Source organism: Rhinolophus sinicus, chromosome X (assembly GCF_036562045.2).
Source record: "Rhinolophus sinicus isolate RSC01 chromosome X, ASM3656204v1, whole genome shotgun sequence".
In the NCBI taxonomy this organism is placed as follows: Eukaryota; Metazoa; Chordata; class Mammalia; order Chiroptera; family Rhinolophidae; genus Rhinolophus; species Rhinolophus sinicus.
In genome coordinates this window covers 111455417-111514697 of record NC_133768.1, presented here as the reverse complement: position 1 = coordinate 111514697, position 59281 = coordinate 111455417, and the positions used below count along the sequence as shown (strand labels likewise).

At 55.9% G+C, this 59281-nt stretch overlaps 7 protein-coding genes and 1 non-coding gene across 11 annotated transcripts; 1 reads left to right on the top strand and 7 right to left on the bottom strand.

The window, feature by feature from the left end:
- Nucleotides 1-373: 373 nt before the first annotated feature.
- FAM50A (family with sequence similarity 50 member A) lies at nt 374-6333 on the bottom strand. Its single transcript, XM_074323694.1, has 14 exons — nt 6268-6333; nt 6098-6228; nt 4807-4891; nt 4606-4705; nt 4194-4339; nt 2619-2695; nt 2430-2496; nt 2232-2293; nt 1886-1962; nt 1421-1475; nt 1137-1185; nt 967-1037; nt 734-844; nt 374-562 (listed from the first exon to the last, which is right to left on the bottom strand). Exons 2-14 carry the CDS (start codon nt 6206-6208, stop codon nt 554-556), a joined length of 1020 nt encoding a protein of 339 aa, XP_074179795.1. The 5' UTR covers nt 6209-6228; nt 6268-6333; the 3' UTR covers nt 374-553.
- Nucleotides 6334-7008: 675 nt separating this feature from the next.
- On the bottom strand, nt 7009-13158 carry GDI1 (GDP dissociation inhibitor 1). Its single transcript, XM_019719155.2, has 11 exons — nt 12798-13158; nt 11532-11639; nt 11285-11384; nt 11002-11136; nt 10330-10528; nt 9930-10061; nt 9333-9432; nt 8711-8882; nt 8271-8415; nt 8102-8156; nt 7009-8012 (listed from the first exon to the last, which is right to left on the bottom strand). The coding sequence occupies exons 1-11, from the start codon at nt 12840-12842 to the stop codon at nt 7860-7862; spliced, it is 1344 nt and encodes a 447-aa protein (XP_019574714.1). The 5' UTR covers nt 12843-13158; the 3' UTR covers nt 7009-7859.
- Nucleotides 13159-13535: 377 nt separating this feature from the next.
- ATP6AP1 (ATPase H+ transporting accessory protein 1) lies at nt 13536-21127 on the bottom strand. Its single transcript, XM_019719153.2, has 10 exons — nt 20900-21127; nt 20526-20652; nt 18110-18184; nt 17653-17846; nt 17117-17157; nt 16212-16297; nt 15567-15802; nt 14931-14978; nt 14618-14849; nt 13536-14393 (listed from the first exon to the last, which is right to left on the bottom strand). The coding sequence occupies exons 1-10, from the start codon at nt 21052-21054 to the stop codon at nt 14184-14186; spliced, it is 1404 nt and encodes a 467-aa protein (XP_019574712.2). The 5' UTR covers nt 21055-21127; the 3' UTR covers nt 13536-14183.
- A 4398-nt stretch (nt 21128-25525) lies between these two features.
- TAFAZZIN (tafazzin, phospholipid-lysophospholipid transacylase) lies at nt 25526-30519 on the bottom strand. 2 transcript variants are annotated; one of them, XM_019719168.2, is made up of 10 exons: nt 30112-30518; nt 29903-30031; nt 28847-28892; nt 28517-28602; nt 27571-27651; nt 27418-27459; nt 27170-27232; nt 26950-27002; nt 26451-26528; nt 25526-26331 (listed from the first exon to the last, which is right to left on the bottom strand). In XM_019719168.2, exons 1-10 carry the CDS (start codon nt 30218-30220, stop codon nt 26230-26232), a joined length of 789 nt encoding a protein of 262 aa, XP_019574727.1. In that variant the 5' UTR covers nt 30221-30518; the 3' UTR covers nt 25526-26229. The 2 variants fall into 2 exon arrangements, with proteins under 2 accessions (XP_019574727.1, XP_074179658.1); XM_074323557.1 differs by having other exon boundaries at nt 25526-26528; nt 30112-30519.
- Nucleotides 30520-31925: 1406 nt separating this feature from the next.
- Nucleotides 31926-37677, top strand: DNASE1L1 (deoxyribonuclease 1 like 1). 2 transcript variants are annotated; one of them, XM_019719161.2, is made up of 8 exons: nt 31926-32061; nt 33795-34008; nt 34364-34452; nt 34532-34618; nt 35753-35853; nt 35989-36101; nt 36182-36430; nt 36504-37677. In XM_019719161.2, exons 2-8 carry the CDS (start codon nt 33874-33876, stop codon nt 36645-36647), a joined length of 918 nt encoding a protein of 305 aa, XP_019574720.2. In that variant the 5' UTR covers nt 31926-32061; nt 33795-33873; the 3' UTR covers nt 36648-37677. The 2 variants fall into 2 exon arrangements, with proteins under 2 accessions (XP_019574720.2, XP_019574719.2); XM_019719160.2 differs by having other exon boundaries at nt 32001-32138.
- A 699-nt stretch (nt 37678-38376) lies between these two features.
- RPL10 (ribosomal protein L10) lies at nt 38377-41044 on the bottom strand. Of its 2 annotated transcripts, XM_019719162.2 has the most exons (6): nt 40886-41042; nt 39973-40031; nt 39774-39881; nt 39416-39554; nt 38659-38821; nt 38377-38580 (listed from the first exon to the last, which is right to left on the bottom strand). In XM_019719162.2, the coding sequence occupies exons 1-6, from the start codon at nt 40906-40908 to the stop codon at nt 38428-38430; spliced, it is 645 nt and encodes a 214-aa protein (XP_019574721.1). In that variant the 5' UTR covers nt 40909-41042; the 3' UTR covers nt 38377-38427. The 2 variants fall into 2 exon arrangements, with proteins under 2 accessions (XP_019574721.1, XP_019574722.1); XM_019719163.2 differs by lacking the exon at nt 38377-38580 and having other exon boundaries at nt 38659-38810; nt 40886-41044.
- Nucleotides 38868-39003, bottom strand: LOC141569780 (small nucleolar RNA SNORA70). Its single transcript, XR_012493576.1, has one exon. It is a non-coding gene; the product is annotated as a small nucleolar RNA SNORA70 (small nucleolar RNA).
- A 12866-nt stretch (nt 41045-53910) lies between the features above and the next one.
- On the bottom strand, nt 53911-56304 carry EMD (emerin). The gene is made up of 6 exons (XM_074323689.1): nt 56090-56304; nt 55827-55934; nt 55584-55661; nt 55242-55375; nt 54735-54781; nt 53911-54652 (listed from the first exon to the last, which is right to left on the bottom strand). Exons 1-6 carry the CDS (start codon nt 56169-56171, stop codon nt 54322-54324), a joined length of 780 nt encoding a protein of 259 aa, XP_074179790.1. The 5' UTR covers nt 56172-56304; the 3' UTR covers nt 53911-54321.
- Between the last annotated feature and the right edge of the window lie 2977 nt (nt 56305-59281).

Sequence of the window (59281 nt, the reverse complement as noted above, 5' to 3'; positions counted from 1 at the left end):
AAGACTCACATTCCTGCCCAATCCCCTTCCACCATCCCACCCCACCAAACACACACTTTCTTGCCAGACACAAAGACCACAAATATTGTATGATTCCATTTATGTGAAACTTCCAGAAAAGGCAAATGCATACACACAGAAAGCAGACTAGGGGGTGCCAGGGGCAGGGAGAGACTGCTAATGAGTACAGGGTCCCGTTTTGAGGTGTTGGAAATATTCAACCCCTTTTGTGGTGAGGTGATATTTATACAATATTGTGAATGTACTAAATACCCCTGAATTGTACACTTTCAAATGGCCACAATGATGAATTTCATGTTCTGTGAATTTTATCTCAACAAATGTTTTTTAAAACAAAACACAGTACAGGTGCTCTGATTCTGACATGTACATTTCTTTACTGGAAAAGAAAAGAACAGCGAATGACAGCGTCCAGGGCAGGGGATGATCGGTCACGTCATGGGTGTGGGGAGCAGGGCTCCTGGAGTCCTGGAGACCTGGGCTTGTGGGGAGACTGGAGGAAACCGGGGGGAGCCAAGCTCTGCCTCTGCATTCACCGGATCTGGTGAGAGGACAAGGGACAGAGAAGGGAAGCTGAGCTGAGCAGGGGCGGGCTGGCCCATCAGTTATGGTCCTGTCGCAGCCACCCCCAGCCAGGCTGGCTCCATCCTCCCAGCTCCCAGCTCGAGCTAAGCAGCCCAGCACCAGGGCCACCTCAGAGGGGCCTCCTCACCGTGTACTTGTCCCACTTCTTCTCGGGGTCATAGGGCTCCCAGCGGCTGGCGGGGAAGATGTGCTTGTTCTTCTCATACCAGCTCCTTAGCACCACCTTGCCCGCATGTGACTGAAGGAGGAAGAAGGGGCAGGCCTGGTGGCTCAGGGCCAGCTGGGGGCCTGATTTCTCCAGTTCTCTTTCCCTCCACTGCTCTGCCCTCCCCCCGGCCCAGTGCCCCTGCACCCCTGTACCTCATCCTTCTCCACAGTGGCGTCACTGAGCAGCCGCACATCATCATGAACGTCGAAATTAAAGAGTGGTCCTGCAGGGGAAAAGAAGCGAGCCAACCCTCGGGCTGCTGCCCTCACAGGTTGGGGGCAAGTTGCTGGGGGAGGGGAGGGGCTGGGTCGGGCACACTCACCACTTTTCCCTCGCGCCTTGGTAACGATGAAATCATAGAAGCTGTGGTGCTAGGAGTCCAGAGCAGGAAAAATCATGGCTGATGACCCATCTCAGTCTCTGCCACCTGCCTGCCTTCCCGCAGGCTGGGCGTAGGTACAGCTACACACAGTGCGCCCCCCCAACCCAAGCCAAAGACCCAGAGCAGAGCGAAAATTGTCCCACAAAGCCCCGGGGCATGGCAAAGTCCACCACCCCTCCCACTACCACCCTGGCCCGGGCTGCGGGGAGAGAGAAGGGACTCACGTGGGGTATGATTAGGTCCTCCTTGATGTACATGAGCTGTTCCACCCCTGCTGACCTGAGAGAGAAAGGCAGGAGGACATAGATGGATAAAGAAGCGGCTGGGCAAGGAGACGGGCGCCAGAGCTGGGAGGCAGCCACGAATATTTTGAGGCAGGCTGCTGGTTTGGGGAGCCCTGCGAGAGCGCTAGCTGTCCTCCACCTCGGGGCTGAAGACCTAAGGCTGATGCTCCCACCTAAGCTGTGTATGCTGAGAGGGATGGCAAAAGGATCCTGACCCTCCTTTCAGGAGCACAGTGCCGGCATGCCACCTTCCCACCCAGGAGCAGTCATCTGGTGCGCCGCAAGCAGCAGCAACCACTCAGGGGTGCTGGTACCAGGGCTGGGGCTGCAGGCTCCACACGAACATGCGTGCGGGTGTACACGCTCATGCACGTGCACGTACATGCACGCGCGCACACACCCTACCTGAGCTCACTGAAGTCTTTGCGCAGGATCTCAAGCGCCTTCTGCAGGAACTGCTGCATGGTGTTGCCTTTTTTCATCTGCAGAGCAGGCCCGAGAGCCAGCATCCAGGACACCAAGGCATTGGAAGGGGAAGATGGAGAAGGGCTCTCAAGAAGGCAGCACCTTGCAGGCCCCTGCCAGGGACCCTGGAGCCCTCACTACCCCTAAAAGACCCTCTTCCCTGCTCCCCCCAGGATCCCGAGGGGCCACCCACATGAAGGGGCCGGCTTCCAAAGTTAGGATTAAAGCTCCTTCTCACTGAATCCCGGGGGCACTGGGAACAGGGTGCAGGCCCCACACTGCCCACCTTGACTGTCCGCCGGTGCCCAGAGCCATCCCAGTAACTGAAGGTGATTTCAATCTCCTCACCTACAAAGCAGAATTGCCACTTAGCCTCCAGAACCAAGTGTCTCCAACCCCCACAAGACCCCTGGGGCTCAGCCCCCAGCCCCAGCCTCTCACTGCAGCAGGCCGGGTCACACGGGTCCCATTGGTGAGCACTCACTCTTGATCTTCTCCTGCTTGGCTTCCCATTCTTGCCGCAGTTCTTCCCGGAGCCGATTCTCTTCCTCCTGGGAGAGGAAATGGGTACAAGAGACCGCCCAGGGTTGCTCAGAGGGCATGCAGGGCTTTGTTCCCCGAGCAAAAGCCTCTGCCAAGGTCAGTGCCAGGACTGGGGTCAGGCTGCCTTTACCTCGCGGTCTCGATCAGGCAAAAAGCTTGTGTCCACATCTGGGTTTTTCCCCAATTTCCTCTTCTTCATGGTGATCTCTGGAGCCAAAGAACACACAGGAATCAGCTGCATGATGGGCCCTGGTTCCAGGGCACCCTGGACCTTTGATGCTCAGATCTCAGCTTAAACGCCACCTCCTTGGAGGCTTCCTGGGCCAACCTGGCTGGGACACACTGCTCTCTGCTCCCAGCCACAGCAGCCTGCACTCTCCTCCCAATAGGAGGTCTGACAATGAAGTTCGTGAACTTGTTGCAACAATGTTGCTAACCTTTTTTGGTATTACAGAGATTATTCATTATGACTTTGTACCAGCTGGACAAACAGTGAACCAAGTTTACTATTTGGAAGCGCTGAAAAGGCTGCGTGAAAAAGTTAGACGACCTGAACGTTTCACCAACAATTCATGGCTCTTGCATCACGACAATGCACCAGCTCACACGGCACTGTCTCTGAGGGAGTTTTTAGCCAGTAAACAAATAACTGTATTGGAACACCCTCCCTGATCACCTGCTCTGGCCCCCAATGACTTCTTTCTTTACCCCAAAATAAAGGAAATATTAAAAGGAAGACATTTGGATGGCATTCAGGACATCAAGGGTAATACGACGACAGCTCTGAGGGCCATTCCAGAAAGAGTTCCAAAATTGCTTTGAAGGGTGGACTAGGTGCTGGCGTCAGTGCGTAGCTTCCCAAGGGGAGTACTTCGAAGGTAACTGTAGTGATATTCAGCAATGAGGTATGTAGCACTTTTTCTGGGATGAGTTTGTGAACTTAATTGTCTGATGTTGTACCTGTGGAGAGCTACTGTGTTTCCCCGAAAATAAGACCTAGCCGGACCATCAGCTCTAATGAGTCTTTTGGAGCAAAAATTAAAATAAGACCCGGTATTATATTATACTATGTTATATTATATTATATTATATTATATTATATTATATTATATTATATTATATTATATTATACCAGGTCTTATATTAAAGTAAGACCAGGTCTTATATTAATTTTTGCTCCAAAAGACGCATTAGAGCTGATGGTCTGGCTAGGGCTTATTCTCAGGGAAACACAGTAAAAGGTGCCCTTGCTAAGGGACCTTCACCTTGGTCTCCACTGCCAGCAGCTGGACAGGAAACCCATCAGCCGTGATCTGGAGAACCTCGGAGGATTTGAGGCATCAGTGCCAGTGTCTGAGGGAGCAAAGGCGCCTTTGCTCTGGAAAGGTAGGGTGCCCACAAATGGGTGGGTGCCTGGGGGAGGGCCCCCTCTGCAGCCTCTCACTGAAGACTTGGCCCCTTACCAGAGGCCATACACCTGGCTCTGACTCACTCTGTCACTAAAGGCGAGCACCTGCCCCAACTCAGCTTGGCACACAGTGCAGACTTGGCTCTTACTCTCCTGTCCCAACATGCGACATTCGGGACCATGAACATAGTGGGCAATCAAGGCTGGGTGTTGGATGTGCCTGTTCACTCTAGAGCCAGAAACCCAGGACAGCGCTGCAGGCAGTGCCCCTCTCTGGTGCTCCAAACCTGCCCTCACCTTCCCTTTCCAGCTCCTCCTCATACATGGCCACCTCCTCCTCCTCCTCGCCTGCCTCCTCTTCTTCCTCCAGGGTGAAGGACAGGCTGGAGATCTTCCGCTTGGCTTCCTTCTTGCGCTCCTTCTCCCGCAGTTTCTCCAGCTTCCTGCCCAGGCACGGGTAACCATCATGCACCACATCCCCACCCTGAGGCCCCTTCCCTGACCCAGAGCCACCTGTGTGCTCAGTGTGGGGCACACATGGTGCAGACCCTGAGGAGTCCTACTGCCCTGGATCATTTCAAGCTCATGAGCAGGGCTCTGATTATGACACAAGGGTCTCCCCTTCAAGGGGCAGGAAGAGCCTGACCGGACCCCAAACACTAGCTACATCTCAAGGGGGTGGGGCTGCTGTGAGGAAGAGAGGACCCACAGCTGCAGCTCCTTCGACTGCTCCTTCTTGGCCAGCTGCTTCTCCCGCTCCTTCACCAGTGCCTCTTGCTTGGCCTTCATGTCATTCAGGGTCACAAGTCCTATGAGGCGAGGAGACAAGAGGGTACGGGTCGGTCACCCAGAGCCAGCAAAGCAACAGGCCTCTGGGTGCAGGAGCGGGGGGCATGTGTGCTTGGCTCACCCACGGTGCTGGACTTGAGCTCCGCCTCCACGGCATCGTAATGTGCAGAAAACTTCTTGTCAATGTTGGATTTCATGATGTTCTCCTGCCAGGAGGGAGAGTAGCGGTGAGGGCCACCCACCCACCCACCATGGAAGTGGAGACCCCGGCCTGCGTTCCAGTCCCAGATATGCCCCTGGCCTCACTATGTGACCTTGGGAAAGACACATGCCCTCTCCTCGGTTGATGGAAAGTAGCTCTGCAAGGAGCTTCAGTGCGGAGGGAGTCAAATGGGGTCGTTTCCCTGTGACCTCTGAACTGCTGTGGCCCCTCCACGCTTTGGGCTGGTGACCAGGGCTCCCTCAGCCATGGACTCTACTACCTGCATTTGATGTTTTTCATAACCAGCCTTTAAGCTGCAGGTCTGGAGACTCAAGCCAAGGGGTGACAGCAGAGAGTGGAGTGGCCAAGGTGCCTAGTCCCCCAATGAACAATGGTGCTCCCTCTCTGCTCCATATGTTGCCAACAACAGCTTCCCATGAGGCATCCTCACTCCCAGCCCAGCCCCATCCCACATAGGTCCCTCTCTGGCCAGTGGCCTCCAGAGGATGGTGCCAACAGAGATAGGCACCTCTGGCTGGCCAGAGGGTCAGCACTGAGACGGAGGATCTGGGCACAGCATGAGCTGAGGCCACTTCCTTGTGCCTGGCTTCCACAGTACATAAGGTAGGATTCTGCTCTCCCCTCCTGTCATGAGTCCATGCTCTTCCAAAGGAAGTCTCAAGTAAATGCCTAGGAGGAGGGATCCTTCCTTCCTGACCACCCACCACCCACTCGCGTAAGCCCTTTGTGAACCACTAGCACCCCTAATGCTCGTGCCTGCCTTTGCCACGGCGCAAAGGACTCTGGAATGAGCCTCACTGGCCAGTGGATTGGCAGGAGCCTGCGGGACCTGCCCTTCCCTGTATCCATTGGCTCAGGGCAGAAACCTCGCTCTCGGGGCTGAGGGGACAGAGCCAAGTTGCTCTGTGCCCGCGAGGGGCGCCCCAATGTGACCAATGGAACCACTGACTGTGGCTCCCTCCAGTTGGAGGCTTGTCACAAGCTAACTCAGCACAGCCTTCTGGGACCATTTTACAGATGAGCAGACTGTCACTGGCTCGCTTCTGCCTCTTGCTGGAAGTCAGCAAGAAAGACTGGAGCCGGACCCAGCCGTCTACCCCCGCCGCCCGGGGTCGCACGGGGACCCAGTGGGCCGGGGCAGTGGTTGGTGCGCATGCTCGGAGGCACCCCGGCCTGGCCCGGCCCGCACCTCGGCGATCCGCTGCTTCATCTGCTCCATCTGCTCGCGCTGCTTCTCCCGTTTCTTCATCAGGTGCATGGCGCGGCCCGCCTCACTCGCGGCGCCCTTGTATTGAGCCATGGCGGCGGCGGCGGCGGCAACAGCGGCGGGAACAGCGGCAGGGGGCGCGGCGGCGGCAAAGTCAGCAACGGCAACACTAAGCCGGTAACAGCGGCGGCGGCAGTCTCGGCTGCCGCGCCGACGCAGTCGGGGCAGTCAGCAGAGGCCCGCGCCGTGGCGTCTGCCACCAGGGGAGGCGCGGCGCCCCGCCCCCTCACGTGGCCGCCTGCCGCCCCGCCCCATCCCCGCAGACCGCCCGAGGCTGGGCTCGGGTCCTCTCTGCTTGCTGCTCTCCATCCCCAACCTCCCGCGCTCGGACCCTCGGTTACCCGTCAATTCCTCAGCATTAACCCCAGGCCCAATACTGGGTTCCCAGTCCTACTTCCTCCTGTTGACCCCAAGGCTGGACCCACGGACCCTCCACTTCCTTGATGTTGACCCAGCCTAAGGCCAGATCCCACACCCTGCTGCCTCCCTGCCTGAGGCCGCCCTAGTTCCCCGCTTCCACCAGTTTGACCTTCACCCAAGACTGGACCCCAGTACCCCGTTTCCCCAGACCACGGGGCTGGGCCTGTGTCCCCTCTGCCTCCTCCTTAACCTGGAGGCAGGGATCCTGCTCCTTCCACTTCAACCCCCACCCCAGGCCAGACCCTTCCCTGTTTCCTTCACATTGAACCCCAAGGGTTTTCCTGACGAAGAAAATGACATTTTTATAGCCATCAGGAGGCAAGCTAAGCTAGAGTCTGGAACTCACGACAGCCCAGGAAGCCAAGGCCCTGCCCAGTGCCCAGCTTTTGGGAAATAAAACTCGAGATCTGTGCTTCGGTTTCAACACAGTTTTATTGGGAGGTTTTGTTTCCTGTGAAATACACTAGAGGTTGGGGAAGGGCACACATTCACTTTGCAAGATAAGGGTTTCCCACCACTAAGGGGAAGGTGTGGGGCGGGGCACACTGGGGTCTGGAGCCATTTTCCCACCTCCTGCTTTGCTCACATTTCTTCTCTCTCAGCAAGTACCAGAGGACACAAACGAAAAAACAAGAAACAAACACAACAAGCTCCACCTCCGACGGGGCCACACCCAAGCCCTCTCCCCTCCCAGGCTGCCCAGCCGGCCAGGGGAGCTGCTCCACAGCCCCAGGCCTCACCAGCAGACTGCAAGGGAGGAGCACAGCATTCCCTTCTCGGACGGGGTGGGCAAAAGTTAATAACTTAGAATAAATTAATGGGGTTGGGGGGGAATGCAACTTTGTGCTGGGAGGGCCCCTTCTCTCCAACACGCAAGCGAGTTGGGGGGGGGAGGCGGGGGCACCTCCAAAGGCCACTACAGTAGGGGGCAAGCGGTGGGGTCAGAAGTAAGCTTTCCTTTCCGTTTTTCCCAAACAGAGCAGAAGAATTAGGGGTGGGGGGAAGAGATACACACAAGGAGAGGAACCCTCTTTTCCCAGGATAAGGAAGGGCCAAGAAAGAGGATGCTATCGAAACCCCCGTCTCCCAAACCGTCACTAAGATTAAGGATTTGGTCAGTGTATCAACAAGGTGGGTGACAGGAATGTGGTGGGGGAAGCAGAGAACGCTGGAAACAGGGTGCCCAGCCACACCTATCTCCCCAGTCCTGGAGAACAGACACAGAGGGGGGAGAGGGCACCCGGGGCTGGGGTAGGGTCAGCAATCACTGGTCAGCTTCTCCAAAGACATCGTTCTGTTTGCGCTTCATGTTCTCAAAGTCAAAGGCGGAGCCTGCCATGCGCTTGTAGATGTCTTTGATGTCATTGCAGGTTGTCTCAAAGTGTGTGGTGGCATCATAGGAGCAGGAACAGAACACCTGGAAACAGCCAGAGCCGGGGCCCAGAGTGAGTTGGGCTGGGGCCCTGGGCAGGAAGCCAGGAGCCGGGGCCGGGAGAGGCTGCTTACCTGGCTCTCAGAACCATCATCGATGGGCTCGTACAAGTCACTGATAGCCACAAACCTAAGGGGCAGATGGAGGGGAAGGGTCAGGCCTCCAAACCAGCCTTGCCCTCCCTGGTCCCGGTGCCCCCACTCCCCAAACTCCTGGACTCCCTTCTTCCCCCCAGCCACTCACTTTTGGTCAATGGGCTCCAGGAGCTCCAGGGCCGGTTCAACCTCCTTTTCGGGCTCGGCAGTCTCCACTGTGGTGCTGGCGATGGCGATGTACTTGCCCTGAGCAGCCACGTTGTGTGCATAGGAGATCATGCACACGTAGATGTCTACCCACAGAAAGGGCTCATTAACTCGGGCACACAAAGGGCTCCCGGGGGCTGGGCTGAATTTGGGCCTACCTGCCCCTCTCCAGCCTCGTACAGCAGGCAGCAGCCAAGATGCTGCTCTCATGAAAGGGAAGAGTCCAACCACCCAATCCCTAGGGCCCCAAGACATGGGGACTATGATGCAGGTCCCCATTCCTCCGTAGAGGCATCAGGCAGAGAGCCCCAAGGCTGATGGGAAGCGGCAGAGTCACCCCAAAGATAACACACTGGAGGAAGTCAGTGGGGCTTGGCCTACCTGACTTCCTGTTGACCTGGTTCTGAGGGATGATGATTTGGCAAGAGTTGGCATCATTGGTGTTCTTGATGGGGTGGCTGAGGATACAAATGATGCGGATAACCTGGCCAGCCTTCCGTACACGGTCTGGAACGTAGCTGGGGTCACAGATCAGCTGCTTGCATCGGGCCACCTGTGAAAGCACCAGAAAGTCCTGTCCCCATCCAATCACCACCCTACGCGACATGGTTGTGGGGACGGGCCCACAGCTAGGGCTGACAGCTCCGGCAGGCAGGGCACTGCTCGGAGCTGCCACCACTGACTGCCCCTCCTGTAGCATACAGCTTCATCCTGCATCTCAGGGAGGTATACTCCGATATGCAGGGCTGGGCAACCCCTCTGATGAGATGCTGTGATCAGGTAACACTCCCTGCACCAGTGACACGGCCCATAGGCTGATAGATACCTCTCACCAACAGGAATGGCTATGTAGTCTTCTTCTGGAGCCCCAGTACCCAGCCCAAAGCCCTCACAGCTGAGTAGCAGCAAACCCAGCAGAGCCAGCGTCACTGGGAAGAGAGCCGCTAAGGAGAGGAACAAGCCCCGCTCAGACCATCATGACTGCACTCTGGGGAAGGCTTACCTCTCCCTCAGACTGCACACCCACCACCTTGCCATTCTCCATGATGATGTCGTCCACAGGTTTGTTTAGCATGTATGTCCCCCCATAGATGGCACTCAATCTGGTGGGGAGAGTGATGGTGAAACAAGGACCAGTAGCACTGCACCCTCCCCCCACCAGCACTGGGGTGCAGAGAGGGCTGTCCCAGGTGGGCAGAGCTCAGGAGAGCCAATGGTTCTTCCCGGCTCTGTCGCCAAGAACATCCTGCAAAGGGCTAACATAAGGGTGGCATGAGGGCACAGCTCCTCAAGGAAATGGTCTGGGGAACAAAACAGAGGGCTCTGGGGAAGCCCCGACTCAAGGTTCCAAGACCCCCAGCCCAGTCATATTGCTCCCTGACTCAGGCCAGGAGCTGAGCAAGCCCGATCTGTGGGGGTCTGGCTCTTCAATTCTGCACTTCAAAGCACTGCTGCAGGCCCGGCTCCCAAGGAAAGTGCCAAGTAAATGAAAAACAAAATGGGAAAGTACAAAATGCTATGGAAATGCTCAAGGGGGTCGTTTCCATTCTTAGCATTAGTCCTACTCAGTATTGCCAACTGAAAGAAGCCATGCCCTCACCTTGCAAAGCCCTGAGGCAGCTCACCAAGGCCATAGAGTGGGTATAAATATGGGCTCTTGCCATACCGGGCCAGGGACTCGCTGTACAACTTGATGCGGTTGATGGTCTCAAGACAGGGCTGGTCCAGGTAGCTGGGGGGACAGGGTCAGGAGAAGAGGCTCCAACAGCAACACCCCTGGCTCACCCCCACCCAGACACCAGGCCGTGTTCCCCCCACCTTCAATGGCCTGGGGAAGACTATGAGTGTAACCCAGGGAAGGAATGGAAAAAGCGACAGGTGAGTGTGTGACTGAGTACAGAAGATGTGCAGGATAGGCTGAGGGCGCAGCAGGCAGCAGTGGGGAGGGCAGGGTGTAGGCTGGGCGAAGAACGGTTTGCCATGCCAGCTTCCCAGCTCACTCATCAGTGCGGTAGAGCGCCAGGGCGTGGCCAGTGAAGTCGATGACGTCCTGGCCCAGGTCAAACTTCCGGTAGACTTCACGCATGCTGGTGCTCTGGGGATCGACACCCTCAAAGGTCTTGGGGTCGTTCTCATCAAAGTTTGCCACAAACACCAGGAACTTGCGGAAGCGCCGTTTCTCAAACATACCCATCAGATCTGCGGAGATGATGAGAGCCTTCGCACCGAGGCGCGACCCTCTCCTTCCTACTAGGCAGGCCAAGAAGGCAGGTATCCTAGCTCCCAGTTAAGTTCTCTTGCTAACTACCGTGTGACCTTAGATCAACACCCTTCTGCCCTTCTCGGCCTCAGTTTCCCCATCTGTACAAAGAGGGGGTTGGGCTGGACAGGCTCTGAGGGCCCTGCAGGCTCTGACACTGGGGATGCTTCACTGGTCAGGTGGAGGCCCTGTCAAAGGTTGAAGTCGTTCAAGCAATCTCCCCTCCACATCCCCTCTGCACATGGACTTCCCTCCCGGCGACCAGGGAGGCACAGCCCGGGGCGGTAGAGGGAAGACAGAGCAAGGGGCTTCTGGTACTGCACGGAGAATGTGACGGTGGGCAAGGGGTGCCCTGCTCTGGATGGCTGCCCCCGCCCTCAGGATTCTCTGGTTCAGGGGACCCTGCACTCACTGGAAGCCAAGGCTTCAGTCTCTGTGGACGGCACTTTGTAGATCTTGCCCCCCTTGTAGACAAAGCTGCCTTCTACCACCTTGAAGTCCAGGTAGCGCGTCACCTCTGTGTACAGTAGCATCTTTACCAGCTGCCCTGCAGGGCGGTGATGGGAAGGCAACAACATCAGAATGGCTCCTTCCAGAAGCTCTAGCTGCTCTGGCGGCCCCTTCTATGGAGCCCAACACTCCTCTGGTTGTCCCAATCACCCCCCCACACACAATACCGCATTCATCTCCCTCACCGTTGGCCATGAGGAATTTGGGGATCAGGTCAACATTCCAGTCGCGGCCCCTGCCCATCGACTCAGGAGGCCCCTCCAGCAACTGAAAACGCTTATACAGCTGCAAGCAGGAGGGACAGAAAGAAAGGTACCTTAAAGATCTGCGGAGGTGCCTCCCCCACTCGCCTGCCCAGAGAACCTGGGGAGCTGCTTCAGTGCCCTACGTGAGAGGTTAACGAGGGACGGGCCCAGGTGCAGGTGGCCTCACCTCCTCCAGGGGTGTGATGGAGGAGCTCTCGCCCCCATAGTAGGGGTTCCGGTCCATGTGCAGCACTTTCTTCCCGTTCACGGACATGATGCCCGACAGGATGCATTCCTGGGGAAGGGGCGACATTGGCTGCACTCCCACCTGCCCACATTCCCACCAGCAGCCCTGATTTGTTCCCCACCCCAAATCGGAGAGAAAAGCAAAGCAAATGGACAGCTCCTTCCACCCCAGGCTAGTTGCCTCCCCTAAAATTGGAGGCAACAGAACCAACCGACCAGTCTCCTTTATAACCTTGCTGGGTAAAGGAGTGAAAAAGAAGAAACCGTGGAAGCATGGAAAGAGAGTGTCCAGCAGACACACGGATGGTCTTCCAGCAACTACCACACCAAGAAAGTCATCTAGCTCCATAGAGTAGCGGGAAAAGACAGGTGAGGCACAATGAGCCGCAGACAAGACCCAGCTGGACAGGGAAGGCCCCCCAGAAGGGAAGTGAAGCACGGACCTGGAATCGCTGGCCCCACCCTGGGCTGCTCAGTCCTCCAAGTTGCCCCTGACCCTGAGGAGCCTTCCAGGCCCGGGAAGAGGCTTCTGCGCCCGGACTGAGGGAGATGAGTTTTTCAGGGGAGCGGTCTAACGGGGTTTGAGGGAAGGGGGAAGATAAACACCCTCACCAGTCACTGTCATCAGCTCAAGGACAAAGGCTGCAGACACTACTCAGCCTGAGGTCCCCATGGGAAGACCAGGGTGGGGTAACGGGAATCTGGTCAGTGCCCCCACTGCTGCTACTTCTGGAACATTCCCTGGGTCCCCGGGCCACATAAAAAGCCAGAAAGGATGAGGACCCAATCTGGCGAAGCCCTCTGACCTGAGGTCCTTGTACTTCATCCCCACCAGGATTAATTAGCGCAAGATGGGTGGGGATGCTGGACGACTGAGAGGTGCAGGCGATGGGCGGGGGCCAGAGAACACTGGGGGTTACCGGGCCGAGTGGAGGTGCGTTATCCCGGGCCGAGGTGGGGAGGATGGAAGGGTCCAGTGGTCAGAGTCCCGGGAAATCGAGGAGGCGGAAAGGAAGGGGGTCGCTTCTTGGAAATGGGGCCACAGCGGTGGGTAGAGGTGACGGCGCAAGGGGGGGTGGGCATGGAGCTGTTTTTTCGGGGATCCGAGCGCCGCGGATGGCACTGATGGGAGGATGGGGCCCGGGGCGGCAACGCCGCGGGGAGGATGGGGTGATGCGGTGCCCGGGGCGCCGGAGGCCGCACTTACGGTGAGGCCGGTACCCAGCACGATCACATCGTATTCCTCATCCATGGTCAGAGCTCGGTGCCAGCGCCGTCGGCTCCTCCTCCTCCTTCACCACAGCCGCCGCCGCACTGGACCAAAGATGGCGGCGCGTCGGCCGACGTCTGACCCCTCCGCCGCGTCAAAGAGTCCCGGCCCCTCCCTGCGCCCCGCCGCGCCCGGCCCGGGCCACCGCCTTCCAGGCTCGCCTCCCGGGAGGGCTGCCAAAGGAAGGGTCCCAGCACCAGCACGGCTCCGCAGGCGGCGCCGCTCGCGGAGAGCCCAGAGGGGAGTGCAGCGGGGCGGGGCGGGCTGGTGGCCGGTGCTGCGACCGAGGGATCCGTGCGCGGGAGCCGCGCGCGCCCGCCCCGCCCCTCGGGAGGCTCGGCGCGGCCCTGATGGTCAGGCGCGCGCTGCTGCGGCAGCCGGGGGTGCCCCCTCGGGACAGGGGGGCAGCCATTGTCACGGCCGTCTCCCCCGAGCGCTAACCACCCCCGCCCTTCCTGCCCACTCCCTGCAGCCCCCTCCCTACACTAGCCGCTCAGGAGCTCAGCTTGCTAAAGACCCTCCAGCTCTCCCCTGGCTCCCCGGAGAGGCAGCCCGCTGGACCCCGACAGGCCTTCCCACCTCCCCCTTGGCCTGACTACGGGGCGCCTCTCCCACAGGCCTCAGCCAAGCGCATCCCTTGTGTACAGTGCAGAAATGAGTGACAAGAGGCCGAAGCATAGCAACCCTTCTTTATTGTATTAGGAAGGAAAGCCACCGAGCAGCCCAGGCTCCTACCAGGCACGACGGGCAGGAACATGCAGAAACCCAGTGAGCACACCCCGGCCACCTGCCGTGGAGGTCCCCTCCTTCTCAGGCCACAGAAATAAACCACAATGTACTGCTTAATGTTAGCACATCACCAAAAAACAGTTAACACCAGTCAAGCTGGGCAGTTAATAGTACTTGTACCCCACCCCGCAACTCAGGGAACTTTATGGGGCTGCAGGGAGCCCCATAAAGCCTAGGGAAGGAACACCGACGACACAAAAGCACTATAAACAGCAAGAGGTGAAGGTGGAGAGATGAGAATAAATAAGGAGAAAGGGGAAGGAGGAGAGACCATTCAAGTCCCCTCCCCTCACAATCACCAAGGCTGGGAGATGGGTCTACCATCTATGCAGAATATGTACACCTTGTTGGTAGAGATGGGGGGTGGGCAGCCCCAGGGCAGCCCCTCAATGGGTAGAACGGGGAGCAAGACAAGGCTGAGGGGACTGGGGGTTCATGCTATGGAAGACAGGAAGCCCTTCGGTGCAGCATGCCTCGAGGTGAGAAGGCGACAACCTGGACACCATCACACCCTCAATCCCCATGGGCACCGAGTTACACAATCTGGGTCAAAGTGATGGCAGGCCCCTTGTGGTCATCAAAGCGGTCCATGGTCTTGAGGCTGAGGATCATGTGCAGGCCATAGGTGAAGATGAAAAGCATGAACAGGGAGGTGAGCAGCCCCATCCAGATGCCGGGGGAGAAGAAGCCAGCACAGTCACTGGCGTAGGAGAACTGCTCGCCCATCACGTTGAAGGCCTGGATCTGGGGGACAGAAAGGACCACGTGGCCCCACAGAGGGAGACCCAGTAAGGGCTGGGGTTCCCGAGTTAGTGGGTAGTCCAAATCTCACGGGATGGGACACCGTTGGGGAGGGATTCTGGACCACATTCCTGAGCCCAAAGGATGCTGAGATTTCAGGCCTCTGCTCCCTCCCCTCTCCGCCAGGGCCCTGCTACCTCCAGCCTGGGCTCCTCCCGGCTCCCTACCTGGAAGTCCTGTATAGTCATCTGCCAGAGAGAGGGCTGTGTGCGAGGCACAAGGAGATTGCCATTCTTGCTCAGACTGCTGACGTACTGGCAGTGGAAGGAGTAGATGCTGGGCCCCGTGACCTGGGAGACATTGAAGTAGACCACGGAGCCATTGCTGTGGATTTCCAAGCGCTCCATGGAAAACCAGTGCCGGGCTGACACTGGGTAGAAGCGGTTTGCCAGAATGAACCTGCCAGAGGCCACAGGGTGTCAGGCAACTGAGGAAGCCAGAGCCATGGCAGTCCACCCACACCTCAACCCTCAGACTCACTTGAATGTCACCGTGGTACCAAAGAGTTGTTCATAGGTCAGCGAAAGCCTGCAAGGCCAGAGTGAGAGGGGAGTTGTCAGGCTCTGGAAGGGCCCTGAAAAAATTCCTCAAGTCTGCTTCTACCTAAGCTGCCCAGGTCCTCGCAGCGACCTGAAGAGGCGGTGCCCCCACTTGATAGATGGGAAAGCTGAGACCCTATCACATTCTAGGTCAGGAAACAGCACACAGGTCCCCCACCTCCAGCTGAAGGCTCCTTCCTCTGGCTCCCCCGAGCCCACTGCCCCCTCCTCCTTTCAGCTCCCCCTTGGGGTCACTGAGATGTCCAGGTTGGGCTTTGGGGGTGAGGGCAATCTCTCTCACCACACAGGGAGGGTATGAGAACCCCAGAACTGGCTGGGGCTTGGTATGCACCCTTGTGTAGTCACCGTCAGATTACTCAAGGGGAGGTGTCAAATTCCCAAGCAACTGGGAAGTATGAACAACCAGGGTCCCAGCCAAGGACTAGAGAGCATGGGGAAGCAGAACTCTGAGCACCCCCCACTTCAAGAGCCCTCCACCAGTCTCACCCCATGCATCCCCGTAGTGAACACCCCCAACAAATACACCCACCGGCAGTGGCAGGTACTTTGCCCTTACCTGGCAAAGGAGTCATTCCAGAAGGAGCCAGTCAGGTTGAGGTCCTGGACCCCAAAGGTCATGGGGGTCAGATCCTTCCACTGGTCCCTGTATACCACTGTGAAGTTCTGGGCCCAGAACAGGATCCGGGGTGCGGTGTCATTGTAACTCACAGGTTGGGTCAGAGCTGACACTGGCTCTTTTTGCAGCAGCTGGCGACCTAGTCCCCCAGCCACCATGGGTACATCACGGGCCACCTGAAAAACAGCCCACAAGCCTTCTCTCAACAGCCCTGGGAGCAAGCCCCAAACCAAGTGGCCTGCCCTCACTGTCCCCCCACCGGTCATACTCAGAGGCTCTTCCTCCAGGAAGCTATGCCTGGCTGGCCCCTAAGCCTTTGTGTTATTCCTAGTCCCTCCAATTTAGGAATACTTGGACTTACTGCCCGAGCACGCCCGCCTGTAAGACTGACAGGGCAACATGGAAAGCTGCACCTGGAAGGAGTAGCAGGACTTTACGGCTCCTATTCATGCCCCCCTGACATCGACCCAGGGGAGAAGCCAGCTCCCATCGAGACATTCCACTGGGAGCCACCCACCCCTCCAGGCCGACTCACTACGCAGCCTCTCCCCACACCTCCCAGGGCCCCTATGGAAGGGCACGTACCCTGGACGGGCGGACTGCCGTGAGGGCCGCTGTGTATGGGACATCTTCAGACTTGAGCGTGCTCAGCACCTGCCCAATGACCTCATCTAAGGGGCAACAGGGAGAGCAGAGAAGCAGGTCACAGGCAGCCGCTACAGCAACGCTCCCCAGCAGGTGTTAGAAAGCATCTGACCTTCACCAGCAGAGGCCAGGTCATGCCCTTCCAGGTCCCCCATCACTGTCCTCTCGTGATGGCACTCAGTGAGATCACCTTGTTGAGGTGGGAACCACCAGATGTCTGGACTGTGAAGTCCCCCCACCCTTGGCAACTGACATGTCCTCTGTGGTGGGAAACGGAGACCCTCAAAGAGCCGGCTCCCACCAACCTTCACCAGTGTTTTCCGTTTCCACTGCGATTCCTAATAGCAGCTGCTTCTCATCCCGTCCACCCCTGGGACATCTGTGGCCTAAGTCATCGGTTCCCTAATGTCAAGCCCTAACTAAGGGGAATGAGAAAAGACAGAGGCGGAGGAAACTCCGAAGCTACCCACAGGTTTCTGATGGCCTTCCATGGGGAACGACTGTCCTTTATAGCAAAAAGAAAACAAGCCTTCAGAACTGTTTTTTGAAATGTTGCTGGTCTATTAAACCCAAAACTACAGGATTCACCCTGCCTGAGTGATAACTGGCTCCACAGGTGCCAGCACAGAGGACACCCTGATGCCCCAAAACCTTTGCCAGGCAGGGCCCAGCTAGAGAGGAGTGAGGCCTGGGGGGCCAGCATTTCCCCGCTCAGCTACCAGCTGCTCCAAGAAGCAGGGGGGCTGCCCTGAGAATGAGGAGGGGCTGAGGAGTGGTGGACCAGCTCTCTGTGGCTGAGAACTGGATAAGGGTGGGAAATGTGCACCCTCCCTGACCCCACTCACCATTGCCAGTGAGGACTTCCCTGGGTGCCATCAGGCCCGAGCTATGGAAGAGACAGAGCATTAGAGCCCCTGCCATCCACCCTCCCGGGTGGCATCCCCTCTGCCCCTCTAGCGTGTGCCCCCCTCCACGGAATATCCTTCTGCTCTAGTCCCCTTCACCTAGCACACACCAGCTGGGGACTTTGGGGGCCACGGTCACTGCTCCCTCCACACCTTGTGCTGACCTCATGGCCCCACCCGGCCCTGCTTCACAGTCCTGCTCACGGCCCTGCCACCTGCTGCGTGAATGGATCCTGGCGAGGCAAGTCGGCTTCCCATCACCAAGGCCCACGTCTGTCTTATCTCTGGAGGCCCAACAGGCCGAGTTCAGTGTGGGCACCAACTTCCGAGTCACAGCCCAGCCAGAGGCCCTTCCTGCTTCTTCTGGCCGCACAGTGCACCTTCTAGAAGGGCTTTATGGCTCTGAACGGGAGGACTGCCATCTTTGAGTTGTGCTACCAGCGCGCAGAGCCTTGCAGCTGGAGGCTGGGCCATACCTGGCTGTGTAGGGCAGGCGGATGAGCAGCAAGGCTGGGAGGCTGGCATTGAGCTTCAGCTCCCGCAGGGTGGCCAGGTCCACGTGCAAGGGGCTGGCCCCGAGCTTCTCCTGCAGGTAAGTGGTCAGAGTGCTGACCGCATACCAGTCGACAGCGGGAAGCACCAGAGAGGAGGGGGCCAGGTCCAGAGCATTCTGGGGAGAGAGAAGAGGTGGGGGATGAGTTAGCAAGGGACCAGTGTACCTGGACCAGCCCCTCAAACCTCTCTGGCAAGTCACACCCACACAGGAATCTCATTCCGGGTCAGAAAGAAAATGCTGCATACCCCTGGCCCGACACTCAGGCCTTTCTACCCCCAAAACCAGCATCTCTGGTTCCTAAGGGAACAGTTCTTATTGTGCTGGGGGAGGGGGTACAGGACAGCCCCCATAGCCCGCAGCTGGGAGAGGACTCTTACCTCGAGGTTAGAAAAGGCACTGTCCTGCTTGTTTCCGAACACACCACCATATGCTGTGAAGTCCTCAATGCTCAGCTAGTGGGGAAACAGGGAAGACAGGCTCAGAAGGTAGGGCCAGGGCAGGGGCCAGACACCTTCCCTGTGCATATGCAGGGCCAGCAAAATCTCATTTAGAGTCAGAAGTGGTCTGGTCAAAAGAGCGAGCAAGGGTGAGTTGGGAGTGGGGGTGGGGTGGAAGGTTTTTTCTTTTCCTTAGCACCCTCCTGGCGGGGTGAGGGTGAGAAAACACGGAAGGCAGTCATGCGGTTGGGGGGAAATCTACGGGCAGCTGACTTGTGGTAACCGCAGGAGTAAGAGTCAGCTGCCTGCCTGCAGATAAGAGGAACTGGATAGGGAAGAGGGAAGCTAGGGGAGGGGCTGGGGGGCAATTAGTAATATTTACTGAATGCCCCTGCAACGAAATCAGAGAAAAGGAGAACCTGCATGCCAGCTGCAACAGCTTGAGCCACCTAAGTCCAGTCTGGATGGGACGTTTTCTAAAGGAGGGTGAGAAGTTCCCCTCCCCGTCTGGCTTTGGTGGGAGAAAGATGTGAAGATCTTGGAACGCACTGGAGGAAGCACTGAAGTCTTCTGAGCTCTCTGGACCACAGTAACCCCGACGCCCATCCCTTTTCCTCTGCAACCTAGTCATGCCCTTCAACTGCTGCCCTCCACCACAGCTCCCAGCTTCCTCTGGCTTTTCCTAGTTAGGCCTAGAGGAGATCTTAATCAGCTTCCCTAACCTCATTCTGTTTAGTACACACACTTGCCCAGCCCTCCTCTCTTCTCTGGGCAGGAATCCTGACCCTGTTTGGCCACCTGGGCTCTCCTCCTTGAAGCCCAGGAACCACCACCATCTCCTCACAGCACTCCCTGCTAGAAATAACCCAAGGCTTCCTGCCACATTTAGAACTGCAATTAATCTTTTTCCTCCTCATCTCCTGGCTACTGGCTGACCACCTTCAGCCCTTTCTCTCACTCCCTACACTCCAGCAACACCAGCTCTTCCCTGGGCTCACCAAGAGCATTCCTTGCCCAGGGCCTTTGCACCTGCTGTTCCCTCTGCCAGGAACACCCTTCCCCCCCATAGCCACATGGCTCCATCCCTCCCTCCATTTAGGTCTTTGCTCAGATATCACCTCCCATTGAGCCCTTGCCTGATCACGCTGATCTTAAACAGGGTTTCAAGCCACTCTGGCCCCTTAGCCTTCTTTCTTCTCTAAACACTATAGTACTGACATTATATCACAGATGAAGTTAGCACTGACTTGTTGCCCTCACGAGAACGTCAGCCTCCTCAGGGTAGGGGCTTGGGTTATTCTGCTCAATGTTATGTCCCCAACATTTAATAGCTGGTACATAGTAGGCAGTTCATATTTGGTAAATGGATGAAGGCCTTAAGGCAGAGGACCACAGCTAGATGTTTTACGTGGATTTTAAGAACTGCATCTCACAGCCCTCTGATGTAGGTGTTATCTTCATTTTACAGATGCAGAAACGGGCATTCGCAGATTATTTCACACGTCCAAAGGCTGGTTAAGCAGTGGAAGGAACTAGAATCGAGTTCCAGTCAGACTACATTATTTACCACCTCCTGGAAGGACTACAGGCCAGCATGACTGCCACAGCGTGCCCACAGAGTGACGTAGCAAGACGACAAGGGGAATGAGCGTTAAGGGCCACCAACGAGGAAGGGACAAGCAGAAGCCCGCTAACTTCCCCAACACCAATCCCAGACTGCCCTAGACTCTTCTCATGGTCTACATGCCTGCTTTGGGGAGGACAGAGAGACCTGGTTGGGAGGGAAAACAGAGTGCCTGGTTATAAGCACAAACTGGGGGCAGGGGGTGTCTGACGGACTCAGGCTGGAACCAATTGTGGTGTGCATAAAGCAGCCCATCACTGCACCTCTACAAGCCGTAGTTTCCTTGGCAGTAAAACCAGATAATGACAACAGTTTAGCACGTGCAAATGAAGCAATTCAATAAGTGATCATTTTTTGATTATGTCTATTACGATCACTGAGTCAGAATCACAACTCTGCTACCCATTAGCTGTGTGACCTTAGGCAAGTCAATTCCCTTCCTAGGGCATCAGTCTTCTCATCTGTAAAGAGGGTGGATAGTCCCCACCATGTAGAGTAGATCAGATTAAGTGCTTGGTACTCAGTAGGCATTTGGCCTCTGACCCCTTGCTTCCCCCAATCAAGTTGGTGCCATTTCCAGGCCTACACCATTCCCACTGAACCTTCTCCTACAGGCCTTCCCAAGAGAGGAGCCACACCTCCTTGCAATTGAAAGAAGGTCACAGAAGCTTTCCTTGTGGAATGGGCCTCAGTGTCCCGGGACCGAGGGAGAGAGGGCTGGGGCAGGCGCACCTTGTCCTGCAGGAACAACAGCACATTGCGGGGGCCCATTTCCAGGGCGGGGTCTAAGTAGGTAGAGAGCTGCATGTCGCTGGTGATGTGGCCCTCGTGGGTATCGACCGCAGGAGCCCACAAGTCCCTGTCAGGGGACAGAAGAGGTGTTGTGAAGCGAGAGCCCATAGCTTGAGATCCGAAGCCCATGGGAGCCCAGCTTGATGCGGGGGGCCCGGAGCTTTCTGACCCTACCCACTAGCTAGGGGCCACCGAGCAAGAGACAGTTCCCTCTGGGCCTCGCCGCTCCTCGCCGAGGACAACCCTGGAGTTGGGCGAGGGCACCTCAGCCGCCGCGGCGCGCAGCGAGGCCCGCCCCGGCCCACCCTGCTCACCGGTCACTCGACCACAGCACCAGGGGCACCTGCTGCTCCGCCGCCGTTGCCGCCGCCACCACCAGCAGCAACAGCGGCAGCCACCGAATCTGCCACAGTGCCGGGCCCCGCCGCGCCCTCGCCCGCACCCGAGCCGCCGCGGTCGCCGCCATCATAGCTTCAGCCTCCACTGTCTCGACCACCGCGGCCGCCGCAGATCGGGTGATCGTCGCCCTTGCCCAAGCTCTGCCCCGCGCCACCATTGGCCAAAGTGCAGTCCCGCAGGCCAGGGCTGTAGATGACAGGACAAGGAGTATGCCACTCATGGCCACTGCTTTTCACTGATTGGCTGTACGTGTCTCCAAGCACGCACGTTCCTTGTAGAAAGGGGGCGGGGCCACGCTCAGTTGTCTCCCGCCCTCAGCCTGCTGGCCCCGCGGGTTCTGACCCGACAGGACAGGCGGGGCGAGGCGGGGGCGGGGCCAGTGGGGTGCCAAGGAGAATTCCGCTCCACAGGTCCCTACTCGCATCGCTTCGCCCCTGTTTTAATCTTCTTTCTGCTTAAGATTGCAAGAGTGGTTACTTTTTCCTGCAGATGGACCCTCTGTGGGAAGAGAAAAGGGCCCAGGGTAGTGTCCGGAGGTACACCAGCACGTACAACGGGCAGGGAGGAGGGTCCGTAGGAGAGACCCGAGGAGCATCAAAGCAGAGGGGAAACCCCAGGGAGAACTTGGTTTCATGGACATCGTGATTACTATTGTCACTGTCAACTGCTGCCAGGAAGCAGGTAAGATGAGGAAACTGTTTCTTGGACTTAGCAATAGGTAAAGACTTTGGCAAGAACGATGTCAGTGTGAGGAAATAGAGACACGGTGTAGGATTGTCCTTTCTCGAAGTTTGTCTTAAAAAGAGGAAAGAGACAGAGTGACAGCTAGAGTCAGAAGATAGGAAACACCGCCTCAAATGAATTGGGAGACTCATCTTTTTCTGTACCATTTTTTGATGTCTCAGATTGATGACCAGTAGAAACAAACAGAAAAACCCCATGACTATTGCCAAATATTGAACTCTCGTTAAGGATATGTACACTGATTTATTTAGGAGGAAGTGGACTGATGTCTGCAACTTAGTTTGAAATGCACCAAAAATAAAATGGAGATAAGTGTTGGTACAGAGATAAGTGTGTGATAAAGCAATGATAGTAGTATGTTAATGGCAGAAGCTAGAGGGTGGGTATAGGTGTGTTTACCATAAGCTTTTTTTGACCTTGCTATATATGTACTGGGTTGAACAGTACATCTAGAACTTGTAAATGTGATCTAATTTGGAAATAGGCTCTTTGGAGATGTAATCAAGAAAAGGTGGTGCTGAATTAGGGTGGGGTCCTTATAAGAAGAGGGAAATTTGGACAGACACACAGGGAAGAAGGCCGATTGACTACGGAGACAGATTAGAGTGATGCAGCTGCAAGCCAAGGAACTCCTGAAGCTACCAGAAGCTGGAAGAAGCAGGAAAGATTCTTCCCCAGAGCTTTCAGAGGGAGGCACGGCCCTGTTGACACCTTGATTTTGGACTGTTGGCCTTCAGAACTGGGAGAGAATAAATTTCTGTTGTTTTAAGCTGCCTAGTTTATGGTAATCTGTTACGGCAGCCCTAGGAAATTAATATACTATATGTTTGACATTTTTGATAATAAAAATACATGAAGAAGAAAGTTTAATAATGCCCACTGTCAGCAAGGATGTTGGGAAATAGTCTCACCTACACAGTGAGACTGTGTATCAATTGGTAAAAAGTATTAATTGGTAAAAAGTATCAATTGGTAAACCCTTTCTGGAGGGTAATTTGGCAGCATCTCACAAACCATAAAATGTGTATGACCTTTAACCAACCAATTTCCCACTTAGGGATCCATTACACAGAAATAACTCAGCTGAGCGCAAGACGCACGTACAAAGAGATCCATTGCGGCACCATTTGTACTTGAAAAAATTGGGCACTCATGACTGGACACTGCCCAGCTGCTACTGCTTCCACTGCTGCCCTTCAAACACCAGGATGTTTGTGACTTTAACCAGAAGGCTGCTGAAGAAAACCAACACCCCCAGGGCCATGCCTCTCACGGGCAGAAGTCAGTCTGCATGCATATCCCTTGATGCAGTGCAGGAAGGCACACCAGGAGGAGCTAGATGCTGGGGGCCACCATATCAGGTACACAATGATTCCCTCTCAGCCCCATGTAGCTGACAGCCCACTGATCCCCTCCACTTGTCAGATCACCTGCTTACGAGATTGTAGTCGTCATTGTCACAAATGTGGCTTGGATTAGGACAGTGGCAGCTGAGCTACCACACAGAGACACAGAAGGGAGAATGCCATATGAAAATGGAGGCAGAGATTGGAGTGACATGTCTACAAGCCAAGGAACAGAGGATTTGATGACCACCCCCGGAAGCTAGGAGAAGGACACAGAACAAATTCTCTCTCGGAGCCCTCAGAAAGAACCAACCCTGCCCACACCTTCACCTGGGACTTCTGGCCTCCAGAACTGGGAAAGGATAAATCTCTGTTGTTTCAGACCCCCCAGTTTATGGTGCTTTGTCACTGCATCTACAGGAAACTCATGCAGTATATACATCTTTAGCTCTGCCATTTGCGTTTCCTCTTCTGTGAAATGCCTACTTGCACATATCTTCCCATTTTTATATTGGACTATCATTTTCTTATTATAGTTCTTTAAATATTCTGGGTATGAGCCCTGAGTTGGTTGTAGGTAGGTATTACAAATCTTTTCACTCTCTTAATGATGTCTTCTGTTGAACAGAACTTCCTAATTTTAATGTAGTCAAATTTACCATTGTTTTCTTTATGGTTAACATTTTTGATGTCTTGTTTAAGAAAATTTTCCCTGCACCCAAAATTATGGAAATTTTCTCCTACATTATCTTCTAAAGTTGTCTTGTTTATCAGACTTTTATGTATGGTGTGACGTCGGGGTCAAGTTTTTTCCCCATAGAGATCTACAGTTGTCCCAGTACTGTTTATAGAGAGATTTTTTACTTAAAATTTTTTCCCCTTCTTCTGCCTCCCCGCCCCACACTCCGGTTCAAGCCGTTGTTTCTCAGTCTAGTTGTGTAGGACACAGCTCCCTGGCCCATGCTGGTGTTATGAGCCTTGTGCTCTTATATGTAGACAATCCTATCATCAGCAAATAATGATAGTTTTATTTCTTTACACTCATTATACTTTTGATTTCCTTTCCTTGTCTTACTGCTCTGGTACCACTAGTACAATAGTTTTGTTCCAGATTTTGAAGGCCATGTTTCCAAAACTTCAACATCAAAAATAATATTTGCTCTATGTTTTTTGTAGATAGACTATCAGATTAAGAAAGTTCCCCTCTATGCAGTTCGCTAAGAATTTTTTAAATTATGAATATTGTATCAAGTGCTTCTGCATCATTGAAATAATCATAATGGGTTTTTTCCTTTAATCAGTTAATATGAGGAATGGCATTTATAGACTTCACAATCCTAGGACAAGTCAAATTTTGCTGTGAACCTAAAAAACATAGTCTATGTAAAACACATCAAATTGCAAAAGCATCTATACAGTACAGTATCATTTATGTAGTTTAAAAACCTGCAAAAGGTTTATATAATATTTATGGAGATGAGTATGTAGTAAAAACATAACATGAAAAAAATGGAACATTCTATCATAGGGTATAAAACCAGAACTTTTCATGAAATTAGTTGCTTTGTTCAAATGGATATAAAATATATACGTGAAAAAGGGATGTTACATTTAGACCAATAAATGCAAACTTGCCAACAGTCTGTTTTTACCTAAATTTATTTACAAGTGTTTCTTTTTTTAACTCCAAGTGATCTTTTTTTTCCCTCCTGGTGATTTTTAAAAACTTTTATTTTGAAATAATTACTCGCACCCATTTGCAGCCCTAATCATCTTTGAATCTTCTTGCTGGCTAATTTTTGTGGTTCCACCTTTTTTCTTTGCAGATTTTGATTATATTAATATTTTCCATATTCTGCCTGACACTGTCAATTTCATAAGTCCCCAAGGGTTTCAACCTTGTTTCTACTGACGTTAAGCACAGTGCTTCATTTCCTTGTATGTTCGGTGATATTTGTGAGGTCTTTTTGCTTGATCCTCATCTATGGACAAACTGGAGGCCTAAACTGAGCTTGCTTTTCTCTAGGGGATTTGCTTTCCTGCCAGGAGTGCCACCACCCTGGATTCGTTTTTGGTGCCACGCTCAATCTAGGTGTTCCCCTTCCCACCTCCCACCACAGCGTGTTGCTCGTGGAGGCTCACTGAGCCCCTCAGAGACCTCCTACATCCTGGGAACCAGCCGGGGAAGGGTTAAACTTCCTACTTTGCTAGCTTCGGGTTTGAAGCAAGTCCATTAGCTTTGCTTTGCCTCCTTTGCAAAATGAGATGAATTCCTACTTTTGCAAGGTTGTCATGGGGATTACAGACAATGGCTGAAGTTAGTGACTGGTGCACACTGAGAGCTCGACACCCATCTGCTCAAGTGTTCTCGATGCACCCAGGGCTCTAAGTGTCCAGCCTTCCTGTCCAGTGGGATACCTCCCATCCCCACCCCTACGGAAAGGCCAGAGGTAAAACAGCACAACACTGATGCTTTATTGTTTATAAAACATGGAACCCAGCCCCAGGGGACTCGAGTGATGAGAAACAGAAAGGACGAGAACTTAGTGGGTCCCAGCATGGGGCAAGTGGCCAGGTCTCAGGCTCTTGCTGAAGCCTCTGTTCCGCTGGGCTCCACTTCTGGTAAAGGGCTGCTCTTCTGCCTGTAGCCCTGGGCCAGGCCTTGCCCAAGGTTCCTAGGCCAGTGGGAAGCTCGGGCAGAAGAAAGCCGTGGCCAAAGGCCACCCTGATGACGTGGTGAGCAGCTCCCAAATCCGGGCAGGTGGATGGAGGCCAGGCCAAGGGCCTGTGGGACCCTCCCTGAGGCTCTGGCCTAGCTACCCACCTCCTTTCCACTACCCTCCCTCCAGACATCAGCCCTTGGAAGAGCAGCTGTGACCCTTCATTCAACTGAAGAACCACAGAGGAGCTTGAATGCTCACCAACTAGGAGAGGGCACCCTTTAAGGGTTATGAACAAATCTGTCTAAAAAACCGTATCTGAGCTCAAAGCATCAGTCCATTCCCCAGCCGCAGCTGTGTGTGTGGGGAGAACCCAAAGGCAGCCCTGGGAGCCTGGCAGCTGGGCTGTAGGTCCTGGAGCTGCCATTTCCTCAAGCTTCAGGGGACCTCTCCCAGGGCCCTGAGGCAGCCCTGCAGGGTCTGGGCGGGGCAGGCCTATCTCCCAGGCTGCAGGTGGTTGTGGAGCTGCTCCGCCTGGGTCTTCAGGTGCTGGAATTCCTCCTGAATGAAGTCAGTCAGGGCTTTCCGCATCTCCACCTGAGAGGAAGGACTGGGGCTGGCCTGCAGCCTTTAAGGAGCATCACCCAGGGTCCCTGGGAGGCTGAGGGCACTGGGAGGGGCCAAGGCCAGCCAGGGGGCAGCCCGGGGAAACTCACAGCTGACTTATTTTCTGCCCGGAGCCGCTCGAGCACAGGCAGGGTACTGAAGGGCTTCCCGATCAGCACGGTGATTTTCTGTGCGGAGATCAGGGGAGCTGAGGTGACAGGAAGTGCTCACAGCCCTCGGCCAACACCCCAGGGAGCCAGAAGCCAGAAGTCCTGCCTCTAACTTGCTATGCGCTCCCTCAGGCCACTCCCCTCTTTAAAACGAGGCTCACTGCCATCCAGGGGCCATCCCAGCCCTAGGGTCCATGCTCTAGATGTCCCGTCCTGTGCCAACCCCAGGGCCCACCCGTGATTTCCTGTGCTCTCCTGCTACCAGCCTTGATGCCAGGAAGTCCCTCTCTATGTCCCACTTGGTTCCCCCCCTGTAGGCTCAAGACCATCTCCTCCTGAATCTGGCCTCAGTGACGCTGAGTGGGAGACATGGGGAACAGAGAGAGGCAGAGGCAGGCAGAGGCAGACAGACAGACAAAGGTCAGCAACCCCTACCCACCTGTCCGAAGCGAGGGAAGTAGGGGGGGCTGTTAGGAAGGACGTCGTTCATTCCTGCAGCAGTGGACAGAAGGCTGGGAAGCTGGCGGGTGGAGGGCAACCCCAGCCCTCGTGCCAGGCACCCTGTTCCTGCCACCCAGTGCAACCCCCCCATACCGCCTAGAGAAGCTCCATCCTTGCCCCCCACCCCAGACCGCGGGTTAGGCCGCAGGGAGGCTCACCGACATGCCACAGCGGCAGGATGATGGGATTGAGATGACACTCTGCAATCAGGCGCCCGATTCCTGCCCCAGTGAGAGGGAAAGTGCACGGTGCAGGTGGAGCTGCAGGGCCAGCCTTGCCCTCCCCGTTACAACCGGCTCCCCTGGGCCAGCCCGTCTAGGCATCTGTCCCTTGCTGATGCTACCAACACACCCATCTGCCCCATGTGCCGTGGTCCAACCGAGCCAGAGAGGGCCAGCAGCCTTACCCCACTTGAAGCGCAGGAACTCGGAGCTCATGTTCACTTTCCCTGTCCAGAGAGACGGGACAGAGGTGAGGCTGTGGAGCGGGCCTGGGGGGTTCCGCCCCTATTCTTGGGGGTGTTGTATCAGCCCATAGTCTTGCGGTCAGCTCCACTGACCTTCTGGGAAGATGTGCACCCAGTCCCCGTGGTTAAGCTTCTCCAAAATGAAGTCCATTCCCTTCTGGTAGACGCCGTCTCCTGCCGAGAAAAGTCCTGTCCCCATCAGTCCCCATTCTTCCCTGTCCCTGGGGATGAAGCAACAGCTCAGGAATGTCCTCTTCCCCACTGAGCCATCCACAGGTTATTCCAGAACCCTCACATTTGGCCTGCAACCTACATTTTTCTACCTTTATCCCTTGCCTCTCCAGTGCCTGACACATGCTTCCCGTGTCCAGAATGCTTTTCCTTTCATACTCTGCCTGGAAAAATTCTACTTCCCCAAAAGAAAGAGCAACCTGGATTCGAATCCTGGCTTTGCCACCTCTCGCCCTGTGACCTTGGGCCAGTTGCCCAATCCCTCCGAGCTCAATGGGAACCAAAACTGGCCCCTACTTTCTGAGGCTCTTGAGAGGTACTGAGGAGTCATTCAATGTCACATACCTCAACCCAAGAGCATGTTTGTTCTCCCAAACCCTGCAGCCTGCGGCATATGCCACCGCCATCACAGACCCATGACACCACACTGCCATCAGTGAGTCTCTCAGTAACATCCTCCAGAGAAGGGGCTGTGGATAATGCCACCTTGACTTCTAATGCCAGAGCTCCAGGTTTGCACAATCCGCAGGCAGAGAATCGAGCCCTCTCCAAGAAGCCATCATTCCTCCAGCAGCCAGTGCCACCTCTGCTGCCACGCAACGGAGCTGAACTCACGCTAGTGGGGCAGCAGGCCCTAACTCCGCTTACTCCCAGGCTGCCTGTCCCACCTCGGTCCCTCCACTTCCAGAGCTGCCAAGTCAGAGGCACTGGCCATCTGGCTCCCTGCCCCAAGGGAAGCCAGAGAAGCCTGCAGAAGCACCTCCCTGCACCCACTGGCCCACCAGCCCCGCCTGGAAGAGCAGCTCACCTCGGCATACAGGCACGCACTTGCCCAAGCTGAAAAAGTGGGAGTAGAGCTCCTTGGTGAAACAGATGTCTGCAGCCGCTGGGGTCCTGGAGTGGGGACAGATGCAGTCATTCTTGCCTCCCCTGCACCCTGCTTCCCAACCCTCCCCACAGCATGATGCATGACATCAGCAGTGCGCAATGGAGGCACAGGAGGGCCTGCGGGGCCCCACCCCCATGCCCTGCCTGGACTGCTGGACACCGCCTCCTGGGCAGAGCAGGAGGAGGGCAAATCTGGGCAGAGACGGGTAAGGCCTGCCAGGCCCACTGGGAGGGGTCCATTCCTCCTCACCAACGCATCAACTTCAGGTTCCAGATGTGGCGGAGTTTCAGGATCCCTAGAGAAGGAGAGGAAAGGCTTCATGCCCCAACTTCCCTTGTCCCTAAGGAGCGCCTTTTTCTGTCAGCCCATTTCAGGGAATGAAGGTCAAGGGCAGCAGCACTACCAGGTCACTGTGGCCCAAAATGGCATCTTCCAGACCCTTGGGCTGGACCCCCCCCCCCATGTTCTCCCTGGATCCTTGCTCTCTCACACTCCCCAAATCTTATTAGTCACCATGTCTGTCTGGTCTGCCTACCTCCCCAATATATTTTGACACTGCCTATTTTTCTGCACCACTCTCTCCAATGTCACCACCAACACCCTAGTCTAGGCCACTGGATGGCTCTACAGCCTCCTTCCTGGCCTCCTGGGATCTGCCTGTGGCACCCCACAGACCATTCTCTGCGCAGTGGCCAGGGTGAGTCCTGAAGGGCTCCGATTTGACCAGGTGGTTCCCCATGAGCTCTAGCGTAGTATGACCTCCTACACTCAGCAGCGAATGCCCTGGGCACCCCTCTACCCAACCGCCCAGGTTACTGGTGCCAAGCAATTCCCTGTGAAGTCAGTAGAGCAGGAACTTCTAGGTGGGGAACCTAGCTCCCAAACAAGGCCGGCGGAAGGATACAAACGCAGCCTGGGGCAAACCTGGAGTCAGGATACAGGTCTTCCAGCCCCAGCCCAGAGTTTCCTTGACAGGTCCTTAGATTTGTTCCCAAGACTCTGTGGGACCTTCAATGGTTGAGAACGGAAGGTTCCACAGGCCTGCTGCATCAGAGTAAAGAAGCTGTCAAACCTCGCCATGAAGCCTTTTCCTCATTTCCTCATTCTTTCCAAATTTCTGAGGCCCTCTCCAAATCACCTTCGCTAAGAGGATGCCGAAGGAACCACAAATGAAACTTTCACCGCTGGGGCAGGACCCCCCAGAAATTGTAGTGCCCAGTGAGAAGTGAGTTTGCTCTGCTTCTGTTTGGCCCCTTCCCAGGTTCTCTCCCTGCCTCCCTGTGCCCAGAACATTGGTCAGGGTACCCCAGAGATGAGGGTCATCCATGCAGGACTGGTGATTGGAGACGGTGATGAGGGGGGTGGCTGGGCCTCGGTTCTCGATAAGCTCATAGAGCACCTCCTTGTTGTGGACGGTGAGGTGGTTCATGTACTCTGGGGGGAGAGAAAAGGGGGGGAGTCTTGGCCTCCTTCTCCCCTGGGGCCCAGGGCTCCCCCCAGACAAGCCCACTCACTGGTCCAGAAGCAGCTGTAGGTGCCCACCAGGCCCATGACGACGCTGCTGGCCAGGGTCCAGGTGAGCGGCGGCACAGCGGGGAACGGCCATTTCACGTGTAGGGGCATCACCCCCCCGACACCGCCCCTGGCGGCCCGGCGGTTCCCCTGCCACGGGGCAGCCCGTGGGTCCGCTCTAGGTCCGTGTCCCTAACCGGCCCGTGCCACAGATGGGCCCCGCGGCTCGGCGGGACAGGGGACTCGACCAAGGTCACCTCGTGGGGCAGGACAGAGACGGGCGCGGCCCAACTCTCTCGCCACAGACAAACCACTACCGGGGTCAGGAACGGGGTGGCAGTGGGGAGCGCGAGGAATAGGAAACTGCAACGGTGCACCCAGCGAACCCGCCGGAAAGCGAGCCCGCGACGGCGCATCGCTCCCCGGCCGCCTGTCGCAAAACGAGCTCGAGCCGCTTGACGGCAGCGGGGGCGGTCCCGCGATCCGCGGGCCCCCGCCCGGGCCCGCCCAGCCCCGCTCGGCCCCGCCCGTCCAAGTTGAAGTCCGGGTTCAAGGCCGCCCGCCAGCTACGCGTCCCTTTTGTCCCAATTAGTTCCCAGAAAAGTCTCCGCAGTTGACCTGGATTGCACAGCGCGATTACCCGACACCACTCAAAGTCTGGGCTGGCAGAGCACGTTTATTTTAGTTTTACCCCTTTATTTTTATTGAGGCAAAATTCATATAACAGAATTAACTATTTTATAACATTTTATAGTATACATTTTATGTACATAACATGTTATATGTTATACATATTACATTATGTAACTTTACATAATTACAATATTACAGAATTGTGCTATATGGATATATGTAAGTAATATGTAACGTGATATATCATGTAATATATAATATGTATATAATATATGTTCCATATATACATATAACAGGAAATATATATGTATTATAGTATTTCTATATCATTTAATATATTTGCAGTGTTGTCAACCACCACCTCTAACTAGTTCCAAAGTACGTTCATCACCCCCAAAAGAAAGCTCTGTACCTCTTAAGAAGTCTATTTTTTATTTTTAAAGCATAATTTTACTGATTAAAATATTTTTCCCAACGTGCTCATCACCACCCCGAATCCATTAGCGCATAGGCCCTGGTACCGGCGACATTGTCCTGATGACCGCACTGCAACCATCAAGTGAGGACCCACCTGCCACTCTCAGACCCCACTGGAGTTCCCCAGTTATCCCAACAGCGACAGTGCAGGACCCCACGCGGTACTGAGCTGCCAGCTCTCTAGTCCCCTTCTCTTGGGGACAGTTCCTCAGTCTGTCGTTGATTTCCACCACCGTGGCTAGTTCCTGCACGGACTGTCACTCACTTTGAGTCTCCAGAGAGCTCAGGAGTGTGCAGCCACGCTGGAGCCTGCCCCAGGACATGGAGAGAAGGCCCTTGTCCTCGGGGTGCCCAGGCTCTCCATAGGGCTCCCCCATGTCAGGCGCGAGCTCCAGTTTTTGTGTCTTTTCCAACAAGATGCTGTCTGGAGGTGTCCCAGGGCGGCGTTGAGCTGCGGGCCCAGGAGAACACAGCTCGGGGTTTGCACTGGGGCGCCAGCTCTTCCTAGCCCGGCGCCCTTGGCACAGGCAACCACTCATTAAGGAGTTGCTGCCGCTCGATCGCTCTCTGTGACTCACGGGTCTGACATCTGCCTGCAGCCCGGGGCCTCCTCCCCCGCCCAGTCCCACACAGGCCCGGGGAAGGTTGGGTCTGGTGGGAAAGTGGGCTGGCGTGTTGGTTGTTCCCTGGCAAGGCGCCCACCCTACTTGCCACAGCCGGGGCGGAGACAGGGGCTGAGCCTGCCTGCCAGGAAGGGTGGGGCCGCGGGCCTGGCCTGGACGTGGTGGGTTGGGAAGACAGTCTCTTCCTCTTCCGACAGTCTCTTCTCCGGCCTCTGCAAGGTAGGCGCAGCGATTCTGTGGGGTGTGGCGATGTGCTTACAGCCGAAACAGGCCTGCAGACAAGCTGGTCTGCGCAGGTATGGGAGCCCTCTGGGCAGAGGGAGGGAGGAAATTCACCCCCAAGGTGGGAGTGGGGAGTGAGAAGGGAAGGGAAGGGAACGCCAGGACTGGGGCCAAGGCTTGGTGTTGGGCCCCGGGCTGAGCTTTGGGCTGAGTCCTGGAACAGTCACTCTCTGGTTCTTCTTGCCCTCCATCCTCGTGGGGACCCCTGGCCCTAGAGCCTCCAAGCCTGCCCTTGCCAGCCCAGGGTTGCCGAAATGCCCACATACATCCCAAAATAGGCACCAGGGCAGAGACCCAAAATAGCATGAGTGACAGAGCAGGTGACCAGGGAGAAACAGGCATTGGGCATAGCCAGGAGAGTGAAGGAGGTGTACAGAGATGTAATGACAGATGAACAGACAAGAGAGAGTGGAAGACAGAGGCAGGTAGAGCCTGAGAGAGGCAGCAAGTGAGCCTGAGGGGGAAGGTGACAAGATGGCAGAGAAGAGCAGGCAGACAGAAGTAGAAGGACTGATGTCACTGAATGAGAGCCCCGTGAACAGGGAATGGATCAAGGGGCTGAGCCCAAGAGACAGAGCAAAGTTTGGGTGAGTCTGAGACAAAGGTAAACTGAGAGAGACACTCAGGAAGAAGGATCTCCAGTTGGTAAGATGAACAAGAAGGGCTCGCCAGTGGTGGCGGGGCGTGGGAAAGGGGCTGCATCACACACTGCAGTGGGGTGATTTGGCGTATCTGAGATAATTATAAGGCATACACCCTTGAACCCAGCAATTCCACTCTGGGGAGTTTGTCTTAAAGATAACATCTCACAAGTGGGGAGACAGATATGCCCAAGGATGGTCCTCCGACTTGCTAATGGTGGCGAAAAGGAGATCAACCCTGAGGTTGAACCCTTGTGTACTGCTGGTGGGAATGTAAGTTGGTGCAGCTGCTGTGGAAAACAGTTTGGCGGTTCCTCAATAAATTAAACATAGCGTTAGCATATGACCCAGCAATTCCACTTCTGGGTGTGTATCTAAAAAGGAACCTCGTACTTGTACATTCATGTTCATAGCAGCATTACTGACAGTAACCAAAAGGTGGAAGCAACCCAAGTGTCCATGGACAGAGGAATGGATGGACAAAACGTGGTCTCTCCATACAGTGCAATATTATTCAGTCTTTAAAAAGAAGGAAATTCAGACACACGCTACAACATGGATGAAGCTTGGGGACATTATGCTTAGTGAAATAAGCCAGTCACAAAAGGACAAATACTGTATGATTCCATTCTGTGAGGTTCCTGGAGGAGTCAAACGAGTAGAGACAGAAAGTAGGGTGCTTGGTGCCAGAGGTTGGGGGTGAGGGGTTAGTGTCTAATGGGGACAGATTTCAGTCTGGGAAGATGATAAGTTCTGGGGATGAACAGTGGGGATGGTTGCATGACAGTGTGAATGCACTTAATGCTGCTGAACTGTACACTTAAAAATGGTTCAGATGGTAAATTCTACGCTATGTGTAGTTTACCACAATTAAAAGAATGAGGTCGAGCCGTATGTGTCAGTGTCAGAAGGTGTCTACAAGGAGAAAGGCAGGAAATCTGCGATGCTGGCAATTCTGGGAGGCTGATGCTGGGTAGCAGGATGAGCATGACCTCTCTGTCCCATAACACCATGTCCTTCTGAAACCAGAACTGTGCCCAACTGACACCACATCCTGGGGTGACTTGGATTCCTCCGGAGGGTGCCAGCAGCCCGCACACAGCCAGCCATGCACTGCCCAGCCACGCTTCTGCTCCTGCTCCTGGCTGGCGGGGCTGAGGCCTTCCGCATCTGCGCCTTCAACGCCCAGCGGCTGAGGCTTGCCAAGGTGGCTAGGGAGCATGTATTGGACACCTTAGTTCGGGTAAGTTCATCACTGTAGGGTCGCTGTGCCTCTGAGGACCAGGAGCCAAAGCCCCCAGCCCTACCTAACCAGGGACATGTCCCAGAGAAAAGGAGACATCAAGAGACATGGGTGCCCTACATGGAGCACGTTCCTTGCCTGTCGTTAGCCTGAGTCTCTTCCTCTGTAAGATGGGTGCACTGGGGGTTCAGATGACAGTCTTCTCCCAGGCCTTTTCTAGTCCCACTGCTCTCTGTGGGCTGCAGCCAGCACACCATGACACCCTTGCCCACGTCAGTGCCAGTTCCTCAAGGACTCTACCCCCGTCCTGGGGTGGCTGGCACTGAGTGGGGCCAGCCTTCCTGGTGTCCCGCAGATCCTGGCTCGCTGTGACATCATGGTGCTGCAGGAGGTGGTAGACCCTTCTGACAGTGCCATCTCCCTCCTGGTTCGAGAACTCAATCGGTGAGGCGGGTTCTGTGGGTCTAATCGGGGGCCCTTCGAGCCTCACGGCCCCTGACCTTGGGCTCCCCTTTCCTGGCAGATTTGATGGCTCTGGGCCCTACAGCTCCCTGAGCAGCCCTCTGCTGGGGCGTAGCACATACATGGAGAAGTACGTGTACATCTACCGGTAAGCACGGATGGTGGCCAGGGCGGACTTGGCACTTGACCCACTGTGAGATGGTTTGGAATTCCTGAGGGCTACAGGCCCCTTCCTCCTGGGGCAGCCCTCACCTTCTCATCGCACTTTTTCTCAATGGTTTTATTGAGATCCACCTCTCCTCTACCCTTGCCAGCTTTGCTGCTCGCATGTCCCTATAGCAGGAGGCCTTCCTTCTCCACACACACAGGCGGAGCCCCTCTGCCTCTCTCCTGGGGAAGCCACTAGGGCTCAGGGCAAGTCTGGCCCCCTCTTTGGGAGTGGCTGGCTGCAGCTTCTGGGAAGAAGCTCAACGGGGGCCCGTCATGGGCCTTGGGTGGATATGGTTTCTGGAGACAGCACTAAGTCCCTGGGAGGACAGCCTGGAAGGGAGCCCATTGGGGTCAGAATCGAGAGGGCAAAGGGGATGGTAAGGACGGAGACCTGTTTCTCTATGCAGATGAAATTATATAATGTCTAGAATTCCTCCAAAATAACAGAGAAACAGAAACATGTGCACACAGGAATGTTCCACCCCAAAGTGGAAACAACCCGTGTCCATCAGCTGATAAATGGATAAATAAAAGGGGGTCTCTCCATTCAACGGAATGTTATTCAGCCATAAGAAGGAATGCAATCCTGACCCATGCTACATCATGGGTGAACCTTGGAAATCTATGCTAAGGGAAAGAAGCCAAATACAGACCACATATTATTTGATTACATTCACATGATATGTCCAGAATAGGCAAATCTACAGAGACAGAAAATAGGTCAGTGGCTGCCAGGGGTTGAGAGGGGAGGAGAATGGGAAGTGACTGCTAATGGGTACAAGGCTTCTTTTCGGGATGATAAGAATATTCTAGAATTGATTGTGGTGACGGTCGTACAACTTTATGAATGTACCGAACACCACTGACGTGTGCATTTAAGCAGGTGAATATTATAGTATGTGTATCCTATCTCAATGAAAAAACATTCTAGAAAAAAAGGCTAGGAAGGCTATGCCCACACAAAACAGCTGCTGGTGGAGGGCCCCCTTCCTGAGTGCCAGCTCTGATGTTGGCACCTGCAAACCAAAATCAGTGATGTGAGGCCACTGCTTCCCATCCCTTGGTCCCCCAGGTCACACAAGACGCAGGTCCTGGATTTCTACGTGTTCCAAGACAAGGATGACCTCTTTGCCCGGGAGCCCTTTGTGGCCCAGTTCACTTTGCCCAGCAAGGGTAGGAGAAGTGTGGTCCTGCTATGTGGGAGCTGGGGGGTCTGGCTGGCTCTACTGGGGGCTTGGTCACCCGGAGGAGGCTGGGTGGAGAAGGGCCAGGAGTAAGTGGGAGCCCTCCCTCCCTGGGGACGTGCAGTCCTTCCCAGACTGGTGTTGGTCCCTCTGCACACCACTCCGAAGGCTGTGGAGAAGGAGCTGAACGCCCTGTATGACGTGTTTCTGAATGTCTCCCAGCACTGGCAGAGCAAGGTAGGGCTGGGCAGATTACACAGGAGAGATGGGGACCGCATGGCAGGTTGGTCAGTCCCAACAGCTGGCCCCCTCTCCAGGACGTGATCCTGCTTGGGGACTTCAATGCTGACTGCGCTTCGCTGACCAAAAAGCGCCTGGGTGAGCTGCAGCTGAGGACTCAGGCAGGCTTCCACTGGGTGATTGCCGATGGGGAGGACACCACGGTGAGGGCCAGCACCCACTGTGCCTATGACCGAATAGTGCTGCACGGGGAACGCTGTCAGAGCCTGCTGCACACTGCAGCCGCCTTCAACTTCCCCAGGATCTACGGGCTCACTGAGGAGGAGGTAAAGGCGTGAGGCAGGAACGGGGTTGCAGGGAAGTCCAAGCCCCGACACTGACGTTGTGTCCCACCCCCAGGCCCTCAACATCAGTGACCACTACCCTGTGGAGGTGGAGCTGAGCCGCGCAGCACACAAGATCCAACCCCTCAGCCTGGCCGCCCTGTTGCTGCCGTCGCTGCTGCTGCCACTCCTGCCTCCCGAGCTGGGCCTGGTGGCCTGAACCCCACCTCCAGTTCCCACCCGTGCCTGGTGCCCACAGGTGTGACGACTACCCTGCCTTCAGGACTCCAACCCTGGCCTCCCCTGCCTATACTGCCCTGGGTGCGGAAGCCAAGCCTGAGGGGCTTCAATTCCATCCGTCCCCCACCCCCAGCCCCATCCTGCCCTGCCCAGCCCAACCCTGCCCCTATTGGACTGCAGCCCTCGGCCTTTGCTTCGGCTTGTGTTCTTTACTTGGGCCTGTGCCTGGCATCAGAATGCGGAAGAGGAAGGCAAGGGCCCTAAGGCTGGAGCCATGGCCCTCTTCTCGCAGGTAGTGTTAGGAGAGAGGACAGGGCAGGCTCCAGGGCTGGGAGAGGGGAAGGGGTCTCTGGAGGTGGTGATCGTGGCTAAACTGCAGGGCTCAGAAAAGGGAATTACAACAGTAGAAAAGATTTCGAGTAGGAAACTTCTCAGCCTGCAGGCTGAGAACGAAAAGCTCGATTGGAGGGACATTACATGTCCATAGATGTGTTAAGAGATCATCTTTATTGTACACAGGATTCTTGTGAATCAATGTGAAAAGCCCAGTAGATAACAAAAATGAAGTTACACACACACACACACTACTGAACAATCAGAAACACATTTAAGCTCATTTGTAACTCAATGACTGAAAATAGCTACATACAGCCCTGGTGCCTGTGGTCACAACCACTGTGCCTTCCATTAGTCCACACAGGCATCCACATGGCACACCCCCAGGGAGGCTTGGTTACCAAGGCTACAGGTGCCCAGAAAAATAGACGAAGCAGCCATCATGTAACCAGAACAGCGGTGAAGGCACAGGGCAAGGGGGTAGAGGACAGACATTAACCATGACCCTGTTGAGGGTGTTGTCATGGGACCCTTCCTTCCCCAGCTCCATTTTCCAGAGAACAGAGCTCAGTAACCACAGCGGGACATCAGGTTCAAGTGCAGCTAGTCTTATTTATGGTTTAGAACCATCTCCTTGAAATAAAAAATAAATTTTAAACTTTACAAGTGGCTAATTACAAAGCCAGAGGTGTCTTGAGGGCAGTGGGGACTCCAGGATGTGCTGCGTGCAGTCAAGGCTGAGCATCCTGCACTCTTCTCCCCGGTGCAGAGCCTCAAGCCATCCCACCTAAAGGCACTCAGGGCGTCCTCTTCCTGCTTCCCCAGACATCCCTGCGACCTAACACTGCTCTTGCGGGAGCAGCCCCAGGCACACAATTGGGGTGACAGCCAGTCAACACACCGGAATACTCAGACCGAGGGAGGCTACAATTTGCCCTAAGGTCTCGAAGCTCCATGGGTCACTTCAGAGGGTTTAAGTGGATGATGCAGTCTACTGAAGGACTGGGTAAAACAGCTGTGACCATGGGGGGGGGGGGGGGGTCATCTCTCCCCATTTGTAGTGATGCTGCTGGTGTAGGACCCATGGGGAAAGCTTCCACAGCAGACCAAGGGTAGCCTTAGGACAAATCCCTTTTCATCACTCAGGGCAGGGTACTGTATCAAGGCAGCACTCTATAGACTGACCATGACCTTGACTTTTGAACATGCAGCCTCTGATCCAGACAGGCCCACGTCAGCATCCTAACCAGGCAACTAGGAGGCCGTTCTGGGTTTGCTTGCTCACTGGCCCTAAGTTGTCAGACTTTTTTGGAAAAGGACAGTGACTCTGGGGTTCCTAGAGGGCCCCCCCCCCACAAATGCAGATGCAAAGAGACAGGAAATAGTTTTTATTGGTGGGTGTAAAGAGGAGGCACTGCCAAGACTCATGAGTGTAGGGCCCGCCATTTGTCCAGGGGGCCACGATTAGGGATGTATTTGACCCCACAGCCATCTGGGATGAGCCGCTTTTTAGCCACCATGTCTTCAAACTCGTCCGCATTAAACTTAGTAAAGCCCCACTTCTTGGAGATGTGGATCTGTGGAAAGAAAAGAATTGAGTCAAGATGATGACGGGGGCAAGGAAAGGCAGGAACCAAAGCTGCAGCACAACTTACCTTCTGACGGCCAGGAAACTTGAACTTGGCCCTGCGTAGAGCCTCAATCACATGCTCCTTGTTCTGCAGCTTGGTGCGGATGGACATGATGACTTGGCCAATGTGGACCCTGGCCACTGTGCCCTGGGGCTTTCCAAAGGCACCCCGCATACCTGTCTGGAGTCTAGATTGGGGACAGCATGAGGTCAGACATGAGAATCCACCAAAAAGGATGTCTCCAAGGTCCCTTAAAGCAACCTATACAAGCAACAGGCTGCTTACACTACCTAGGATTGCTGCTGTTTGCAGCCATTGCACACCGGGCCCCCATGGGGAAAAGAGCACGGTCGGCTTAATTAGCTGCAAGCCCCAAAAGAGATTAGACTACCCAGGATCCTTGCAAGGGGACACTGGGTTCATCTGAAAAGCCCTCCAACGTGCAACTGCCCTGCCCCAGCAACCTCCTTGCTGACAGATGGCTGCCATCAGGATCAAAGCTACTCCTCAGAAGGACCTCTCGCCACCTGCCACCCACAGGCTAAGATTTAGTTACAATGCCCTTTTGTGTTTGTTTCTGGGAATCAGTTCTGTTCATCTATGCAGTGGTGGGAAGATGAAATGTCCACTAAAATCCTGCCAGTCACTGGCCTGGCTTGCTATGGGTAGCCGAAGTCTTTATGTGGAGCCACCACCTCTTTGCCCTGATACAAAAACTGAGCCCAACATAGAGACTCTCTCAACTTATTGGAAAATACCTGAACCCCAGGACCCAGCTCACCTGTCAGCCCCAGCACAGGACAACATCTTGTTGATGCGGATGACGTGGAAGGGGTGGAGCCGAACTCGGATGTGAAAGCCGTCTTTGCCACAGCTTTTCACCATGTACTTGTTGGCACAAATACGGGCAGCCTCCAGAGCTAGGTGGGGGACAAAAAGCAGCAGAGTGAGACAGGACGGCACAGAAGCACTTACCATGGCCCTCCCTGGCTCTCAGGAGACATCTGGATTGCCTGAGTTGAGTTTCATAAATACACTCATGATTAATGAACTGGTAATTCCAGTACAGGGAGTACTAGATTTAGCCGGGGAAGCGCACAAAGAAATATGTGTCATTAACAAGGAGCCCTGCACCCCACCTTCGGAAGAGAGCTGTTCATATTCATCTGACACCATGTGGCCACAGAGTGGGAACTCATCCACTTTTGCCTTCTTCCGCCCCAGGTCAAAGATGCGGATCTTGGCATCTGAAAAAAGCTTGGGTAAGTTGTGTGTGCGGTGCCACAGGCAACTGAGTCAGTGCAGCCAAAGCAGTTGGGGAGCTCTTTCACTACTCACCAGGGACACCTCGACAGAAGCGAGACTTTGGATACGGCTTGTTCTTACAATAACGGTAACTGCAGAAGGGGGAAAAAACCCAGGTTTGCAGGGGTTCACAAGTGAACTTGACAATAAGCACTTTAAGCGCTCCCTCCAAGTAAGACCAAAGGAGAGCTGGGAAAAGGAAGGGGGGGGGACCAAACTCATCAATCTGTAAGCTGCCTCCATTCCTGTAAATTGGCTCTAAAGCAAAACAGATCTAAGTGGCCAAAAGTTATAGGATAACCATGTTAGAAACAAAGGCAAAAACCTTCCTTGGTGCCTTACTGGGTTTTCAACTTCCTATAAAGCCAACACGTTGAAACAGACTTTCCCAGTTAAAAAACATCTCTCACTTCAAGGTACTGCGCACTACAAATTTGCCAAATGGCACAGTTCATAGTGTCCATCTAAAGACTTTGGGGGGCACGTGGCATTTCGCCTCCTAGCCACGTGAAGGGCTCCCGGCGCCACCTATAGGCCACCCGAGACATCTGAGCCTACGGGCACAGCACGTAGCCCGGAAATAACAGACATGGCACACAAAGGCCGGGAGAAGACAGTGAGCCTGAAAAGGCGTCGAATTTCTAGGACAGAGAGCGGAATGCAAGGTGGATGTCACTTCCACCCTGAAAGTGGCGCAGCATATGCAGTCCAGGGTCAATGCACCAATGGGAGCGCTCAAAGAGCAATATTAAGTTTTAAGGGAAAGAAACGCACGACATAAACAAAGACCTAAAACAACCCGGAAGGTAATGGGGAAAACGTGGAGTCTAATCCCAAAACAGGAAAATCGTACTAGGAAGGCCCCACCCCGCAGTTGCTTTCAGTGGACAAAGGTAGTTCTCCCTCCCTTTTCCCAGATGCGAAATTGCATGGATTCGGCACTTACCATCGGGCGGGGCGGCGGCCCATGGCGACACCAGGATCTTCAGTGGCTGCAAGGAAACAGACAAAGTCGGAATACAAGACGAAGATAAGCTTCAAACCAGGAGAGAGAAATGGCAAGGGTACCGGACGAATCCGGAAACATGACTACTCACCGCACCGAAAGAAAAAGAGGCGCTTCCACGCCTGCGTATGCCTTATATAGCCGGCCTATCTTCGTGCGTAGGAACCATAGAGTCGAGGCGAGGGCGGGTAGACGCTCTGCCAGACTTCCAGACCATAGACACAGTGCCGTTCTGCGCCTGCGTGCGGGCGTGGCTGCACACATGCGCAGAACGGGGAAGAGGCTGAGCACCCGACAGCGGCAGTCAGCTGGCAAATGGCGTCTGGCCACATTCACAGGAGAAGTGCGCTTCCGACTAGCCCTCTTGGGTGTAGAATTCTGCCCGAGGCTTTGCTGTAACTATGAAAGACGTATGTTCCCAGAATTGAAAGAAGGGAAGTACTCCCAAGGGCTCACAGCGGCCGTGTGCGAGTTCTGGAGGAGGCGCAGGGCCAGGAACACGCTCTCCGTGCCTCCCTCTAGGCTCCAGGGCCCGGAGGGAACGCGCCATGCTGGAGCCTCCGCCTGCGTTCCTCTGTCGATCGGGAGGCCAGAACGGGAGCCCTGCAAACCATGCCCCCATCCCCCGTCCTAACCAAAGAGCCCGCAGCTGACTTTGCTGTGAGGCAAGCTCCTCTTCTGCGTTTCCCAGAGACCTGAGCTGGGACCTGTGCCGGCCGGGGGTGGTCTGCGGCCTTCTGTGGGAGACAGATGGAGGAGAAGCCTCCCCCTGAGATCCAGGGCCCAGGACACCCCATAAGCACCATTCGACCCACTACACCCACCCGCACCAAGCTGAGAAGAAAAAAAAAGTTGTGTTCCCAATGGTGACCTGGAGAAAGTGGGAAGGAGGGCTGCGACCCCACCGAAATGGCAAAGGGCGCTGTTAAACAGTCGCGGGCCCCGACTGTCCTGGCCTAAGACGCTTTGCTCCACACTCCTAGGGCCCAGAATGTGCCCTCCCCAACACACACTCCTTGCCCGGCCCAGTGTGTTCCACCGCCTCCTGAGTATATCTGCACAATTCTCCGTAAAGCATGGATTACACACACACACACACACGCACGCACGCACGCACGGCACGCGCACGCACCCTTAGTGTCCACGGAGAGGTGGGGAAGGCTGGGACCAGTCACCCAGGTATGTGCTGTCTGCTACAGGTGTCTGTCCACGCTTCTGGAGGTAGGGACAGCAGGAAGTAACAATCATCCCCATGTCACTTGCTAGCTAGTGATTCAGAACCAGCTACTCCATCCTTCTGTGTGGTTTCCTCCCTGGAGGATGGGAATAACACTGCTACCAACCTCCTAGGGCTTCCATGAGGATGGGATGGATGAGTCCAGCAAGTAGCACACACTCACAGACAGCATCAGCAAAAATCGTGTTAACTAGCCTCTGATAGTTATGCCCTGGGAACACTGACAGGACCACTCCTCTCTGACGGAGTCTCCATGCAGAGTCTCCATGAAGGTGGGCAGTGTTTTCAATTTGAGATCGTTGACCCATCGTCAGCACGGCCTCAGGAAGGCCAGGGTGGGAAGCCTGGAGGGAGGGGCCCCTTCCAGGGAAGGTGGGTTTGTTCTGCCAGGATGAGGGGCAGGTCCTCTCTCAGCCAGGTGTTTGCCAAAGCCGCTCTGCCCGCGTAAAAGCAGGCCCTGCTCATTGATGCTGTGGGATGGAGGTTTCTTGGCCCCTTCACTCAGACCCAGGCTGGGATGAACCCACTTCTTTTTATATCCCTGTCCTTTCTTTTCACCAGGGACGTGACCCTCCAAGAGCACTGGTTTTATGTGGAAGCTCAGTTCTGGTCTCTCACCCTGTGAGGCGCATTAACTCTGAGCTCCTAACTGGGCCCCAGCTATGCCCCCCCATCACCCCTCTGATTTCATTTGCTCTGTTGCCCCAGGGATTTCCCTCCCTTACCTGCGGGCCACCTGTGTATTTAAACATAGACTGCCATCTCTGGAGGGCAGGGACTGGGTGTCTGAGAGCCACCGTCCCCAATCCAGGCCCAGGCAGCACTGGGTCGGGACACCAATGCCCCTGGCCACAGTGATGGACCAGCCAGGGTCAACAAGCAATTGGTAACCAGGACTCAGAAATTCCAACCCGACTCTCCTCACTCTCCTCCCACAAGGGAGGAGGCCTCTAGAATCATCCCAGAATCACCAATTGAGAGTTTAATAAATTTGGTCATACAAAAAGTATAACTTCTTTTTTTATTTTTATTTTATTTTATTTTGTTGTTGTTGTTGGGGAAGGGGAACAGGACTTTATTGGGGAACAGTGTGTACTTCTAGGACTTTTTTCCAAGTCAAGTTGTTGTCTTTTCAATCTTAGTTGTGGAGGGTGCCGTTCAGCTTCAAGTTGTTGTCCTTTCGATCTTAGTTGTGGAGGGCGCAGCTCAAGGCCAGGTCCAGTTGCCGTTGCTAGTTGCAGGGGCAAAGCCCACCATCCCTTGCAGGAGTCGAACCGGCAACCTTGTGGTTGAGAGGACGCATTCCAACCAACTGAGCCATTCTGGAGCTCAGCGGCAGCTCAGCTCAAGGTGCCATGTTCAATTTTAGTTGCAGGGGGCGCTGCCCACCATCCCCTGTGGGAGTCAAGGAATCGAACTGGCAACCTTGTGGTTGAGAGCCCACTGGCCCATGTGGGAATCGAACCGGCAGCCTTCGGCATTAGGAGCATGGAGCCCTAACAGCCTGAGCCACCAGGCAGGCCCAAAAAGTATAACTCCTTGACAGCCCAAACAAGCAAGCCTAGTTTCTTAAGAGACAGACTGAGGGAAAATGTTTGCATCGTATGTAAGAAAGGACTAAGAGCCCTAGTGTGCGACAAGTAGGGTCTTTTGGGGAGACATGTACAGTGTCTTAACATGTTAAATGCCCATAGGTTTTGACCTGGCAATTCTGCCTAGACATAATTATCCTAGATGGAGATTGACACATGTTCAAAGCTGGTAGTTGCAGTATTAATATAAATAGCAAAAAAAGAAAATGTGAAAGTACATCAATTGGGTGTTCATTATGTAAATTATACTACATGAATTCTATCAAGTACCAAGCAGCCAGAGAAGACGTGAGCTAGACATTTGTGTACTGACATGGAAGGAACTCCAAGATGCATGGCTAAGTAAAACAATCAGAAAATGTGTAAGGGGTATGATTTTAAAAGTGTGTGAATAACTGTGTTGGTGATTGCATAGAAAAATGTGGTTAGAAGAGAACCAAAGTTGTTAACAATCTTGCTTAGAATAATGTTGCTTTGTAAAATTTCAATTACGTGCTTTAAATGTGTGCAGGGTGGTAATGCACAATGGTACAGCCGCTGTGGAAGGCAACACGGCTGTTTCTTTTAAAGCTAAACATCCACCTCCATGGGACCCAGCCATTGCACTCTTGGGCATTTATGCCAAAGAAATGGAAAGTTGGGATGACAAGAAAACCTGTGCACGAATGTTCACAGCAGGTTTATTTGTGGAAGCCTAAAATGGGAACAAGCAATGCATCCTTCAGTGGGTGACTGCTTGAACCAACGCCGGTTGATCCGCACCAAGGACTATAGCCAGCCACATAAAGGAAGAACTAACTGTCCATACAGGCAACAGCTTGGGTGGCTCTCAAGGGCATCGTGTGAGTGAAAAAAGCTCACCCGAGGTTGCATACGGCATCGTTCCATTTGGGTACCGTCTTCAAATGACAAAAATGTGGGGATGAGAATAAAATATGGTCGCCATGAGTTGGCAGAAGGAGGGGAGGGGATGAGGCTACGAAAACTTAATGGGAGAGATTCTCGTGAGGGAACAGGCTGGACATTGACGGCAGTGGTGGTCACTTGAATCTATACGCGTGATGAAAGTGCACAGTTACACGCCCAAGCGTGCGCGCCTATAGACACACAGATGAAAGCCGGAGCAGCTCTCGGACGGCACCAGCGCCATTTCCAGCTGTGCGATTGCACTAGATGTACAAGATGCTGACGTTAGGGGGGCTGCGCGAGGGGGCCCAGCTTCTTGTACGTTTCAGTGAAACTGCATGTGACTTAATTACTTCAAAATACAAGTTCACACCAAAAGCCTACAAGCAGGGCTCAGCGTGTACAGGCAGGACGACTAGCACGGCTCTGCATGAGCAGGTCCTACACTCCGCGCGGGAACCTCTATTGTGCCCGCAGCCCGCTGTCCACCGTCAAACGGACGGGACCGCTGGGAAAGGAACTCAGGGAGGCAGGACCGAGAGGGGCGCGCGGGACACCGGCTAGTTTGGATTGGGCAGAAGAAGTGTCCGTCAGCACCGAGGGGCTGGGCTTCGTCGGGCGGCTTTGAGGGCGGGTCTCGTCTAGAGCTGAGATTGGTAATAGCCAGAGCCTCCCGGAAACGGTGGGCAGGAAGGCGGTGGCCACGGTCCCGTGGGGCGGAGCTTCCGTGGGCTTGCAGCGAGGAGGTGAGGGCAAGAGCGCGAGGGCGATCAAGGAGGAGACCGGGTCCCTGTTCCTGAGACGCGGGCATCTGCGCCCTCTCCCTGGGAAAAAGCCACCACCGAGTCCAGGCTCCCGGAGACTGTGGGGACTCTGTCGGGTGCGCCTCTCGCCACTCTTGGCAGGACTTCCCCACCAGGGACAGTGTATTGGTGTCCCAAGGGGCCTGGTGAGGGGGTACGGAGGCCAGGGACCCCACCCAGATGGTAAAGGGCGCGGTCGCATGTCTGCGGCCCCGCCTGGTACTGGCCTCAGAAGCCGTGCTCTGAGCTCCCAGGGCGCAGAATGCGGACATGCACACACTTTCTCCTCCCGCGCCACTGTGTTTCAGCACCTCCTCAATGTGTCTGGACGGTTCTCTGTGCAGCGTGCATTTTACATACACACAAATACGCGAGCGTAGTATCCAGGGCGAGGTGGGCAGAGCAGAGGCCAGTCACTCCGGAATGTGCTGTCCCCCAGACTCGTCTGTCCACAATTCCGGAGGTGGGGACGGCAGGAAGTAACCAAGTCTCCCCAGGGTCACTGGACGGGGGGTGACCCACCAGGGAGGGAATCCTGCTCCACCGCGCCTGTTTTTCTCCAGGACCACCCGAGGTGGCGGCTATCAGCTGTACCGGCCAGCCTCTCACCTGGGAAGGTCAAGGTGAGCCCTGCAGAGAAAGCTCAGGGCTTCTCTAGAAGTGGGTGTGATCCGGAACAACAGATCCCTGTGGTTCTCACACTGTAGGGTGCGGGGTGGTGGTGGTGGTGGTGAGAACACTCGAGGGCTTGTTCAAACCCAGGGTGCTGGCCCACCCACACCACCCCCAGTCTCTGATCTTGCAGATCCGAGGTGGGGCCTGAGAATTTGCGACTCTTGAACAATCTCCCTCCCTGGGGATGCTGATGCTGCTGGTCCAGGGACCCCACTGTGAGAAACACTGCTTTGGAGGCCTGAAGCTCCTAGGTGCGCGCCCCCTGCCCAACCTGGGGCTGACTCCTTTACAGGGTCCCCGCAGGTCTGAGAAATACCAGGAGGGTGCTAGCCTCCAGAGATCATGGGCTTCCTGTTGAGCGGCAGTCACCATTTCCTGCCTGGGTGCACTGGAGGGCGCTGTCCCAGCCCAGGCAGGGACCGGTGTCGGGTTTCTGCAGGTGCTCAGCAGTTCCCAGACTGGAGCTGGTAACATCTGGACTTGTAGGAGAGAGGGGCGGAGATCAGATGTGTGCCTGGGAGTGGGGGTGGAAATAGCTCTCCGATGAGGCAGAGGAAAGACCCGCACGCCCAGCCCGGGGATGGGCAAGGAATGTGGGCCCTTTGACTTGACAAAAAGGATTTTGGGGCACATAGAGACCAGAAAGGAGGTTGCCTGCCTGGGAACTGCCCTTGTCTGGTCTGTGGGTGTGGCAGGCCCTCCAGCTGGCAGGAAGCCTCTGCCTTGGCTGCTGAACGTTCCTCACCAGGAGCATCTCCTAGCTCCTGAGTGACGCTGCGGAGACCTGCTCTCTGCCCTGCACCACGACCCGCCCGCTTTGGCCACTCTTTGCAGTGGTCGGTGGTTGGTCTGTGTTAGGCTCCATGGTGACCTGTCGTCTACTTGCAGCGTCAGGCCAAGTGCAAAGCCCGTCCCTGACCCCATTTGTCCCCGGGACCCCGGGACCCCGGGACCCCGGCAACTGAGCATGTTCTGGCTGTGGGAACTGACTGTGGAGTAGCCCTTGGCTTTCGTTTTCTGTGATCCCCTCCTCGGCCCCCTTTTCCTGTCGGGTCAGCGGGCTGTTCCCTGTGGACTGGTTCAAGCACTCTATATGTTAAGGACAGGAGTCCTGAGTCACATCTTGCCACAATTTTCCCCCACTTTGTCACTTGTCTCTTGACTTTGTGGTTTGTGTTTGGTCAGGCAGATGAGTTTAGTTTTCATGTCATCAGACGTTCCAGGCTTTTCCTAATGGCTTCTGGGGTTTCCCGTCGGTTTGTTTGTTTCAGACTTACTTAGAGTGGCCTTTAGAGTGGCCTTCAGCATTTAAAACCGTGTATTGGTTTCCCGTTGCTGCGTAACAGAGTGCCCCAAACATAGCACCTTAACGCGACTAACAGTTGTGATCTCCCGGTGTCTGAAGGACGGGATGGTAGAGGGCGCGGTGCGGGAGTTCTGGCTCAGGGTGTCACAGGCTGCAGACAGGGCATCAGCTGGGCTGCAGCCATCTGGTCTGCCTGTGGGGAGAGGCTCTGCTCCCAAGACCGTCCGCGTGGCTGTGGCAGGGGCCTCAGTGCCTCCCCACGGGGCTTGTCATAGAGCTGCTCAGGGCCGGGCTTCCCCAGAGCCAGGGCAGAGAGAGGAACGAAGGGAGAGCAGCCTCAAGATGCAAGCCACAGACTTTAGGTCACTTCATGTCTCAGGGACCCTCCCTCACCTGTGCCGTATTTCGGGGTTCACACACACAGGACAACCGCAGAACAGTGCTGGAGGGGACAACACCACCCACCAGCATGTAGGGTGTTTGATTCGTGGTGAGCGAGAAGGCTCGGAGGACTGACCTTGCCCTGAGCTTCGGTGTCCAGAGCGAGGACTCCGGGTCCTGCACATGCCCCCCAAGAACAGGCCCCGTGTCCTTTGTCTGAGTGGCAGTGGCAAGTCTGGCCCTGGGAGCAAGACGGGCAGCCCTGTGTTTGTAAGGGCAGAGAGCGGCTCTTTGTCTTCATAGGGTTGTAGACAAAACACAAAAGCCAGAGGAAGAAAGAAGAATGCGCGAGCAGGCAGGTGTGACCCACAGAGCCCAGGGTGTGTGCTCTCTGCCCTTTGCAAGGGCGTTCGCAGCCCTGGTGGCGGTGTCAGCTCGTCGTGCAGCCCAGGGCACAGCGGACAGCAAGTTCCTTCTCATCACAGCAGCCCTTGCCAGCGCCCTGTCGGGCCTCACCCAGGCCTGGGCTGCAGGTCGCTCCCCGACAGCCAATGTCCCCTGCCAGGGGCTCAGTGCTGCCCCCCATTTGCTCTCCTTCCCCAGGGGCAGGGCTGGCCTCCCTCAGCACACAGGCAAGGTCCCTCCTCTCCGCCCTGCCCTCCCCTGCGGTGGGTCACACTGCAGGTGCAGGCCGACAAGCCCCTTTTCTTCAGCGAGGGTATCAGGTAGCCCTGGGCTGGGCTCTGGTGGCTGAGGGGGCGGGGGTGGCAGCCTGGGGATAAGGAGCTCCCACTGAGGCTGAAGGAGGCCCTTGGCATGTGGTTTCCCTGGAGACATGCCCGCCCCATCCTTCCTGGCTGGGGCTCAGAGGTGGTTTCCCAATGCCAAGCTGGGTGCCGCTCAATTCGTCACACAGGTTCTGTGGGCGGTGAGTGCTTTTCCTGTTGGCTCTCGCTGCCGGGCAACACTGAGGCCCTTGGGGACGGCTCCTGGTACCGTGTGAGGCTGCGTGCGCTTCTTGAACCCAAGGACAGCGAGTTTCTGGGAAGCTGGGTTTTGCTTGCCAGGAGCAGAAGCAGAGACTGAGGTGGTGCTTGCTGGCCTGGCCTCCGGGATCCCGGTCATGGTTCCCGGGAACACGCCTCAGCCAGGGTGTCGGGCCCCATGGTCCTGGGGCTCCTCTGGAGACGCGTGGGCCCAGTGCAGCCCCACACTGCTGAGCTACTGACCACCGTCGTCACTGTCCTGGTACCCCTGGCCTGTGCCTAGGCCGAACCCCTTCCCGTCCCTCGACGCTGGGTGGGAGGCACCGTGAGGAGGGCCCGCTTACCTTGCAGTCTTCCCTCGGGGCCACCTGGTCACAAAGTGTGTAGAGGGCTGCACGGCCACTGTGTCCATCCTCACCCAGCTGCCAGTTGCCCCGCCTGGGCATGTGCTCCCAGGGGCCTGCTCCAGGATGGGCACAGTCACAGCACCCGCCAGACCCTGTCCCACCCACTCTCAGTGCCCGTCCTTGGCCTTCCCCCTCTCTGCCCGAGGACCTGGCTGTTTTCCCAGTGAGCATGGGATGTGTCTGCCCGGCCTGTCTTCAGCACTTGTGCTGACCCAAGGGCAACCTCTACCCCACCCACTGCTCTTGGGTTTCCTCAGCCCTGCCGCCCTGGCTGTGGCCTCCCTGGTCTCATGGGACCTGCCGTGACACCCATAGCGGGTCCCGGAAGTGGCTGAAGCCAGCCTGACCTCCGAGTGTCACAGTGTCCTTCCAGGGAACGCCCTCCCTGGGGATGCCTTGGGCTGGACGAGGAGGCTGGTGTCCAGTACTGTCCCTGGCCTCTGAGGACCTGTCCCCAGCTCTTTGGGCCCGGGGCCCTGAGGTGGGATGCGACTATCGTGAGTCGCAGAGCGCCAAGTGCACATTCAGTCCCCAATGCCGACACCCTCACCCCTCATGCTCACTGACCCTGAGCTAGTGGCTGCCCCCTCCTCAGCCCTTGGCTCCATCGGGCTCCCCGGGAGCGGGGCCTAAGCACCCCTTCCCCAAGCCCTGTAGTTCAGTGAGTCTGCTCGTGCTGGGGAACCCTGTGGAAACCCCAAGGGTCTCCAGACAGACTAAAGTTCTCGTGGTTGATGTGATGGGACTTCCTCACTGTCTGGGGTGGGGTGGGGTGGTGCAACCCTACCCTGAGGAGCCGCCCCCCTTTCTCCCCCTGGGTTTCTCCCAGCCTCCTGGGGGAAAGGCAGCAGGGAGAGTCACGTGCACCCGTGTGCTGGGCAGGGGTGGAGACTCAGTGTGGGGTAGCAGTGGTCAGCTCAGCCCTTCCCCTGCCTCCCCCTGCCCTCCCCCTGCCCTGCCTGGACTCAGACCACACAGGACCTGCAGGATGGGTGGGTTGTGCCCAACGGGGTTGACCAGACAATCCCTCCCCGACTTAGTAGGTGAGACGGGGCCAGCTTGGGGAGGTCATGTGCCCGGGACCCCTCCTCTGCTCCTGGACCTAATGGCGAGCAGGGCTCGGTGTGGTGGAGTGCACCTGGTGACCTGGGCAACCACCCTGCTGGCTCTGGGCGGGTGGCCAGCCCTCAGCACCCTGTGTGTGAGGCCAGCGGATGGCCCACGCCTTGCACCTCCCCGTGTCCTCCTCGGGTGTCCTTTGGGATTTGCTCAGTGGGGAGGCCGGCTCCCAGGCCATTTGTCCCCAGCAGGATGGGGGCCAGCTGGGTGCTCGTCTTCCTGGTGCCACTGCAGGTCCTCCATGGAGCCCCTCACAGGGACGGCACCCCCGTCTCACCCCCTCCTTCTCCCGCCTGTCCAGTAACCTCTGTCCAGGGAGCGACCCAGAGGCCGTTCCCCTCAGCTTGACATCTTCCACCGTTGCTGCCCCACGTGTCGCGTCGTGCCTGGGCATATGTGGTGTTGGCAGAGGCGCAGGGACTCCTGGTTAGCTTGGCTCAGCTTGGGGGCTGCCTCCTTGCAGGCCCCACCAGGCAGGGCCTTGGGGGAGAGAGGCAGGACAGTCTCCTCTTGGAGGGGCAGCCCACAGTGGACGCAGGAGGCCCCCGGTGATTCGGGAGGGCGGGGTGCCCTGTGCGTGTAGAGTCCTGGGTGCCCAGTGGGCCGAGGGGAGAAGGGGGTGGCTCCCAGGGCCGGACCTGTCTGGGCTTGTCTCCACCTCCTCCTGCCCCCTCTCCCGCTGGGCAGCTTCTGGAAGCCTCCAGAGTGCATGTGCCTCCCTCCACTCCCGGCATGTGATGACACAGTAGGAGAGAAGTGGTGGGCCAGGCAGGGGACCTGACTTTCTTCAGCTGTGTCCTGCCTCCTTTGGGGTGAGGTATCTCCCAAGACTGGCCACCCAGAGCCCTGGGCAGCAGTCCAGCCTCAGGTGCAGGAGCAGTGAGGGTCCGGTCCACTTTCCAGTCCTTTAATGCCCTTGGGTCCCCATCTGGTCCATCCTCATGGAGTCACAGGATGTGCACCTCTTCAGCTGTTCTCTTGGGTGATGCCTGCTGGGTGTGGGGACCCAGCTGGCCCTGTATGAACCCTCTCTAGCTTGAGCAGCTGGCTGTGGCACAGCATGGGGTGTCAAGGCAGGGATACCTCTGGGCCTTCTTAGTGCTGTCTGCTGCTTCCCCTGGAACCGTAGGCAGTTCGTGGTCGAGGGCTGGGGTGAGGAGCATGGCACCTGGTGTCTAGTGTTTGCTACACTCACAGGGCACTCCTCCCTTGTCACCCTCAGGGACGTAGTTCAGCTGCCTTCCCCCACTGCCACCCATGCTGCCTACTCTGCTCTGTCACATTCCCCAGCAGGGCCCAGCTCAGGTGGCTCCCCCAGTGATAGAGGAGCCTGGGGCCCTTGCTGTGTCCCCAGCATTGCTGGAGAGGAGCCCGTAGGGAAGGAAAGGGGGTAGGACATGATGGACCCGAGTCCTGAGGAGTGAGTCCTGGAGCCCTCTGTTGCTATACGGGGAGACCCCAGAGTCCCAGGGGGCTTTGGAAGGGGGTGCTTCAAGCTCTTAAAGAGGTAGTCCCCGAGCCCTGGAAAACACTAGGTGGATACCTAAAAGCCTGGGTTTCAGTTGGAGGCACATGGAGCCCTCAAAAGCCTTTGGACTGGGGCATCCAGAGCACTTGGGAGCACTCAGGTGCCCTTATGGGGCTCCAGAACTCTGGGGGTGCGCAGAGCCCTTGGGACCACCGGAAGAATGCACGAGCACTCAGGGTCCCACAGAGTCTGAGGGGGCATCTTGGGGGTGGCCCCGAGCCCTTGGGAGCTATGTAGACTCGGAGCTAGGGGTCTCAGATCCCTGGAGCAGCAGGTTCAGATCCCCTCGGCTTGGAGCCCCAGGCATCCTCCGTCTGGCACGCAGTGATGAATGGACATGGTTGTCCTTGGGGAATAAATGAATGGAATGGGGGAGACTGTGTCACATGGGCATCCCCTCTTTCCTCGCTTTTCTCATGCCAGACACAACAGTGATTGCCAAGCACACCTACCTAGCCTCCTTTCCTGCAACAGATGGAAGACCAGTGACTTAGAGAGGGCCGTTCCTTCCAGAAGCCATGTCATCTCTCTTCCCTTCCTTGGGATGCCCCAAGCCCAGCTCCCCTTCCTCTCTTGCTGTCCTTTCTCTCCACCTCAGCTACTTCATGTTGGGCATGTTAACCTTGCCACTTCCCCAGGCCCCACGTGGGGTTCAGTGGGCTCCAGCTGTCTCCCCCAACAGCAGCCCCAGGTAGTGCTTGTGTGTGGGGGGGTCCCTCCTAACATATTTGATTTGGGACCGGTTGCTGAAACAAGCTGTGTCACTGACCCTCCAGGGTCCTGGTGCACTGGAGACCTGCCCCTCCCCACATACAGGCTCAGTGATCTGTTCATCAGGCTCTATTGTCGCTCACGGAGTAGCATCCTCTGGCCCTGCTACCACCAACCGTGGCGCATCCACGTCCCAGCCCTTGCACTGGGAGGGTGAGGGACAGAGGCCTGGGGCCTGGGGCGTCCACGCCACAGGTGGCTGTGCACTGCGGGTGGAGCCAGGTGGGAGAGGCTTACAGCAAAGAAGAGGCTAAGGCTGTGGAAGTGGTGAGAAAAATAGACGCAATTCATTTTTTTCATTCTTTTGTGTATTTTAAATGCACAAATAGCCTGTGTTACTTTTAGGAAAATACACAAAAAACGTGGGGAGAGACCAGGATGCAGCAAAAAGAAATCCCGGGAGCTGTGGGGTAGGTGGGTCCCAGTCCCTGCCCTAACCTGAGCTTGCTGTGTGGTCATGTACAGTGGAGAGTCCTGAAGGCTCAGGAAGCCGTGCGTGCACGTGCTGGCGCTGCCTGGGCACTGTACCAGGTGAAAGGCCTGGGCTGGCTGAGTCCTACCACCAGTCAGAGGTGAGAGGAATTGATGCCAGGACCCCACCTGTCTGGGAAGCCCTGGCCTCACCTCTGCTTCCCACCTGCCTGCGTGGAGCAGATGCCAGCGATTCCAAGCTTTCCCACCACCCTCTGGCAGCATACCAACAGGATGCACTGCCTTACATGCCATTCTACTTTGGGTTTCCTTAGCATCCACTTTAAAATCTGTGTAAAATGTGACGATTACACAATACACACAGTGGGAAACCTGGAGATGAGTGAGAATAGTCAGCTGAGGGATTGGGTTACCCAGCGTGATAGGGCATTTCAGAATACTGGGAGCTTTTCCCCATAGCATTAAACAAGCAGCTTCCAGGAGAAATGGCCCACCGAACACATGCAGCCCTTCGACACCGGGTTTAGCATCAGCTCTCTATGCTTAAAACGTCCCAAGCCAGCACTGTGCGTGTACCCTCACCTGCATTTCCAAGTGGGCTTTCCAGACCCCATGCTGATAGTTATTTTCATAACTAGTTATGAGGTCTGAGTAATGAGTCCGGGAGTGGACCCCACAAGCAAATCCCAAACAGGTCTGTGGGTGACATGTGATCCTGATTCCAAGCCCAAAGCAAAAAGGGAGAACCAACTAAGCCAGGTGGTGAGCCTAGCGACCCAGGGCAGAGCCCAACCCTTTCCCCCAGCAGGAAGAGTCCACGCATTAAAAACAAATGGTCTTTTTATTGTGTCCACGAAAACAAAGTGAGGGTGGCCTTTGGTTAATCCCAACAAGGTGACAACAAACAGGAGGCATGCGATGACAACAACTATGTTCTCTCCAGGAGCAGGGTCTTGCTCTCCTGGGTCCTAAGGGTCAGAGGCAAGCAGGCCCAGGAGGCTCCAGAGGAAGGTCCGCCCAGGCCCACCATGCTGCAGAGGACCTGAGCCGGCTTACCTTCCTGTCAGGACAAGGCAGGACAAGGCAGGACAAGGCAGGGGGAGCAAGCACTGCCCCAGGCCAGGCCCAGCACCCCCAAGCTAGGACACACAGAAAACCCCCCTCCCCCAGCAAACCCTCCTAAAGCAGTTGACCAGGACTTCTGAGAGGACCTGGCCAAAGCTAGCCAGACCCTCAGGGTTGGGTCCAGAAGGGGTTGCCATCCTCCGCCTGCATGAAGTAATACATGAAGAGTAGGAAGGCAGCAAAGAACAGGAACAGGAGCAGCAGGCCCCAGAGTGGGACCTGACGGTCCTGGCCCAAGCCAGCCCCATGGGCCTGCTTTTCCGGACGGATGGCACGGCGGGTGAGCCACAAGGGGGAGGAAGAAGAAGAGGACACCAGAGAGGAGGAAGAGGATGTGGGGTAATAGGACAAGCCTAGGGAGCTTCTGGAGATGTTGGAAACAGGGCGATAGTGTGCGATGTTCTGGTAGGTGCCGTCTCGGCCATACACGGGGCGTTCCCTGAGGCAAAGAGGGGAGCAGATGGGCCAGGAGGGCTTGGGCCCAGAATCAGCCCCGACCCCTGGCCCGTTCCACTACTCACCTGTCTTTGCCCTCCTCTTCAGAACAGAAAAGGTTGTCATCACGCACCTAAAGAATCAGGGTGAGGAGCATGACTGGCAGGGTCAGGGTGGCCCTGTCATACCTCAGTCCAAAGTTCCCTGGCCAGCCTCGTCTGATCGTTGCTGAAAGACCAGGGCTCTGCCCCCTTCCAGAACCCTTCGGAATTCCTGGCCTTATGTCCGTGGGTCCTTGCCACTTGCTCAGTGACTGTCTTGGGTGGTTGCACCCTACTTTCTGCCCCAAGATTATCAGGAAGAGCTCAAACCCAGATCCCAGATCAGGGTACAGAGCATGTCCCATGTGCTCTCGTCAAACAGTTCTGACAGCTCCCCAAAGGAGGGCCCTGACAATCAGGTGTCTACTGACCCACCTCTCCCTGGAGGCTTGAGAGCCACCATTTGCACCCAGTGGCCTCCTTGATGTATCCAAACCCAGCTATGCCCCCCGAGGTTGTACCCAAATAGAGGGTGCCCCACAGCTAACTCACCTGATGGTGAAAGGTGTCCGAATCTGAAAGTGATGCTGAGTGCTGGCGGAAACCCTTGGATGGGCCCATAAACTCAGGCTCCCCGTAAGTCTTGGTGCTCAAGTAACTCTCCTCATAGTAGTCATCATTATAGCCTTGGGAGGGGGGGACAGTGGTAGCAGAGGGGGAAGCGGTGTCCCCTGCCTGGCCCAATGGCCCTAATTTGAATCCCATTTGGGGCCTGTGACACTGTTTCTCCCCTCCAGGGCTGCTGAGGGGCGGTGGGGGTTGAAGTCTCAGGTTCTCTCTGACACTAGGATCCCTGAGGAAGTGGAATGACGTCAGGGCCCACTGCTGCCTTACCCTTGCTCTGGTAAAGTAAGGCATCCTCTTTCTTGGGCAGATCGTACATATCGGAGTCCACAGATGCTGAATCTGAGTCTAAATTGGAGGAGGAGGGGACGCAGAACCATTTGCCCCACTCTCCCTTTTCGCCATGTCCCTCCCTACGAGCGCCCCTGCCACACCCTCGAGACCCCATCCTCCCCACAGCCCAAACCCTGTCCCCACAGGTGGCCATGTGGGGCTCTGAGGCGGGGGCCTCACCGGAGAACCGATAGGAGAAAGAGGATGAGGACGAGTTCGGGGGCGAGAGCCTCCGCCTCTGGGTCTCGTACTCGAAGATTTTCTTTTCGTAGAGCTTGCGAGTGGAGCCTGGCCAGACACAGGGTGCGGGGCGGTAAGGGGCGCAGGCAGAGAGCCCGAGGAAGGAGTCCCAGGAGGGGGCGCGAAGCGCGGGCGGGAGTCTGGGGAGGGGTGGGGGGGCGCAGGGCCTAGCGCGGGGAGGGGGCCCGCCCGCCACCGCGTACCCACGACAGGCCCGTGCGGGATGTTGTACTGGCGCAGCACGGCGGCCAACTCAGCGTCCGACAGGACCGCGTAGTCGTCCATGGCGGACGGCGAAGGCCTGGGGGCGACCCCGGCCTAGCAACACAGGCCCAGCTGCCTCGGAGCGCGGCCGGCGTAACACGAAAGCCTCGGGAGCGGCTGCACTCGCGTCACGCCTGCGTCACGCTGGCGTCACAGTCGCGGGTTCTGCGGGCTGCGCGCGCAGGGCGGGGCGGAGCCAGGCCACTGGGAAGCAGCCGGCGGAGACCGGTCCTGCCGTGGGAGTGGGCGGGGCGGGGCTGGTGCGCCTAGACGTCACAAACAGGCAGGATTGGCTAGTGGAGAAAGAGAGGCGGGGCTTGAGCGGGAGCCATAGCAGAGCTGACCTGTCGGATGGTGGGAGCGGGCGGGGCTGCACGGCCAGGGGAAGGGGCGGGGTCGACGAGCCATGCGTCACAGGCTGTGGCGTTTGGGCTAGGCGAGAGAGAGGGGCGGGGCCTGCACGCGAGGGCAAACAGCATAGACTCGCGTTGACAGGGAAGCGGGGCGGGGCCGGCGAGTCCAAACGTCACCGGCTGGCGAGTTCGGGCGTGAAGCGAGGAGGGACACGACTGTGCGAGTGGAACTGGCAGGAACCGGCCAGGACGTGGGAGCGGGGCGGGGCCGCTGTGCTTGGAGTGGCTCGCCCTCCTTAAGTTACGTGGGCTCCGCCCGGTCCCTTCAAGCCCGTACAGCCCCCACCCCCCAACCTCCAGGGCTCCAACGTTTGGTGTTCCCCGGCCGCCCCGGCAGCAGCGGGAAGGGGCCCGATCCTAAGGGCGAGCCCTTGGACGGCGCGGGTCCCTGGCCAGGCGCTGCTGCCAGCTCTTTGAGCGCGTGCGCCACACTAGGGAAGCGGCCCCCGCAGAGCCCGGAACCTATGACAACCCTGAGGCCGACCCTCAGACCTCCTGCCCCAGGACGGCCTTTCTGCTCTGCTTGGCCCTGGCCTGTGCACCTGCACTGTCGGTCCCCACAGCTTCCCCCCCCCTACCTGCTCCACCCAGGAGGAAATGGGGCACTGGGCCAGGCCGCCGCCAGCACTCCAGGAGCAAGCAGCCTTGGCAGGGGCCGGCCCGTGCCAATGGACACTGGCAGAGAGCGCCCTGTGATGCATGCAGAGACAGCGAGTGTTCCCCTGGGGTTGCGGTCCACCTGGGACACTGGGGGTTTCTTCTCCTGTCTGAATGGCCCCTGAGCACAGCGTGACCCAGGAGATGGCCAGGCGTGGTCCCTTCCAGATCCAGAGTGGCCTGCTCAGGGGTTCCAGGAAGACTTGGAAGGCTCTGAGCCCCTGGATCTGGATGGGCTGCAGTGCCTTGGCAGTGCAGAGTACCTCCCCACCAGGACCGGAGGGCCAGAGGACTGTGGGGGGCAAATCACAGAAGGCTGCCAAGGCCTGCTGAAGAGCCTGGATGGTCACTAGGAGTTGGTAAGGGCCTTGGTCAGTAAAGAGCTGTCCAGTGGAGATTGGAAAGGAGGTGACATGTTGTAAACAAAGATAGCCAATGGAGTGTGTGGCCAGCTGAGATGCCCCTCCCTGGGCAGGCCCAGAACTGGGAGAATGGGGAGATGAGGTGCTATCCCTGGTCTCATAGATGATAGCTCGTGATAGGGAAAGCAGAAGTAAGGAGGGCTCTGGTTCAGACCCAGGCTGGCTGAGCCAGCTGGTGAGGGTCACAGACCAGTTCTCCATGGAGGTTTGATTATGGGGTAGAGAAGAGGCAGCCATCCAGGGAGTGGTGAGGAGGTGGGGCCCTGGTTTGGGAACACACAAAGACTCTCAGAAGGATTGCTGTTGGCTGGGTTTTTAGAGGAAAGGTGAGGTCTGCTCTGTACCCTGAAATAGGAGGAGGAAGTGTGTAGGTCACAGACACGTGCATGCATTGCTTCAGAGCAGGGAGGGAAATGGCACTGGGGTCTGGGCCACTCGAGGCTGCCTCATGGAATTTTGAGTTTTGGCAAGATCGGATTCCCCAGCACCTCTCCAAGCCTTCTTCTGCAATGCTGGCCCATGTCCCAGCGGCTCAGTCCTCCCCCATGCCACCCCTCCCTGTACGCATCTAAGCTGTTTCCTTATGAGGTCAAGGAATTCTAGGTTTGCCTTCTCCCCAAGGAACACCCCCTCCCCGGCACCTGCCTCGGCACTCACTCTGCTTTTTATGTCCCACCCCAGTTGTCCCAATATGAGGTCCCACCATGGATGGCACCAGGAGGCTGAACTGTGATGGTCCCCTGCGTTCACCCCATGGCTACCTGGCACCCACGACCAGCCCCACTGCAGCACAGACCCATCCCAGACCACCAGGAACCAAGATGAACCCTTGACCATCAGAGCTTAGAGTCCCTCTGCAGCACCCCCATCACAAAGAGGAGGAATTGGGGGGCCAGAGAGGGAGGATACTTGTCCAAGGGCCCTGAGTGCTGCAATTCATTCATGGACTGTTCCCTCAGCCAGTACCAGATCCTCAGGTCAATAATCTGGACAATCTGGCACAGCAGTGGTTCCAAGTCCTCAGAGGGGCTTTGGGGAAAATCTGAGGCCTCCAGGGGAGTCTCCTTGTGAAGAGTGGGCAGAGTTAAAGAAACTGAGTTTCTGTGGTACTGCAGCCAGGGTAGAAAGGGCTAGGAAGCCGCCAAGTCCAAATCAAGAGTAAGATAGTTTCTCCTTTAAGGACGGAGGGGGATGGCTTCTAAGCCCTGTATTGTATAACTTGCAATCCCAGCCAGATTGAAAGTTATAAGGAAAAAGAATATTAACCTGAATATATTTCTCAGCATCCGTGTCCAAGAACATGATTGTTCACTGAGTTATTAATGTTTTCTGTAAGATCAGAATCTTCTTATACTTTAGTACTAAACTTCTCTTCAAGGATGTTAGAGATCCTTTGGGTTTTACCTGGTATGTGAATGCTTTGAAACATTGCTCAGGTAGTAACAAAAGTCATAAGATGATGATTATTGTGAAAATGTATGTGTGGATGATTGTCACAATCAACATAAATCACTGAATAGTTAGCTGACCTAAAGTCTCTCAAAGAATGCCGCGTGTTCCAACCCTAGAACCATCGGTTTATCTGGGAGCCATTGGCACGGCCAGTTGGAGAGTCAGCTGCCTTGGCAGCAGCAATAGA

Coding starts and splice junctions, on each gene's coding strand:
- GDI1 (XM_019719155.2), bottom strand. CDS start 12,842: ATGGATGAGGAATACGATGTGATCGTGCTGGGTACCGGCCTCACC. Junction 8,416..8,710: donor CCAGGTCAACAGGAAGTCAG/GTAGGCCAAGCC, acceptor TTCTGTGGGTAG/ACATCTACGTGTGCATGATC. Junction 8,157..8,270: donor CTGGAGCCCATTGACCAAAA/GTGAGTGGCTGG, acceptor TCTGCCCCTTAG/GTTTGTGGCTATCAGTGACT.
- DNASE1L1 (XM_019719161.2), top strand. CDS start 33,874: ATGCACTGCCCAGCCACGCTTCTGCTCCTGCTCCTGGCTGGCGGGGCT. Junction 34,619..35,752: donor AAGTACGTGTACATCTACCG/GTAAGCACGGAT, acceptor TTGGTCCCCCAG/GTCACACAAGACGCAGGTCC. Junction 35,854..35,988: donor GTTCACTTTGCCCAGCAAGG/GTAGGAGAAGTG, acceptor GGGGACGTGCAG/TCCTTCCCAGACTGGTGTTG.
- ATP6AP1 (XM_019719153.2), bottom strand. CDS start 21,054: ATGATGGCGGCGACCGCGGCGGCTCGGGTGCGGGCGAGGGCGCGGCGG. Junction 18,185..20,525: donor TGTTGTTCCTGCAGGACAAG/GTGCGCCTGCCC, acceptor TTTCCCCACTAG/CTGAGCATTGAGGACTTCAC. Junction 14,850..14,930: donor GGTACCACGGTGACATTCAA/GTGAGTCTGAGG, acceptor GGCCTCTGGCAG/GTTCATTCTGGCAAACCGCT.
- EMD (XM_074323689.1), bottom strand. CDS start 56,171: ATGGACGACTACGCGGTCCTGTCGGACGCTGAGTTGGCCGCCGTGCTG. Junction 54,782..55,241: donor CGGACACCTTTCACCATCAG/GTGAGTTAGCTG, acceptor CTGATTCTTTAG/GTGCGTGATGACAACCTTTT. Junction 54,653..54,734: donor GAAGAGGAGGGCAAAGACAG/GTGAGTAGTGGA, acceptor TCTTTGCCTCAG/GGAACGCCCCGTGTATGGCC.
- TAFAZZIN (XM_074323557.1), bottom strand. CDS start 30,220: ATGCCCCTACACGTGAAATGGCCGTTCCCCGCTGTGCCGCCGCTCACC. Junction 30,032..30,111: donor CTACAGCTGCTTCTGGACCA/GTGAGTGGGCTT, acceptor CTCTCCCCCCAG/AGTACATGAACCACCTCACC. Junction 28,893..29,902: donor GGATGACCCTCATCTCTGGG/GTACCCTGACCA, acceptor CTCCTTCTCTAG/GGATCCTGAAACTCCGCCAC.
- RPL10 (XM_019719162.2), bottom strand. CDS start 40,908: ATGGGCCGCCGCCCCGCCCGATG. Junction 38,822..39,415: donor TCCTGTGCTGGGGCTGACAG/GTGAGCTGGGTC, acceptor TCCCCAATCTAG/ACTCCAGACAGGTATGCGGG. Junction 38,581..38,658: donor AGTTTCCTGGCCGTCAGAAG/GTAAGTTGTGCT, acceptor TTCTTTCCACAG/ATCCACATCTCCAAGAAGTG.
- FAM50A (XM_074323694.1), bottom strand. CDS start 6,208: ATGGCTCAATACAAGGGCGCCGCGAGTGAGGCGGGCCGCGCCATGCAC. Junction 1,186..1,420: donor AGGACCTAATCATACCCCAC/GTGAGTCCCTTC, acceptor CTGGACTCCTAG/CACCACAGCTTCTATGATTT. Junction 845..966: donor CCACTGTGGAGAAGGATGAG/GTACAGGGGTGC, acceptor TTCCTCCTTCAG/TCACATGCGGGCAAGGTGGT.